Here is a 63291-nt window from a genome sequence, read left to right as displayed (position 1 = left end):
AAATATGAGTAAATGTTTTTGAAGACAGTGGCAATTCATTTATTAATTCTTCTAAATATTTACAAGTTTACTTTCTGATTGACAAAAAGAAATTTGATAAATATCTATGAATTTTGGCGATGTTTTCGAAACAAACAGTTTCTAAACTTTCATTATATAACAGTTATTAATGAATCTACTAAAGAACATAAATGGTACTTTTTACCTACATGTAGTTTTATACAAATTCCAGTAGTGACAATTATGAAAAATAGGAATGAAAAGAAATTTAATGTTTTCGTTATGATATGAAATTGCTTTTCTGAAATTCATTTTTAAAGAAAAAACAATAGTGAAAATATAGATATATAGATAAAAGAAAATCTGATGACATCAACAAATATTTTTAAGTACTTAAAAGTTTATAAAGGAAAAAGACTATAAAAAATAAACTATTAATAATAGAAAATTATATTTAATATGATCACTAAGTTTTTACAATTACTGATAATTTCTAACAAACTCTTCGACCTTAAAACATATTCTAAGAAAAATATTTTACAGCCAAACACCCTTTTAGAAATATAGGTACTGTGTTACCTATGTTTCTAAAAGAGGAAATTTTTTTAAACAATGATTCTATCTTACTAAAACTATAATTTTATCAAATAATTTTTTGAATAGATTTTTATGTATTTTTTATTGTGAAGGCAAAAACTTTTAATCTAAAATAATATTTTAATTATAACCAATTCTATTTTAACAAATAATTTAATGATCAATTGTAAAAAATTATAGCTAAATTAATTGAGAAATAATTTAGCTTTATTAAAATCAATATGTTTATTAGTATACTATATAAATTGAAATTAGCATACAAGGGAATCACAGTAAAGGTCTTTAAATAGAAAACCATCCTTATACGTTTCTTTTTCTTTCTTTCTTTTTTTTTTTTTACTAAATTATTCAAAAAAATTGATAGTTGGTGGTTCAACCCAGCCATGTATTAATACTACTAATGGTTTTTACATTTTGCCTCATTTCATTTAAGAAAACAAAGAGTAACCATATAGAAAATTCGTTTTTATCAATGAAAATTGATGATTTTAAGCTTTTTCCTTCCCAAATTGTGAAAAGTATTGACCTTTAAATGCTTACAAACATTTACTACCTCGAAAAATATTTACTTTTCGATAATCGTCTTATCGTTTCTTGCCTCTTGGTTTATATTTGCATGGTACATTTTATAGAAACATTCATCACTTTCAAATACGAATAAATATCATTGAGAAATTTTTGATAACAGCTAAATTTTTAAAATGAAATGTGAATAACTTGCCATTTTTTTAATGAAATCAAATAAAAATATATTTATACTATATTCTGAGCTATTTTAATTAATGCAAAGTTTAAAGATATTTATATTTCATCATATCAACTAATTAAACTTTTTTTCTGAAAAGCAAATGATTAATTAGTCGATGAAATGAAGCTTAAAATAAAAGCGAAACATTTAAAATACCAAGATGACTTCAAAGTTTCCATATTTAATTCTGAAATAAAAACTTTACAAAATAAATTAATTAGAAAAAGTTAATTTTAAATTTATTGAAATTCGAAAAAAAAAAAAATTCTATTTTTTTTTCTCGGTCACTTTGATTCCTCATATAATGTTGATGAAATATTCCTATTTTTGGAAATACTTTGTTTCATATATTAAAGTTCTTACAACATTTTCTCTAATTAACTGTACTTGAAAATGTTTTGTTTTGTATATTAATGAACAATAAAGATTTTAATAGCTTCGATATTATTAATTAATAAAGTTTTGAAAAAAAAAGGTAATATTTACTTTTAAATATTTTTCGCAGATCAGTTCACAATTTTTAAATTTCTTATGAATATAACTATTTTCAGGATGAAATTTTACAACATGATAGTTTTGTTAATTTTAATTAGAGTATTTGGGGCATTAAATACAACGTTTATATGATTTTGTTACTTTGTCGTGTGAGTTCGTTATTTCATTAATACGTTTGATTTTCTTTGTGAAACACATATGTGTTCCAATTCTTATTCCTGATTTGAGTGTCAATCACTTTAACAGTTACAGTTCGACATGAAGTGATTGATTTAACAAAAGTTTAATTTAATTTAATTACATTAATATCGCGTTCTAAGCAACACACGAGATATTTTGGAAATACCTATGTAATTCTGAACCATGATCACATGACGACAGAACTTAGTGGAGATTTGCATGAAGGCGTGACTCACAATTGCGATTCACGGTAAGGATAAATTCTTAGTCACGGCCCATATGGGTGTTATTGTAACAACTCAGAAACTAATTTGCAGGAATTTGTTGCGTGAACTAGCGAATGTTGAAATATTTGAATTGGTTGGATGATATTTGGATAGGTTTTGAATTTTTAAATGTAAATTCAAGATACACAGGCATCATTTAGACGATTTTACGCGTAGACGGATAGTTGGAATGTTTGTTTTGTTGTTATATCAACGTCCCAGATTTTGAAGTAGCACAAGGGCTATTTTGGGGAGGAATTTGTAATTTTGAACCAAAGTCAAATGAAACATAACATTCGAGAGGGTACCTCCTCTCAAAATTTCCACACACCACCAGGGCTTTTGATCCAAGACACCAAATTTAATGCAATCCAGGTCCCCCATACACGATGGATTTTTAATGGAATCGGAACTCGAATCCTGGTTCCTAGAAGTCAAGAACGTAGCAGTAGGCTACGGAGATGTCTAATTTAATCAAACAGAAAGATGCGTTTTATCTTATTCTTTTATAAATTAGATCGTTGATCAAGAATCAACCGAAAACTTTTTAGATACCCAAGACTTACTTGTATAATCTTTATATGTGAGTCCTGTTTAATGTACTCAGCTACTCCAAGCAAACAATTTTACCGTTGAAAATTTCAGAGCTAATATGCTATAAAAACAATTCCAACATTCCAAATCTTATTTCAAGTAAATTTTAAACACTTTTCCCATTTTCTACTCAGTATATTAAAAAATAATAATAAGCGCTTCGCATCTTTTTCTTTTCACGTCCATCCCAAACTGAGCAGGAACGACCTATGCTCACGGAAAGGGGATGTGACGTGGCGTAGTAGTTGTAGCTACTCTAAGATAATATTTTTTGTTGAAATGGTAGTTTATTTTTAAAAAATAAAAGTTTCAGTTAAGTTGCTTATGGTAGGAAGTAAAGAGGTAGATTTGTGGACTTTCGAATTAATTGGATCTTAACCAGATTTCAGTAACACCATGGCATTCCATCATATAGCGAAAAAGCTAGATTTAAGAATTTTGTACATGTAGTTAGTAAGAAAATCGATTTCAGAATAAGATTTCTGCGTATCTTCCAAAGACCTCCAATCTTTTCATAATCTCATCTGGATGAAGTGTTCATGACCTTTTCCTCTCTTGTCATTTCCAGGTTTTTATTATTATTATTATTTCTGATCACTTTCTCGACGAAAAGATATATTTCTTGAAAAAAAAATCACGTATCTGCACAGAAAGTAAATCGGATAACACAACGATTGTCACTTTCCACTATAGCCATTATCCATTGACAACATATTTAGCAATAAGTCAACCAAACATTCTAAGCAGTATAAAATATATTAAAAAATTCAAGGAAGTTCGTTATAGATTCGTTAAGTCAGATCATTTATGCATCAGTTATCCGAGGAAACTTTAAATGATACACAAAATGTGCCTTTAAAAAGTTTCTCGCTTTAAAACATTCATTTCAGACGCTCTTTTCCTATACACTAGAAATTATCAAAGTATTTACTTCTTTAATTCAACAAGACATTTCAATCCAAGTTATTACAGTACTCTTCACGCAAAAAAATTTCTTTATCTTTTAATTCAGGAAGATAATTGTTTCAAATTTTTTTAACTAATAATTTTTCATCTTTCTCTATTCAGCCTATTGCAATTATTCTACTAAATGATAGTTGATCATTTATTAGCAAACTTTTGTAAAAAAGATTTTTGTATGGCAAAATGAAACGAAAGCTCTGAATTATTTGTGACATTCAATATTATGTGCTGTTAATGAAGAATATTGCTCGAGAATGAAAAGGTAAAAGTTTATTTTCTGTTAATTTTTATCAAGTAATCTCGCATAAAATTTAAAATTAAGTATCAGAATTAAATAGTGAAAAAAGATACATTTACCTTTTGTTATCTCCATCGATAATGGATCAATCTACATTTAATCACGCTCAATATTACAAGCTCTGTCTCACAACAACCCTTATTTTGTTTTATAACGGGACGTTAATATAAAGAATTAGCTCTAATTTTGAAATAAGCGTAAAAAGATCTTTTTTAACTGAGTTTTTATTTATTTATTTTTTAAATTGCGAATTTACCTACTTTTAACATATGAATCAATTTTTTTGGCAATATCAAATTTCATATATTGAAATGTTCACAGTTCAGCTTTCTTGCCTTCCCGAATGCAAGCCCAAAAATTGTTAAGTTTTAATTCTCATCACTTGAAACAAAATTAAGAAAAATATTAGATTATTTATCATAGTATGTTAAATATAATTTATAATATCTTGACATAATTTTGAGTTTTAAACAATTCAGGTTATTATTCATTTAATTTATTTCCATTATTAGATTGAAATACCAAGAAAGCAAGTTATTCTATCAGTTCCACCAACAAAATTCGAAATGCTCAACTATTTTAATCGTAGCAATGTTTGAAAAATCAAATAAAAATGCTGGGAGAGATGAATGCTCGATCTGACGGTTTCATGAAGTGTATTTGCTAATCACGCTCATATATTTTGAATAAGTATTGTGTTAAAGTTATTTGAGAGTATAAGCATTTACTGTCTGAATTCTGTTATCTGCAATATTTGATTTTTTGTCGAAAATTCTTCAAATCATATTTCCGTTAAATACAACCAAATTCTCCAAATGAGATAATTTTACTGTCTAAAGGAATTTTACCGTCTTTATTCAAAGAATATTGAATGAAGCCTATAAAATGTAGCAATTAATTTTCTAAATCATTTTTAAAGGATTTTTAAAAAACTTGCTGCTTAGTAAAGACCAGCATTCTGAAAAATTTCTAATAGGGTAATTTTATCTCAAGCAAGCTGGACCAAAATTATAAAAAGAACAAGTGAACTGTAACACTGAAAAGATAAGCAATTGTCTTTTCCTTGAAATTTCCTTTGTTTTTTAACAGAGAATCTCTTTAAAAAATGCTGTACAAGATTTAAAGGCCTGATGGCAGCTGTCTTCTCTTTCCGTCCTCTCTCAGAAACTCAGTCCATGTTAATACCATTTTAAAAACAATAACATCTGAATCAAAAATATGTTCTATAAGAGGGTCAAAAGATTGATACCACATCCCAGAAAGCAATACTTTTTGACATGCGGCCATTTTAAATTTGTTTCAATGATGCCTGATTTGAAATCCCTAAAATAACCCCAGTGTTAAAACAAATAAATTAAATACTTTTTGATTAAAATTAATTTAGGAGAACCTTAATTAACAATATTGGTTGTGTTTTTATAATGTTTGTGGTTTGAGGGAAATAAATTAGATGTAAGAAAGATGACAGATAATGCATTTCTTTCTGTTTCTGTATACCGTTATTTTGGCGTTAGATATAATGTTAAAAGTAGTATCTTACGCCTTGTTGAATATCTTGTTTTGAATTACATTGATTTTCAACTTATTGTACACATAAATTATCTGATATTAATCTGTGTCTTAATAGATACACCTACTTTTGAGTTGAAAAACTTATCTGAGTTCCAATTTTTTGATTAATTTTTATAAAATATTTTAAGTATGATTCATAGCAATATATATTGCACAAAATGACAATAAAATTTTACTGCCCTAGCACGTTACGCTTTGCATGAAAAAATTAGCTTTTATCATCATGTTGCCATTATGATGGCATAAGTTCAAATTAAAATATTAAGAAATTAATTCCCACTGCAAATTAAGCTTAGAAAAGTTTAATTTCTTGTACGAGTAATAATGAAATAAAATAAATATGAAACGATGTATGACAATGAATGCAAGAAAAATATTTCTGTGAAATATCTGCATTATAATTCAATAATTAAGTACTATTTAATGTAAGCATATTTTTATATATACAGGATATCCACGTAAATCAGGTCTAAACTGCTAATTTCTGAACCGTTAATAACTGGATACATTCTAATATGAAAAATGATCTATATGAAGACAATGATTATATTTTATTTAGTTTAAATCAATAAATGCTCTGATGAATTACAGAATTTCAGTTTTTTTTATATAAATCCTCGGTCTAATGAATCATATTTAATAAAATATTCTTGAGTCTTTAATAAAAAAAAAATCGCTTTTTTACGAGAAAAACTGTTTTGAGTTATGAAAATATGAGTGTTATTATCTTATAAAAATGCACGATTTCAGACCACACTATTGACCATTTTGATGAAGGTACCCCACTGGTGTGGTGTGGCGTGGAGGGGGGGGGGTGCCAGCTCAGGTGTCGTCCTCGTCATCTGACCGCGGTTCAAAATTACGAGGTCCGTCCCTAAATAGCCCTAGTGTTGCTTTACAACGGGACGTTAATATAACTAAACTAAACTAAACTTGATGAAGGTACGCCAGTCACATTTGATTGACTTAAAATAATGAAATTGCTGATTGTCCTAAAATAATGATATCCCCCATAACTCGGTCAGATTTAGTCGCAGAAGACTGAAATGTTTTTTTTAAGTTAAAAGTTAGAATGTCAAGAATAGATTACTGAATATGGTTTATAGGATCGATGAATTGTGTAAAATTTAACCATTCTAGTTTTTTCAGAAATGCATTTATTGATTGAAACAAAATATATTATGGATATTTATGTTCATTTAAATCCTTTTGGAAGCAAAACTGAAAATTGAATTGTACGGTGATTCAGAGAAGTGTATGACTCATTGTGCAGAAATCGTATACCTTTGAGAAATTGCATAAATTAAAAAATAATTTGTAGTTAATATAATACTTCAGCCAGATAACAAAAAAGTAGGGAAATGCATAGTACAACGAAATGAAATGTGCAAGGCTTCTAAAATAGTACGAGTTTCATGACTATCAAAATTTGAAGCTTAAAATTGTTTTGCTGAAAAATCCATAAATACCAAGTTACATAAAATATGTAATTGAAAATTTGAGCAAGCATTAATCCCGGCGAAGTAACTAGTCACCAAATGCGGCTGGTATAATAATAATAACAAAGAAATATTACTAAAATAAACTGAATAATAAAGAAAATTTGGTATATAAACTGTCTAATCTAAATCTTTGTCTTCATTCTACAAACCTATTTTTGAGTCGAAAAATTTTATTTGAGTTCCTAGAATTCTTTTATAGTTCTCAAAAATCGCCAAACCTCACTACTTTTTCTTATAAAACACAGATCGCAGGGGAGTATAATCTTCTCTTAGCAACACGTTGAGTCGCGTTTATTCACGTTAAAACCTCACTCTTAAAAAAAATCACATCCCCTCTGTTTACCCACATTGGGAGGAAAAAGTGATTTGAAGTACGGGCATTCACTCGCGATGATTCCACCTTAATTTCCCAACATCCTTTTCTCCTAAAGGTACGAGGGAGTCCTCTTGCAGGAGGGTCGTAGACCGCAGTTTATTTTAGAGAACGTTGGGAGCTGACGCTTCCCAACGACGTCCCACAATCATGTTGCTCTGGCCCTGGGACGATTGGGTCCGACCCATACGAACATTGTTTTCACGTAGACGCCGATCCCGTAAGTCCTGTGTGCGAAAAATAACTTGAATGCATTTTTTCAACTTTTAGCATAATTAATGCTAGCATTGCATTGTAAGATGCAGCAATTGTGAAATTATCCAGCTTTTTGCCGAGTGACTTTTATAACTAATATATGCATGGAGCTTATGAGGTTCGAACGCAGGTCCCTGCTAATACCTTCTCTATTGATTTATTTCTGGTTCTAAATTATTATAAAGAATTCTAACGAGTGTTGCATGCAGATATGGTTTATTTTATTATCTTTATAGTTTCTCAAAAATTGGAAAAAATATTCCGTTATAACCTTTTTTTCAATTTATGTGTAATAATATTGCAAAAAATATTTGCGAAAATTCATGCAAGTAATTTTAAATTAGATGAAATATAAATTAAGTTTAAAACATAATGCACTGAGATTTTAAGATTTAGTGCCATATTTTATGAAGCTAGTCTGGTTCGTTTCGGTGTAATAAATTATTTTAATAATATTTTTGTTGAATTTGTATAATAAAAGTTTTATTTTTTTTCTAGAGGAATTAGAAATATAAAAAGTAGCTCAGAATTTGAAAAATTAATTTACGGAAACTTATTATAAATTTAAGGTTCAATATATTCAATTTTAAAGTCTTTCTATCAGAATTTAAAAAAACTGTATCCAATTGAGCTTTTTTTAAATTTTATGCTAATTTTTAAAAATATATATTAAATATATTATTATATATATAAAATATATAATATATATAAAATATAAAAAAATATATAATATATATAAAATATAAAAAATATATAATATATATAAAATATATAAAAAAATATATAATATATATAAAATATATAAAAAAATATATTATTATTATCATATATTATATTTTCATTGAATTCTTTTGCTAAAAATTTCCTTTTTTTAACTCCATATCAAATACACAATGTACAGTTTGGTAAAAGCGAAACTCATGATAAATAATTTTAAGACGTACTTAATGTTTTCAATAATTCACTAAACATGTATAAATATTGATTAAAAAGTAAAACAGTTAGTACAATTAATTACTCATTTTTAAAATTAATAACCTATAATAATGTTATAATATATCCCAAAAGAGTGTAATGAAATTTTAAAAATACTAATCAGAGGCAGTTTTAAACATTGCAATCCAAGCACAATTTTTTAACATTTTTTTTTACGTTTTCGAATTTTACAAAGAAATAAACTTGGGGGGGGGGAATTAAATTCCTTTAAGAATTTCAGCAAAAATCGACCTTCATAAAACTTGATATTGAAGATTTGCTTGTAAATATTTCTCTTTTAAAACATAATTCTAAAACTGATTAGATTTTTGTCATTTAAGAAATGAAATTTTTCCTTAAAATGCATATTGCGGGTACTTCCTTTTTTAAAACTGATTTTAAAACAATAATTTTTCTTCTTTCACTAAAGGAAAGTGATACAATCAGGAACTTGATATTATTGCTCATTTTGATAATTTTTCTGTAACGTATTTCAGAAATTATTTCGTTTGATGCAAGAACATTTTTTTACATGGGTGACATTTTTTTTTCCTTCTTTTACCGCATCTTTTTTCCCCGTCTGCTGAAAGTCACCAGACTATGAACTATTTTTAGAAACGCCAATTCAGAGTATTTTTTTCTCTTTGTGTGTGAAAAAAAAACTCGATCAATAAAATATTTGAATTAGAATTTTGATTAAAAGAATCTATTTCCTTTTACGGTCACTGAGGTAATAATGCAAAACAGAATTTAATTGCCAGTTTTAATCTATTTTTAGATTCGAAAATATAAGAGAATAAATAGAAGGTCGCTCTTTTTTTTTTTTTTTTTTTCCTTCGAAGTCGTCACGCTGTTCCTATTTCAAAATCCTAGCAAATTGCTTCATGGTCTTATTCTGTTATACGCAATTTCATCTCGCAATTCTTATACTCAATTTCATCTTGCAATTCTTATACGCAATTTCATCTCGTTTTTGAATTAAAAAAGATTTAATTATACATTAGATCATTTTTGAGACTTCCTTTAGCTATTAAAATATTAACTGATACTCAGGATAACTTTCTACACTGATTAGACTTACACTACGCAGTAATTTATATTTACGCACATTAATTTATATTTAAAAAAAATAATTCTTTCATTTAATTTTGCTGTTAATTTTGTAATTAATTAAAGCAGTTAGTGAATAATTACATTTATAGCACAAAAATGTCTGCAATTTGAATTTCTTCTCTGGTTCCTTAAATTTCCTATTAAAATAATTTATTTTGATTAATTCGAAGTCGAAATTAAAAAGTGGTTAAAAATTAAAGAAACAGTAGTTAGCTAGATTTCATAGAAGTAAAAATTTTCTATCTTGTTTTCTTGAATTAAATACGGTAATCCCATGTGTTTCTATGATCTAAAGCGACTAATTTTAACTCAATCGTGGCCTTAATTGCAGAACAATGCATTAAATCAATCAACATTTATCACCTTTTTATAAAAATTCTTTGGACTCAAGAAATGTGAATCGCACTTTTTTTTTTTTTTTGAAATTTTACAATGCAAGTGTTTTTCAAAAATGCTATATAATTTTTGTTAAATAAAACTGTAGATTATTGTTCTTAAATTATTTTTAAAAATTAATCAACAGTTATCATCCTTTAATTTATTACCATCACTTACAGTTTATTTATTAATTATCTTTTACTTATTAAAATTGTTATATATTAAAAATAATCTTTTCTAACATTTCTAGTTACAAAAAAAAAAAAAAGAAAAAAATGCGGCTTTTTTTTTCATGCTATATTTATTTTTAGATCCCTTTTCCTCCGTAATTAATTTCCTCTAATTAAATAAAAAAAATTAAACTATCAAAATTTATTTTGTTAATTTTCATGAGTTTCTTACACTATATTGATTTACGGAACTTTTGATGAAAAATTTAAAAAAAAAAAAAAAAATTCTGCAACTAGGGGATCATTGACCTATTTCGTAACTTTCGTCTAGACAAAATTCTTCAAATCCTTTGAACTTTCTTTTCAATCTCATCCATTCATTCTGTAATTGAAATCCTGTAAAGTTGTAAAAGAAACCGTTGAATACTTTTTTTCCCTTCGTGAATAATGAAAGATTAATTTTCCGCTTATCTGTTGAATTGCTTTACTTTTATTGTTGTCCACTTTTTTTTTATCAATTTAGCATTTTTCTATGGTTTGGCCTTTTTCAACACGCGTCATCATCAAAGGAAAAATATCTGAATGAAACATTGGATGCCAAATATCTATTCAAATTTTTTTGAAAAGGCGTAATACTTTTTAAAAATTCTTATTAAATGAGATTTCGAAATAAAAAGTTAATTGAAAAATATTGAATCTCTATTATTGCAAATTTAGTGTTGTAACTTCAGATTTCTTTAATAATTTATATATATTCTTACTAATTTAAACTTCATAATTTATATATATTCTTACTTATATATAATTTATATATATTCTTACTAATATATTTATATATACTTCATATTTCTTTAGAAATTTATATATTTTTTATTTCCGGAAGCTATTAAATTAATACTTTTTTCTTGAACATCGGCATGTAATGAATTTTTCTTTTGAATAAAAGATGAATTTCTTCCATTTAAGTTGCTTCAGCTAAACCCAAAGCTATTTAACATCACTTAATCTGAAAGTATATCAAATAATTCTCCAGAAATTTTTATTCTTTTTATTAAGTTCTCATTAAAGAAGAAATGATGTATCAGATTTTCACTTTACACATTTTCTTTTCTATTCTTTCGATTAAGCAGACAAAGAGGATTTCGCGTAGTTAAATAAATGAATATTCTAATGAAATGATCGTTGCACATATCACATAATTTATCTTTAATAACAAATAAATTTATATTTATTTAAATTTATGACCAAACATATATTACTATGTAAATATATAACTATAATTGAAAAATGACAATTACTAGAGTGTCTTGAATTACCAAAAAAAAAAAAAAAGTTTTTTTTTTTTTTTTTTTTTTTTTTTTTTTTTTTTTTTTTTTTCCCAATTCATTCATTTATTCGCATATCCAGAAGATTAATTAATTTTACAAACCAGATTTTTCAAAAATTGGTTTTCGAAATAGGTTTTTGAATATATGCTGACAGCAGAAACCAAAAAGGGGCATTTACGCTATCTCTTTATTTTTATATTTCTATAACAGCTTAAATGAACTAATATTTATTGCAAGTTAGAACGAATTTTTATAAAATGAATATGATAATTTATGTTTTATAATGATACTTGATTGGATTTTAATAATTTCAGTCTTTAAATTTAAGCATTTTTTTATTTAGATTTTAATTTCTCTATCCCAAAAAAGGCATTCTATTGTATGAAAATGAAATAATTTTAAAATTTTGCGACAGATTTATCTGCAATTTTCAGAGATTTTTTTAATTTTAAAATTTAAAAAAATATTATTCTATAATAGACTTATTTTGAACAAACATCTATCATAAAAATCTATAAAATGAATCAATAACCCTTTTACTGTGTCAATCATTTCTCCAGCTTTTCCGTTATTGTTGCGTGATCTTAAATATGCAAATCCTCAAAATATATCCTTAAAAAAAATCCTTAAAAAAACAATATTTAATTTATTTTGTTTTATCTGTGAAAATTAAATTTTTAATTGAAACTTCAACTTTTTTTTTTGATGCACTAAAATTTTAAAATTTTGTATACTCGCATTTTTTCGATAATAAAAAAAAATATTCCAATATTTTCAAAAATTTTCTGTCAATAGATGAATTTTTAATTAACCACGAATGACGCAATCTTGTAGGAATTTTAGAAAAAATAATTTATTTCAAGATTCCATAAATTCTATTTTCTCCAATATGAAAAATACAAAGAGAAAATAATGTAATCTTCAAAAAATTGAGCCTCGAGATTTTTTCGAAGCTAAATGTAGGAAACGTTTTGGCATTATATCTATCTAATTGTTGAACACATTAATTAAAAAAAAAACACTTTGAACAAGATGGATAAAATTTGGTTCGTGATTTTTAAACAGATTTTTAAATTTCAATCAAATTTTGAATAAATTCATTTTCAAGAAGTTTGTCTATCTGCCCGAATAAAAATGATCACGATAAGCACAAAAAGCAAAAAGCTAGATGGATAAAATTTGGCACACAGTTTTAACATTTTTAGATTTATATCACATTTCGAACCGAATCCATCAAAGGGTTGATTGTCTGTCAGTCTGCATATTCGCATATATATAAGCGCGATAACTCAAAAATGTAACGACTTAAATTAATGAAATTTGGTATTGATCTTGTTTTTAAAATTGTATTTCCGTGTTTAATTTAGATTTTTTCAATTTGGCTAAAATAAGGCAGTCCAAATTCATACACAATTTTCTCCACTGTTCTACTAAATACAAAACAATCATGTGCAAGACTTAGAAAAACATTGAACTCTCGTTGCATTTACAATTTTTATGCTGGTAGAGGGCTATAAAGCTAATAGAGTACGTCTCAAAGTATAGAGGCGGTCACTCTTGGATCATTCCTGTGGGTTTATGATTAGTAATCATAAACCGAAGTCCAAAAAGGTGAAAGTAATTAAAATAAAAATATCAAATTATTAGCGCATTGATAAAAGTGTGTACCTAAAAATTATTTTCGAAGAAAAAATTGTTTCTAACTTACTTTAAAAATCTTTTTTTTTTTTTTTAGATCAATTACCGGAGTTGTGAGTTAAACTTTTTTTTATCAACGATTTTTAATTAATAATTTCTTCCATACTAAAGTCATCAATATCATGCAAAATACTCTATATACTAAAACCAGTGATTGCCAATCTGTGAGGTGTGCCCTTTTTAGGAATCCGAAATAACAAAAAAAAGGTAAGGGGAGAAACATGAAAAATTTTTAAGTAACAATTTTGGAAAAACTATAGAAAATTCTTTTTATAAAAATAAAAAGCGGCTTAAAATAGCTTAATATTTAAAAATAATAAAAATTAGTTTAATATGTTCATATAAAATTTCAAAATCCATTGGAAGAGCTGCAGCTGACCAGAGACCTTCAATGTGAAGTCTCGGTTATAATTATGATGGAGAGCCGGCACAGGAATTATAAAAAAATTTAAAAAAAACTGGCTTAAACTATTTCATATTAACATTCAATGCGCAGAAAGTGCTCAAAGGCATACACGTGATGGATTAGCAGGCATGTTCACAAGCCGCAAAATCTTTTATATTATCAGCACGTCCTTGACATTCATTTAGCTACTTGTTTTTATTTAAAAGATGTGTATGTGATTAAGTTACTTTGTGTTAAAATTTTACTTTGATCATTCGCATAACCGTGGAGTACGTGATACGAAGATAAAAAATATTTATTAAGAACCGAATTATTAAAAAAGTTATTGTTTTTATGACTTTTATTTTTATCATTAACGTATTCTGTAGAGGCAATTTAAAAATATTTTCACCCAATAAATGGATAAAAATAATTTTAAAAATGTGTCCTAGTATTAAATACTTTTAAACTGAAAAATATGTATTAGCATCTCAGAATTCATAATATGTATTTCATTCAAGTATTCAGTTTTTAAAAAATATGGATGATTATTAGATTTTTCAAATGAAAGCAAGTAATTCAAATTTATTTTTAAGAGTTATGAGTTTATCATATAGTAAAAATTGGTGCTGGTATAAGTTTTAGTAGTTAATATTTTATTATATATTTTATACTCTATTTACTCCTATATAAAAATTTAATCAAGCACTACAAATTTCATTTTACGATTGGGAAAGGAAAAAATCTGATAAATAATATATAGATCTTAGAAATCATATTATCTCACTCAAAGTACGTTGTTAATGCACAATTTTTTCTTACTTGAAGGAATTCCTATTTTTTCCTCATTATTTGGTATCCTTTATTTTCTGTTTTCTATTTAGATTTATAAAATAATTTTCATTCATTTCTATTGAATTTCTCCGTTGAAACTTCAAAGCGAAAGATCAAAATACCGTCGTTTTAGAAGTCGTCGTTTAGACAACTGAATTTTTCGAAACATCTAACGAATATTTTTGATTTTTTTTTTCGCATCTGGTATGATCATGTACGACTACGTGTTCATGCTATGTAGTTGTTTCCTCTTCGAAAATTAGCAAAATCGAGATTTTTTTTTAGTTTCAAAGCGACATATGTTACTTTCTCAGACAAATTGTTTTATTTAGAGAATGATATTTAATCATTGAATATAATTTTGTCATTGAAATATAATGCTTCAAATATTCATTATATGCAATATGATTTCAATTAATATTATATTCCAGATTTTTCTTTAACATTATTCATGTTTTTTTAATTGATTTTTTTTTCTTCCTAGGCTTGAAAAAAAAGTAAAAATAATAGCAATTAATTTTATACGCAAAGTTTTCCATTGATATTGTTTATTTTCTTGAAGTCATATTGACTTGTGATCTCTTCCAGGCTGGAAAGAAAAGTGGGACAAAGGTGTTTGCTGTTATTGCAAACTTCCATTTGATTCTGGTAAAAAACGACGTGTAGTTGATTCTTGTGGACATCATCGCTGTTATGCCTGCCTTTGTGCTCAAGACGCTTGTCCTGTTTGCTCACGTATGTCATTTTTATAAATTATGCTATGACATGAAAAAAATCTGGATTTTTGCATAAAAATATTTTGCTCAGAACAATGTAGAGAAAAAAGTAGGGTTCATAAGATTGTCGGTGGTTTGCATTTCAGAACAGATTTAAAGGAATGCTATGAAAAGCTTCAGAAATAATAATAGGAGGAAATATTCGTATTGTTCTTAATATGGAAATAATTCGTTCGCCACCGCAATGTAATTTCCTTATTATCATAATACCTATTAATTAGGCATTGCAAATGCTATAGAAATGCAACAGATATTAAAAGCCGACAAATGTACCAAAACTGTTAATTAATAAACTGTAAGGTAAAGTATTTTAACATAAAAAGATTGTCATATTTAACGCATTTCTTCCTTTTTTGTGTGCGTTATTTCCTGATATTTGAAGCTTTTTCTTCTTTACATTGCTATGAATAGAAATGTGTTCAATCAGAACTATCACATGAAGTCATCCCAGAAGGATACTGATTTTATCGATTCGTATTTCTTAAATTTTAGGTAAAAAATTCCGAAATAATAAAATAAGATGGCGCAATATTATGATATCTTATTTAAATCTATTTCGGTGCAAGTTTATAAATTAAAACAAAATTAGATTTTTAGATTAAAAAATTTATAAAAATAATGCATTGTTATGATGCAAAATCCTTATATCTCGTCAAATTCAGGTAATATTTTACGAATATCATCCATCTGATTTCATCTGAAGTATTCAGTGAAGAATTACGAATTGATGAGTATGTTGTTCATCATTACAAGAATGAAATAATTCACTTGATAACATGATCACGTGACAAATAGATGTGAAATGTGCTGATAGATATGAAATCGATTTCAAAATTAAATTGGAACGGAGTGCCGGTTTGAGCCAAGAGAACTTGAATTGACTTCATTTACTAATGCCACCAACATCCATTACATTACATTTGACTGGTATTCAGTGACTTGTTTCATTTTTTGATCATTATTTATTTCATTATTGAGCCGACAGTACGGCATTAAATGCCTCAATTCCCATTTCATTACCACGAATTAATTCACTTGAACGTAGGTTTGCACATGTACGAATAAACATTTATGTATGATGTTTATCGAGTCAAAGAAAAAGAAAGAAATGCAAATTGAATAGTTCCCTTGCTGTATTAAAATCGATCAAACGAATAAAAAAATGTACCGAGAAAAATGAAAGCAAATAAAATTAATGTTCGTCAGAAAAGACAAGCTGAGATAAATCACGCTTTTCCATTCCCTCTTCAGTGTTTCGTTGAATTGCGCAATAGATTTTTCCTCCTGGCAACCCTCCCTACAAAAATTGCGCATCAAACATGAAATATGCTAATGTAAAATGCATGGTTGCAATGTTAAAAGAAGCTATTGAAGTAGGTAGCCAAGGGAAAAAGTTTCAAAATTATATTTCTTACAATTAACTTTGTTACAAATATCCTACTACAAATCAATTAGATCATATTCGGTATTGGGAAAAAGACAGAAAATCCGTAACAGCGCATCTTGATCATCAGCAAATTGATTTGATGCGCCAACAGTTCGAAATTTTTATCAAAAGTCAACCATTAAGAGGTACAATTCTACCTTGAAGTCAAGGCAATAGTTATGTCTGAAGGCCATATAATCTTTTGAATTTAAAAGATAAAATATTTTTCGAAACGTCTAGAAAGATCAGAAAATTGCGATGGTTATAGCATATCTGAGACAAACAAATTCAATTCACATTCTATTTATCAGTTACAGCCTTATTATTACTTATTTAAATAAAACAAAATCATGCATTTTTACAATCATAACGCACACTTTCAATTCTCTATTAACAATAGAAAGAGAATAAAAATACCCTTGGATATTCATGTAAATTGCCTCATGAAATCGAAAAACGAGGATTACACGTGATGCCGTCTTTAATTTTTATGATTCTCTATAAAATAAAATAAAATGCTTAATAATTCCTTTCTAATTATACTTTAACATGGACATAACAATATTTTTATTGTTGATGGTTATTAGCTTTAAGTTATTGTGTTGGTTATCTAAAACAGTCCAATATATCACGCTGCCAGAAATCAGATATAAAGTGAGGGAAATTAGAATGTTGGTTTGTCGATTTTAATTAGAAAATTATTAGTTTGAAAGAAAAATAAATAAATAAGGAAATTGATTCGTATTAGGAGATTCTATAAAATGATCCTTGAACTTTTAATTAGGTGATGAATAAATTTAGAAAACGTGTATTTTTATATGAGCAAAATTTCTTCAATTTTTCTGCATTGTAGAAAAATTGCACATAAGGGAATACACAGAAGGTAATATTCTGTAAAAACTTCTGATCGAAATCTGGAAATCAGAGTCATTTTATTACATTTTGTTTTCCTAGCTAAGCGAATCACTTCTTTTTGGAAGTTCTCGCTAAGTTAGGTATAACTGTATTCAGCATATATTTGAAATGTTAAAGATAATAAAGAACTCTTTAGATTTTTGTGACATTCAACTGATGCTTCAATTTATGCAATACTGCCTGTTTGCTTTGTTTGTTAAAATTTACAAGAGTTTCATACGTTTTTATTCCTTTTTCACGTTTACATAGATAACAATAAAAATCATTCACCAAATGTAAAGAAATTTCACGCGGGAGGAATGAAGCCCAAATTTCTTTAAATTGTTGTATAAAAATTGAATATAAGGATAAGATAAGGAAATATAAGGTGAATAAATAAATGAAAAATATTATTGTACATTGAAAAATTCTTTTTGTAACAAAATAGTAGTAATTATTGAAAACATATTATGATAGAATTTGAAGAGATGTCTATTTAATTTTGTAGATTCTATATTCAAATGTTTTAATAAATTTGTCTTGAATAATTTGAAAAGTGTTATTATACGTTTAAACTGTTTATTTAAAAAAATAATTATTTTTATTTCTATTTTTATTATACTAAGAGATTGTCTAAAAAATAAAAATTTTCTTCACTGGCAAAACAGATAAACTAACCTTTCACAAAAGTAGTCTTTGTATGGTTGCATATTATTTGTAACTGAAATACAAACTTTATCCAAGAGTGTTTCAGAAACTTCCCATATTGCTATTCACACATTATATATATATCGTTCCATATATCTGTCTTAACACAGTTTTATTTTACATTTTTGAATTAATACCTATCAAAATTCTGGGAGAAGTTCGATTCATAAAAGTAATTATAAACTATTTTTCGATCTAGTACTATTATAATGATTTGTTTCGGATTTATAGTATATTCTGATTTGTACTATTTGTAACTATATACTATAAACTAATATCTATTTGATTGGGATATAAAATTATGATTTTTTTTACGTTCATAGGAGAAGTGGTTGTCTACAAATCACTACAAAATTCTCAACGCGTCCGTGAAAAAAACGAGAGTAAGTATTCCAACGTTTAACATCATTTTATATTCATAAAAAGTACTCTTTCATAACCCTGAGTTTGAAAAAGCAATCATGTTTAGAGATATTATAAAAATAATTTTATCAGTTTCACATTTAATAATCACATGTTATCAGAAAATTAAATAAAAAAATTCATAATATATACTAATTTCTATGCGAACTTTTTCAATGTAATTAATATAACATTGACTTCATGTGCTAAATTGCTGAGTGCATTTAATCGGAGACTTAAAATGAGTATCGGTGTTAGAAATTGGTACACTTAAACATTTTATATATAAGATGCATTCTTATTTTGCTTAAAATGCTTCTTTCATGAATAAATAATTCTCATTTTTTTAAATGTGAAATATAAATCTTTAATATATATTTTCAAATAATACATGAAATTATGAAATTAAAATTCTCAAATCGTTTCAGTTCAAGATTCGAACGAAACTTATCGTAAGAGAATGAAAATCAGCAACGAGTCTGGAAAAGATTCGGCTGATGAAAACAATCTTGTTATATGTCGTAAGTACCATTGATGTCCGATTTTAAATGATTTTGACATTTAAGCCCATATCACACTAGGGCAATTTCATTGAGAGAGCATGAGTGTTCTACCTAGAAAATGTGTATTCGAAATTCTTTTCGATAGTAGAAATCCAGCTTCGGAGAACAAAACTCGAGCTCTCTCAAGGAAATAAAGCATGCATCTTCTGAAAAGTGGGATGTGTAAAATTTTAAAAAGTGAAAAATTTATCATAATATATTATACTATATTCTTAGGACCGTTTTGTAAGTAATCTTTTATACTCTGTCTTAAATAATATTTAATTATTTAAAACGTTCAAAAAGATTTACAAAGACTGTAGATACGGAGTGATATGGAACAAAACATGAACTTTCTATTTGCACCGTTCTGTACCTTGTACCTTTCTGTACCTTCTGTACCTTTACGTTTTCATAATAAGCAATTTTCGCTCTCTTTTCTTGAGAATCTTATGTTTACATCTTAAAATTGATCAGGCTTCCATTTTTATATTTACATAATTGTTCAAAAGATTATATATGAAAAAAAATGTAAAATGTAATGTATAAAAAATTGTAAATGGTAAACTAAAATTTAATATCAATAATCATATGCTGGAAAATAAATAAATATAAAAATTTATTTTCGAAGCAAATCCTTTCAGTCCTTTTCCGTTAAAATGCAAATAATATTAATTTTCATTTCCAAATATCTTCTTGCAAATTTAGAATTCTAATTTAGGAACTTTTCTTGCATTCAATTGAATTTATTTGAGCAATACTTACTTCACCTTTTATATCTTATTATCCCTCTATTAGGGAATTTAAATAAAGAAATCTGTGTTAAATTTAAAAATTTTATTTAAGATTTTTCAAATATTCACTTCAAATGTGTTATTGATGGCATTCGCATTTATTGAAATGAAAAAAAAAATTACCTTAACGTTTTGGAATAAAAACATTTAAGAGCAATAAATACGGAAAGAATTAGATGATTTTGCGTTTTAAGCGGCAAAACATAGATTGTGAATGATGTTTTGCTGAGTTAAAACTTAGTTTAAGTTTGCTGATGTTAAAACTGAGTTAATCCCAAATAATATATATAATTTTAAACTCTTTTATTTGACATGTTTCATGATGTAAGGATGGAATTTTGTAAACAATTTTTCATTCACTTTAATTTGGAAATCTTGTGTAACTATTGGTTTCAGATACAATAGAAGAATTTTTTAAAAATTAAGCTTTTAATTATTAATTAATATATTAATTTAGCTAGTAAATTAATTTGAAAAAAGTGGAGCCATCTAAAAATTCATATAAGAAATATTAAATTTTCAATTCCGTAATATTTGCAACCATGAATTATGAGATATATTAAATTAATGAACTGTATGACTAAAGAGAATAATATTAATAATAATAGAAACATTTTAAACGCCGCTTTATTTGTTTAATAAAAAATAGGAAATTATATTTTTTAACTGAAAATAAAGCAATATTTTAAAGAAATTTAAAAATATAGGAATCAGAAGAAAGACATGTTTGACTGCTCATTGAAAGTAAAATATATTATGAATGTGATTAAATTTTTAATCCACCTATAGCATTCTTTCAAGAATCTCATGCCTTTACAGTTTTGTTCTGATGTCGATATTTTTCATAGAAAAATTAATAAATATGAAAAATTACAAATATTATATAGAGATATGAATTTAAAAAAATTATTCTTAAAATAGAAATATTAATATTGCTAATAAGAAAATTAAATATGTAAATTTTGTACGAATTAGAATATCTATTATTAGAAATTAAGAATGCTAATAAAAGGTAATATTCTTCACGATGAAATTTTTTATCACTGCTTAGCTTACAGATTGAAACTTTATGAAAGCCAAATGATTTGGTATAGTGCTTTGCCTTAGGTGTTTTACGGATAAGGATTAGATATTTTGAGTCTTTTTTTGCGTTACGATGAATATCATTCAAAATAAAAACTGAAAATTAGAACATAATAAATATAATATCTTTAAAAAACTGATTTAATGAATGCACTAAAAAGAAAAAATAATATTTCATAAAAAATCTGGAAGTCAGTGCAGAAGTCATAAATCAGGAGTTGCAGAAAATAATAATAGAAGGATATAATCTCACATTCAATATCAACTAAAACAAAAACTTCCGAGATATTCATTACATAAAATTTGAAAATTATTATTAATATTATTTTATTTATTTAAAGTATTTCTGCGTACGTTTCATGCAGTTGTGATTTTTTGTTTGAACTCAATATTTTTTTCTTTAAAAAAAACATTATTTTTAATGCTCTCATAAAGGCTTTTTATAATAGTTTTTCATATTTATAAGACAAAAGACGGACATGATCTGTATTTTAAAAATTTTATTTAAGTACGGAGTGTAAAAAATTCGAAGATAAATTTAAAATGATCGAATTCTCACTTTTAAAGAATTACTTAGAATAAAATTCCATTTCTTTTTAACAACGCGAAATGTTAATAATCTTTCTTTTGTTTTTACAGATGACAAGAGGAATTCAAAGCGTTTTTCTCAAATTTCTAATATAAGTGTAGAATTTTCTTTTGATGCGACATTTCCAAGTAAGTAGCGTGTTTATTACAAGAGAAAACAAAATTATATCAAATTCTTGAATATCTATATTTAACTTTTAAAACCTAAAAGTTAAACTGTTTTTAATTATTTCGTCTTAGATGATTCCAAAATGTTAATATTGAGTAACCAAAAGTTTGAAAAATGTAGTGGAGGATCTAGACATTTTGTAGCTCCAGGCTATACATATTATGAGGCTCCACTTTTAATAAGCAGTTAATTAAGTTTCACATTTCAACATATTTTTAAGTTTAACAAGATACTAAGGATTTATTTTATTTCAGTTTTATATTAGTAACTTTGTGAATATATATATATATATATATATAAAATGGAAAAAAAAGCATTAAAATTCCTGAAAATTAAGCCTAATTATTTGTTAATAATTTTCTTACTGGGCAAATAAACGTATTTAATTATTTTTAATGATTTTAAGGATAATTATAAACTTCAAACAAATATTACATTAAAACTTATAATTTTCGAAGGCTTTTCAAGTGGAATATGACATAGCCAGTTAATATTGAATTATATTATAAGTGAATAATTAATTATGTTTTAACTTATTTAGTGATTCAATATACAAATTGCATAATTATTTTATAATGCATAAAAAACCAAATTCATGCCGTGGTTCAAATATCTTATAACTCATGAAATATTTATTTAGTTGCCAATTAAGTTAATAAAATTTTTTAATCGGCTTGCTTGTTACCGCCCTCAGCTCAGAAGTCCTAGGCTGCTAACTGCTTAATATTTTTTTCTGAAATTGGCCTCTAGAAAAGTGGATGTCATTCTTGGAAATGTTTTTTGAAAGGTGTATTTTAAAGAGTTAGAGAAAGGGAAATAATTCATTTTATTTCTAAAATATACTGTATTTTAGAAAAGTCACCTTATGTTTCAATAGAACCAAAAAGATAAAAAAGAAAATATTTCCAAATTTGGTAACAACGATTTTTAAAAACTGTGAAGTTGTGAAAAAGAAATATAAAATAATATGTAAATAGTTAGATTTACATAAGTAGTAATGATGTTAAAACATCCACGTAATTAAAAACGTTTTAAAAAATAGTTGAAAGGAGATGAAATTTTATTCTGTAACAGAGTATAAAATGCATAAATGCGTATTAAATGTATCACAATGAATGAAAAAGAAATTCTCATTTTTTTATACTCTATTATTTCATGATTAATTTAATTCGTTCAAGTAAAGAACTATAAGTTTGTTGCATCATATTTATCATAAAAGTACATAGATCCTTGTGCTACAGATGGGTTATTTATTCAAATGTACTGTACAAGTAAGAGTTAATCTTGAACTTCTTTAGGAGTTAATATCAATAAGATTTTGCATTCATTGTAATATGTAATTCTTCAGCATGAATATAAAGTATATTCAGTTATGTTCACATTAAAAACTACTGAATATTCTAAAATATCCAAATAAAATATCTAATAAGTGCAGTTTTAAATTTACATAATCTAATCTCTGTATAATATTTAATACCAGGTTCAGCAGCTAACAACATCACGCTGAAGCCATTGTACTTTGAAGTTCCACAAACAGATGAAGTTTCCTCATTTCTGTACAGAGACTGGATATTCCAAGAAATCAGCAAGGTTACAAAAACAAGTTTTCTTATTCCGGCACATTCCTCGTTTATTTTATATTTCTCGTTCTTAAGGATATTTTATCAGTCACGGTCACTTATCTGAACATTATTTAGCGTAAGTGTCCATTAGGATCCGCATAATACTTAATCGACTGGTTTAATTATAAAAATTTCATAATTTTCACAATTAAATTTATCTTAAATATTTTAACAGTTTCATAATTACTACTGGCCATCTATTAGCTATAATATAGTAATTTAGTTATAGTATTGGTGAAATATATAAGGGGTTCCAAAAGACAAGAGCAATTTGAAAAATAAATAACTCTCAAACACATGAAGATCGAAAGATACTGTTTGCACAAAAATATTTGAGTTGAATTTGGGATTTATTTTGTCCAGAAATCAGAAATAAATAGCGGTGGAATTATTTTTCAAATTAAACCGCCTCCTCATATCGATGTGTTATATGAGGTAAGGTATTGGTCGGAGAAACAGCTAGCAAATATTCTATGTATTGCCCTCCTCTCAGGAATTGAAATTTTAAGATAAGGAACTACATTTACCGCAACGTTAATCACCATTTCCGATGATATCACAGAACATGAGAAACATAATTTCGCTAATTAGAAGTATAGTTCCTTATCTGACTACTATGTTTCTGAATGGAGAATGACACATTGAACATTTATAAACCACTATTCATCTCACTGTTATATCTTATGCAATGCTCGACAAATGCAGAACCGAACAAGAATTTAAGCTATATATTATGCTAATCAGAAAGTCTGATTTTATTCCCATTCTTTCTAAGCAAACGATTTTCTTTTGTTTGCAAATTATCGAATCTTTCAGCAACTTCAGGCTTCTGAATTACTCAATGTATATTTTAACTTAAAAATATTACAATTCATTCACCGCTTAATCATTTAGAAACAGAGGATATCTAGTGCAAACTCATTTCGAGGGCAAACTCAATGAAGTTCAAAGTACCTGAATCTTACAAAAATTTGACAATAAAGTTTATAAACATTTCAGACTAGTAATTTTATCATTACTTTAATGATTATATTTTTAAAATGTGATAATTAATGAAAATAAAATAATTATATAAAAATACAGAACAGAAATTTAAATAGTTTGCTTATTTTACATATTTTTGTAATGAAAACATCGATTTATTTTTTAATTGCCATACCTTTAATGATCTGAAATTTTTATGAAGAAAAATTAATAATAGTATGCCCATCTTTAACTTTAAAAAATGGTCAATTTTTTTGTATTTCTAAACTTTATAGGTAATAATAACTAGTTATTTTTTAAAAAACAGTCTGTTATATTTAAATGATTTTTTTTAATTTAACAAATCTAAACTTACAGATTAATTAATGTTGCTGATTAGTTTATAAAAGTCATATAAAAGTTTTAAAAAGTTGGTCATATAAAAGTTTTAAAATTCGATGCCGGTTCAGAAAATGCCCGATATCTAATTTGTATTTGAGAACTGAAAATTTAATAATTCCACCCATATCGTTACAAATCTGTAATAATGGTTTTCTACAATCTTCGTCTTATTGCTGAAAATAGAGATTTACATTGATTCTAAATGGATGTTGAATGGATGCCGGGTCAATAATCCCAGAGATTGGCGACCATTTCGGGGTGAATTTCGAAACTTAAGCCACAAAAATTAAGGTTCAGGAAAATGCACGAATTACGGCTCTATCTCATTTAGGAACTTGGAGAAAATTATATGCTTTATCGGAAAGCATATATAAACCCTAAAGGTTGAAGAAATTATATGGTTCCCTCTTTGAAGTGTTGATTGCGAAGGGAGCTCTCTAACTATGCACTTTGAGCATCATTGCTGTTTCGAATCAGCTATTATCTCTCTACTAGTGCTGTTAGCTTCTACAAGTGCTCTTTCTTGCATATGTATCGGCTGTGCCTCGGTTACCTGTGTTCGTGTTTTGTTGTGGAATAAAGTTCCGTTTTCTGTTTTCCAATGTTTTGGATTTCTTCCACTTCTCTCCCACCGGGTGATTCCCGTAACAGTGTAATTGCATCTGATATAGCATTGGTGTTTTCTTGAAAGCATTTTATAAAGTCTTTGATGTTCCCATCAGCCATATGCACAATTTGCTTCCAGAGATGTAGAAGCTGTAGAATTCATGAATTGGTACCAATTCTGTTGATGGTTCTCATGGATCGTCGTTGGATTTTATCGTTTTAAGGATTTCTGCAACAATTCGGTAAACAACCATGACTGATTTTTTTATCATGGGTCTGGGAGTTGTAAATCTTAAAACTAAGTTCCCGGGGCCAGTATAGCTTGGTTGGCAGGGCATCTCTTGGGTTGTAAGTTCGAACCCCGCCTGCCGAAAGCTCTCAATTTTCATGATGGTATAAATTTGTACGTATACATTTGTCGTAGCCACAAAGTCCTGCAAGTCGAGAGAATACCAGTGATGGTACTGGATCAGAGGTGATCGTTCTCTTATTCAGGTCTAAATAACTATCTGTGTATGAGTGAATGAAATGTATGAATGAAGCCCACCCCGTGAAAAGGGATGTGACGCATGAGTAGCTAAGACGTACTCTTGACCCTAGATGTCGCTACTGAAACAAGAAACGCTGAAACTCGGCTTAAAATCGCTGACTTCGTCGGCGAATTTGTCTGTGACAAGTGCCATAAGCAACAACAACAACACTAAACTCCCGTGTCTATGATTAGATTCCAAAGAATCACAAAAGACTACGTGTCGTTCGCTATTGAACAAGCAGACTGCCCATCTGAAACATCAACAGAACTGGTACTGCTTCAAATATTCTACGATTTCCATATCTCTAGAAATAAGTAATGCACAACTCTGTTGCCTGCGTCGGAGGATTATCAACATTTCACTGTCGTATCATTGTTATCAGCTGTAATTATGTAGTTTAATCTTGATAAATTTCTAACCATTGTAAATTATGTGAGTAAAAAAATAATAATCTCTATGAATGAATTTTTTTAAAAAAAAGAAAGAAACAGTAATTGATACAAATAAGTAATTTTTGATTGATGTATTTAAGGTAAAAACAATTTAACTAGTTTTGATTTATTTAATAAATAGCTACTTAAATATAGAAGACTGTCTTAAAAATTAATAAAGGATTAAATGTAAAAATAGTAAATTAATACTGATTTAATAAAAATTTAATTTAATGCACGTATTTAAAATTTAATTGCATTAAATGTATAATTAGCTTCAATAAAATAATAATGTACCATTTTATTGTATTATTTTACTAGTATAATGTAGTATTATATTGAATTGTTTTAAATCAATTAGTTTAATTGTGTTGAAAAAAGGGAAATTTTTTATTATTACTATCTTATATATAGGACTATTATTACTGTCTTATATATATTAGGTATTTCTCAATTCACTGTCAAGCGGCGCTACTTGCATATAATGAAAATTAAATTAAATTAATCAATTAATAGATAATTTTAAATATTAAAATAGTACATTTTCAAAGAGAAATCACAAGTTGAAAAATTTTGGAATTCCATTATATAAGGAAAAGGGTGAAAAATCAATTACAAAATTGAATCTTTAATAATATGAAGCAAGCCAAATTAAATATAGTGCTTAAAAAATATCATACCTAATAATAATACCTGCATGGTTTTTAAAGGAAGCGTGTTTATAAATGATTAATTTCTCCTAATAAAAATTTCAGATCATGTAAGTATTTCATTAAGGAATTTAAATCATTACTCAGTGGAATCATTATAAGAATATTTTTATACTTGTTGATAAAAGGATATATTTGCTAAATATCCTGCTGACCAAATGTCTTATCAATTGTGTTCTGTTCTCATAATAAATGAGGAGTTCTTTCTCTTAGGTCATTGGGATGTCTAATTTGAAAGGAATCCTCTTAGTTGGAGACGAAGGGTGTGGCAAAACATCTCTAATTCTTCAACTTGTAGACTGGAGTTCTTTCGGACGCAAGCGTAAATCGGGTATCCTAAGTAAGTAGTTTCCTCACTTTTTGGAACAAAAAAATGTTTTCAAAAAGAGGATAAGGATAATGATCTGAAGGATAAGGATAAGGATCTGAAATCAGAAGATGAAATATGACTAGTTGAAAAATATTTTATTTACTAATGATTTCGAATTGAAAATAGTGCACATTTTCTGCTTCTGTAAATGCTTTCGATTCAATTTTATTGCTTGAAACTCATGGATTACATTAACTCCTCGCTGCATGACTTTTTATTTTACAACAATAGCTTTGTTAATCTATATGATTAAATTTGTGGAATGCAAGAAAAATAGTTTTAAGATTTTATTATTTAAGAATAATGATAAAAAGATTTAATTAAAATTAATAAAATTGCATTAACATTTCTTTACTAAATTATTTTTTTCTCGCTCAATAAAAAATGCAATAACTAAAAATTTTATTTATCATTTATTAATGTAATGAATATCAATCAAAACTACAAAAATGGTGGCAATACAACTGCACAAAATAAGGTTATTCATAAAAGAAATTCCCGAACTAGTTGTCCGTTACCCCAATGGTCCAAGAGGGAAAAACCACCAATGTTGTAACCACCAGGAAATCCCCCCTGGGGGCACCTCGAAACGAGTATGAGATGCTTCCGGAATGGTGGTTGGATCTCGCCACCCTGGAGAGTACACAAACAGGTGGGGGATCTGACTCCTCCCATCGATGACAGGACGTACTTCCTTCGGGGAGAGCTGTACCGTGGCCGGTGATGGCCTTTAGGACTCAACCACAGTTCCCGCCAGTGTTGCTGTTGCGGCGGTCCGGTCATTCAGTTTTATAGTTTAAATCCGTGTGCTTTCGGGCGATTCGGAGAGTCAGATGTACGGCTAACCACCAGGGAAGCTAGAAGCAACCACCATATCGGAAACTTCTCACCCCCTTCTTTGAGGTGTCCTTCGATGGGACTTAGAAAAAAAAAGACTAAAACACGTTGTTGCAATATTTTCACAATTTTGTACGGCACTCAGAATGCCGAGAAACATCGTGTAGGTATCGTACAATATATTGCGCTAATAGGGTATGTAAGGTTAATAGAGGATTATTAAGAAACTCGCACCAATTAAAAATGGCTACAAATTTCTTGTGAACTATGATAGGAAGAAAAAAAACTCTATGCAAAGCAGAAAGAAGCTTAAATCTTTATTTGCGTATTGTGACTTAATCAATTGGGACTATAGAACATCCATGCGGTAGCCTATTTTATTATTATTTATAGCATATCTCTATATGTATCATCATTTCATTCATTGTTGCATATAAAAGAAAAGATAAGGTAGAGTTCATAGAAACTCTCAATGAAATGAAGAAACTACAAGTAATTGCAGCAAATTTAGATAGCCACATGCAACCAGTTACAGAATATGCGTCAGTAGTTATAAGCCTGTTTCACAGCGTCTTGTGTGAAATGGATTACTCTACGGATGCTGCCAATGTGACACATAGGTCACATAGGGCAATTATTATGTGACCAAACAAAACTTGAATGTTCTTTGTATATTGCGTTCAAATATTTTTTTTCTATCATTGTTTAAATGAAAGTTACATTAATTTATGATTGGAAGAATTGTTTTGAATAGCCTTGCATATTATATTGTAAGGGAATGCTTTAATTTTAGGTCCCACAAAAAACGCTTTTTTTTTAGTGAACCCATATTTATATTTGTCCTTTATCAACATTAGAATATTACGTTTCTATTTTCTAAAAGTCCGAATTGACGAAGAATGCGCTTGGATGTTTTAAACTCGTTTAAGATTGTTGAAGGAGTCAATGACTCGCCATGTGGCAACCCTTTCCAAACCCGTACCCGGATGAACGCCATGTTCCTTTTTGTTTTGCCATGTGTCTCATGCGAAATACCGCCAACTCATAATAAAGTGGGTATTTTACTTTAGAATCAATCACCTTTTGTGTTATTTCCAGAAATTTTTAATACGTATTATTTGCTAACAAACACGAAACAAAATCTTGCTTATGTTTAGAAAAAAATAGTCTTTCGAAAGCAAGATTCATTAATATTATAAAAATTTATTTTATTTTTAAAAAAAAATATTACTTTTTTTTTTTTGCTGTGAAAGGGTTGAGCCCGGTGCTTGTATCAGCTCATATGATAATGCTCTCAAATGGAATTTAGAGAAAATAAATTAGATTATGACTCTTCATTCAAATCTATGTTATTTAAAAATCAAAAGCTCCGAAATTAATGTGTCAGAAAAGGTACACTAAATTTCATATTTTATTCCAATTATGGAAACAAAAGACAAATTCAAAAATATTTTCGTAGTATTTTAACCTAGATATACAAGATATGACAGCAAATCGCTTTGAAATATTAAATAACGGAACTGTGAAATCTCAGAATTCAAACAATGTCATGCATACAAAGAGCAGGTCCAATAGCTTTCATATAAAAAGAAGTGCGCCCTAAATTCATTAATAAAAATCAGGAAAACAAAAAAAAAGAAAACCTTTCACCTGCCTATGCAAACTGGATGCAAAAGGTTAAAGTTTTTCTTCAGTCTTAAAATGATTCAAATTAGAAAAAATTTGAACCAGGTTTAATAATTTTAGGACTATTTTCAAATGTATGCTTTAAAATTACCTATATTCTTTATAATTGTTTGTGATAACTGATATCTTTCTTCATTATTATAAGAATCATAAGAATTTTTATAAGGATTTTTTGATAGAAATCATTAGATAATGGAATCATTTTTGGTGACTTCAAAGGAAAAGGAAGATTTTTTTTTTCATTATTTACTGCGAAAATTGCCTTAAGAGATCAAACATATTAAAATAAGCATTCTACTGTTATTATCATTCAGGAGGGAAAATAGTTCATATTTTTACCGTCGAAGCGGGCTATGGTGTTAGTAATTTGTATAATATTGTATTTAATATTCTCCTGCCTACATGACAAATGTATAAAGCAATTTTTCATTAAACTATGATTTTACAGAATATGAATATGATAATAATTTTAATTTTACTCACTAAAGTCTTTTACTAGAAAAATAGCAATGCCTCTGTCGCTCTCAAGCAACACACAAAGTGTTTGCTCTTTGAAGAAACTCCAACTTTTACAATGAAACGTGGATAAGCTTAAAAACAAGTTGAAATACAAGGTGGCAATTGCAGCTGTTTAACAAACAATAGCAAATGCAAACGATAACTTTAGTGCACGTGTAGTTTAATAACTTCACAGTTTTTCTGAAAAGAAAAATTATTGAGGTACTTTTTAAAAATAACATATTGCGGAACAGCACCTTTTTTTCATCTATCGTGGCCTGGTGGTAAGGTCTCGGCTTTGGAACCGGAGGGTTTCAGGTTCGAGACTCGATTCCACCGAAGAACCGTCGTGTAAGGGGGTCTGTTGCACGTTAAATCCGTCATGACCAAACGTCCTCCCGCTGGTGTGGTGTGGAGAAGGGGGTGCCAGCTCAGGTGTCGTCCTCGTCATCTGACCGCGGTTCAAAATTACGAGGTCCGTCCCAAAATAGCCCTAGTGTTGCTTCAAAACGGGACGTTAATATAACCAAACCAAACCAATTTTCACCTATCTGTCAAAAAATGATTTTTCCCCCGAAATCGAAGCCTCATACTCAGGAGAATATGTGTACAAAATATGGTTGGGATCAAGATTACAATTTTTGGGAAGGAAGCACCTAAATTCCTCCTGTTTAAATCGATAACCTTGTACTACATGGAGGTTCCGTCTCCTGCCAAAAGAACGGATCGTTGAACTGAATGACTGATCCCCTTAAATTCTGTAAAATTTTCAATTCCAACAGTGTTACCTTAAATGTGAATGAATTCTGAAAAGAATAACACCAATCATACATACCTAAGATTTAAAATAAATACTGTACAATCGTTTTATAAAAATGTGATTGAATTGAGCTTGTTTCTTTATGCATTATGCTACGGCTAATGTAATTAATCTTTATTATTAACTAGCCACCTTTGGCGACCAGCCGGTTCGCCAATCTTAATGCTCGTTAAAATTTTAATAATAAAATATTTTATGTAATTCCTACTTTAATAGCTTCTTCATTAAAATATTTTAAAACTTCAAATTTTAATTCACTCATAATATTATAAAGGCCTTCATTCATAACGTAATCTGTATCTCTCTAATTTTCTGTTAGCTCCCGTAGAATTTATGCTTTAAATTAAAGTGGAAATGATTAATCTGCAATTAATATAATAATATTTTTTACTAAAACAAAGCATTTTTTTAAAAAATATGATTACTGAAAACAGAGTCACTGAACATTTAAACCTTATGGGTACTAATGAATATCTTTCTTAATTTATGTAATATCTCAAGAATTTGTCAACAAAATTTTTTCAGATTCATCATGAGCAGGTCTATTAATTAATAATGTTTAATTTTAAATGTATCAAACTCTAAGAAAATAAACAGAATCGTTTAAAATAATTGGTCGAAAACAGGTAAAAAAAATTACTTGAAAAACGATGAACTTAAACTAACATAAATACAATTTAATTACAAAAGCATACAACTAACCTAAAAATAATTTAGGTTAGTTGCTTCCGTTGCCGCTTCCGTTGAAAATAGATGTAAACAATCAGAACACAATGCGCATGCGTGAATTTTCAACGCGAGTTGGGGTAACGCTATGCGGATTAGAAATTTTTAATTTCCTTTATTCTGTTTTATTTTAATTCAAAAGTACTTCAGAATGAATCTGAAAGATCGATAAATTAACAATGTTCGATTTTAAATGCATCAAACATTAAGAAAATAAACAGAATCGTTTGAAATAATCGGCCGAAAAATGTTACGCCTAAGCCTCATTAGCGTGGGGAAAAATTGCTGAAGCCTTACTCATTTGCCGGTGGGGAAATGAAGATTTTTTTTTTTGGCGTTTATTTTTTTTTTGGCGGGAAAGTTAGTTTTTAATTAATAATTAATATTTCAAAAAAAGGGACCCTAGTTGCACATTACCGATCTGCAAGGTATACACGTACCAAATTTGGTAGCTGTAGGTCAAATGGTCATTTCTGTAGAGCGCCAAGACACACACACACACACACACACATTGAGCTTTATATAAGTATAGATAATAGCCGGTCAAAGTGTTTAATCGATTTATCACTTTGACCGATTACTATTAATAATAACCGAGTAACTATATTTACCGTAGTATATATATATAGTAAATAGACATGATATCAATGTGGATTCTGTAAAACGTATAAAAAACAATTGACATTTCAGTCAGCTGAAATGTTTTTCTAATGATTAAACATGAAAATATAGCTTCATTTCTTCTTAAATTTTTTGTTGAACCATCTAGATGACGTCGCACTAAGTTCACTGGAAATGTTCGAAAGATTGGCTTCTCAAGTTGTCGGGTATCATTTCTGCCAGATGGACTGCAGAGAAACATGTTTAATTCCAGATTTTATTCACAGTTTAGCCGCTCAACTTTGTCAAGCTCCACAGCTGCCAGAATATAGAAACTTCCTTTTACAGGATGAAAGGTATGTTATTGAATCACATTTGATGCTAATGGGCCGATCGACCTTTAAAGCTTTTATGTATAACCTATTCAATTATACAGAGTAAGTTTAAATTAACCAACAAATTTGAAATGAGATAACTTCTCAGAGCCTCGACAGATGCCGTTGCGAAGGCGTGCAATGAGAGAGAATATAAAAGGAAATTGTTTCAGGTTTCTCCCATATTTTATCAAAATGCCCTCAAAACTGTCATAATGAGTTGGAGATCTTATTTTTATTGATAAAAATTGATATTTCAGAGATAAAATTATTATTATCCCAATGAAAATTATCTTCAACATGAAACCACCGATCTAAACCTTCTAGAAAGCGGTAAAATTGAAACGAAACTTTGAAAATGTTTGGTTTGTTGGTTAGATGATTTCAAGGAAACGATTGCATTATTAATATACTAAGATGAACTGTTGCGCTACTCACTTTTTTTTTAGTCTTTTCAATTAAAAGAGATTGTAATATAATCTTAAGACTCAAAAGTTTTTTTTCAGTTCAGTACTGTAGGTGAACTAAAATTCATTCCTTATATCAGATTTTATAGTCGTTCACATTAATTTTTAAAGTAGAAATTTTTCAATAAACATATTATAGTTTTGTTTGAAAAGCAATGTGTACTTTTTATTTGTTCTGTTCACCAATAAGTAACTGCTAAGTAAAATAAGTATAAAGATCATATAAATGTACAAAAAACAATCTAAATAATATCGAGTCAAATTTTAAAAGGAATTCCCTCCCCCATTACTTTACGGTCTGAAAGTTTTGAAATAATTCGATAAAATCTTATTTATCTAAAAGTAATTAAATATCTTTTGTGCATCTCATGTTGCATCAGTTTGTTACATTTTATCGAGATAACATTTCTGATATAATTCTGTTCAGAATTTTTTTCTCCTGTATATCTGTGATTGCGATTTATCAAGACTGTAAGGATACTATACTGTAAGGATGAATCCATTCATACAAAAAGAATGAGAACAACAAACAAACAAATTCAACAAAACAACAACCATACATACAAATGAGTTATATCTTATTGATTTTAATATATTCATAATTAATAGAATATTGAGATATAAAAACATCTAATTATATTATTTTATTGATACTTAATTTAAAACTCTTTGCTTTTATTTTAGCTGTCAACAGCTATTGAGTTTGGAAGCTTGCATTGAAGATCCAGATAAGGCTTTCCAAAAAGGAATACTAGAGCCATTAATAAATCTTTCAAAATATCCAGCAAGTCCAAGCATTCTTGTGATTGACAGTGTCCATGAATCGGAAAGTCCATCACGTTCCATTTGTTCATTCCTGGCTACTTATATAAACAGATTCCCATCTTGGCTAAAGGTGAATTACGTTATTGGAACTGATAAACTGCCGAAGAAACTTCTAATATGTCTTTTTTTCAGTTTATATCAAAGTCATCCATGCCAGATTTTTTGTGATATATTCTTCCTTCTATTTTGTCAATGTTTAATGAGATCTAAAATAATTATGTTTACACAGTTGAATTTATCTTAATTGGCAGCAACAGGATTTCCCTAATGTTGGAACGGAAGTTTTTGTGTATAACAATATATGTTCCTAAAATGTACTTGTCAATCCATCTATAGAAATTACAGTACGCATAGTTCTATTTGCATGTTCTTCGATCTATCGACTACAATTAATTCGATGCCGAAAATATTACCAACCACTTAAAATTAAAAAACATAGGCCTGTTTAACTTATACATCTCAAAGGTCTAAATTTTGAATTTAAATTATGTTCCAAAAATGCAATTATTTTGATATTGCCACTTAATTGTACACCAGTGTCGAGAGATTTTACTATTATTGTTGCATCAAACTTTTATTTTACTGAAAGTTCACTACCATATACCATACCAAGAATAATTGGGAAGGAATTTTTATTCGAAATGTTCGTTAAACTAACTGGTTAAAAGGATTTTTTGCTTTTACGAATTGACATCTCCTAATCCATTGGATCTAGGAAATGTTTTATAATCCATTTTTGTATAATTTTTTACGAATTGACATCTCCTAATCCATTGTATCTAGGAGATGTTTTATAATCCATTTTTGTATATTTTTTTTTCACTTTTTGCACACTCCGATATTGTCTGGAATAAGCATCAAATTGCCGAACTCCTTACGGGTGTTTCGACTTAAGATATCAGACGAAAAACTGTCACACCGTTTTGAAAATAACATATGAGCATAGTGGGGATTCGATATTTTTAAAAGACTTGTTTTTTAAGGCATAGTCATTTGACAATAAGATATTTATTGCAGAAGCACGAAGTTTCGTCTAGAGGATCATATATTCATAAAATGTTTAACATTAGCATTCATAGTCATGATACTTTATACGATTTCATGATAGCTAAAAACATTCATTATTGCTCCTTAAAACCGAAACATTTGGATTTAAGTTATTGATTACACTTTGAATTGGTTAAGTGTCAAATAAACATCGCATATGTAAAATGATTCATTTAATACACAATGTCTATCTGCTAAATGGTCGAAAAAAATATCCTTGTGGATTTATCGTATTTCACATGGCTTTATCTCACTTCTTAATTTGAAATAGAAAATTCTGGCTTGTCATTCTCTGCCATTCTCTTTTATTAATTTTAATGTTTCAATGAATTGAATAACTGTTAAAAACTGTTTGTAACTGGTGTTAAGACTAGAGACCTCACTGAGCATTTTATTTTCTCATGCAGAGTAAATAAAAATATTACAATCACCAAAAATATTTAATAGCTTAAATTTATAATATTATAATCTTAACCGTCAAAAAATTTGATCTAGAATTTTAATGAATTTCTACGTTTTAAAGCTTTTCAAGTCTGAAAACATCATTTTTGAATTATATCTGTCTGTTTGCAAACATGAGAAGTTCAAAGCGGAAAGAATTAGATAAATAAAATTCGATATAGGATCTTGATACCCAAATTATAGATTTGGGTCAAAAGGAAGTGGTTCAAAATTTATATTAAATGTTCTTAAATTATATATAAGACCATTTAATATTTCATTATATATTAAGTTTTAATCGTGAAGCCATATTGCATAAGCATGCTTTAAAGTTGAGAGGAGGGCACTTCTGCTTGTATTCCAGCACAGAATTTTCCGGTGGCCTTAAACAGGAAATTCCCCCCCCCCCCGAGATAACTTTTCGACTGAAAGCTACAGAAAGGGATAATTCCATGACTTTTCTTTTTAAAATAACTTGGAATTACACCAAAGAAATTTGGTGTGTGTTCCAAACACTCGTAAGATTTTGATCAAATGAATAGGCTTGAATATGGAAGATTTTCTGGTGGGATTTGCATATGAGCATTTTTAAGGAAATCGTCCTGTGAGTGTAAGGTAAAAGAAGTCCAACACACTGTGTGATAAAAGATGGCAATTTATTTTACAAGAAACACAGTGGCAAAATTCAGCCGAAGTGTAAACAATGACAGCACTTACAGAAATCAGTATCACATGAGCAAAGAGCAATTAAACAACAGCAGCACAATAGTATTTGGCGCACCTCCTCGAAATGTGATAGCATCCCAAAGAGAGAATTACCTCTCGTGTGAGCACTTTGCTTTTTATAATCTGCAAACAAGACATAGAACTTTCCAGAAGAATTCTCGGATCTCGTGTCCTAACATGGACAGCGCCAAAACTAATGTGTATTGCAGAATCTTTATTTTTGTCCCTAAAATCGGCAAATCGGTCGTCAAATGGTCAAAGTTTTCTGTCAGAGTCGGAACAATCTGGCATCCATTTAGCTTTCATTAAGAATGTCTGTAAATCACTCTTTCCAGCAATGAGACATTCCAAAAAATCAATATTACAGATTCTTAAATGTAGTTGTCAACATAAATTTCTCCGGTGTTTTTCTTGACTTAGACTTGTATAAAAAAATATTACTAAATAAATATTTTATCTGTAAAACTCGATAATTTGTTCAATTGCAATTGATTTTCATTTTTATAAATGGGAGAATGTTTTTGTATACTTTCTTAGGTTGTGATGAGTGTGAACATCGATAATGTGAATATGGTCACGCTTTTACCTTTGCATCGTATCAATCTAGACTGTGCCATGGCCAAAGTTCGAGATGATCTTCTCCGATATATTAAGTGTAGAATAAACAGTGGCTCTGCTCTTCAGGCGAACATTTCTGCTTGTCGTGATGAGAAGCAAATTTCCAGGTAAACTTTATTGCCCATAAATGAATTTTCCAATCTATATTTAATTCCAAGGGAACTATTTTTTTGATTATCAGTTTCCATAAAAAATGATATATATTTTAGTTTATTTTCGTTTTTTCTTTTTATTGCTCTTTAAAATTTAGATTCATTAAAACACTGAATGGGTCAGTAATTCCTTGCTTTTAAAATTTCATTCAAATTTGATGCTTATATTTTCTTGTAAGATTTTGTGTCAGAATCATTTCTGATAATGAGAATATATGCATAAGAACCATTACAAATAACAAGTAATGGGAAAATTGATGGATTTCCGCAGAATAAACATTAATTTATTTTTCTCACATACTTACAAATTTAGATATGGCTTTAAGGTAGATGTTATGAAACAAAAGAGTGAAGTACGGAGAACAATATATTCTTTAAATTTATCTGTATAAAAAAGATATTTTTTAAAATAAATTCTGAAAAACTTTGCAAAAGAATACAATTAAACATTTTTAGTCCATCTTTGAAAAAACTCTTCTAAAACTATTTCAATTCCTGAGTCGAAAGACAATAGATTACTTATTTTAGCTGTTCTATATAATGATATACGCCTACATAAAGTTTAAGTTTTAAATACTCTATCTTTTTAATAACTGAACAACAGTTGATGATAATTACAACATTTTATTACAATAGTCCTTGTTGGATAAAAATATTCATAAATATTTCATCTGTCTGGGAATTTTACCATAGAACACATAAAAATAACATTCTATTCTTATTATTAGAATGTTACTGCAATATTTTAAATAGTTTAGAATATTTTTTTATTACAGATAAAAAGTAAAACTCATTCTCAAATATTTCAATCCATTTTCTTCTAATATGACTATTTTGTCATCACTTTCGTCATCAAATTGAGAAATATCCCCAAAAAATCCAGTTTCTCTCAATATGTCTTTATTAATTCTACTTTCACCAGCTTTCAAGGTTGGGAAATCATTTTATCGCCTTTAGAAAATATCTGATTATTTTTTACAAGACAGTATATTTCCAGCCGCTTGATGTAAGAGCCTACTGCTTGGCTACATCTATTGTGAGGAATAAAAAAAGTACATTTTTTAAAGATAAAAATAAAAAAGAAAATGTGCCTTAAAATAGGCGACACCCTATTGAATATAATATGAGTTGGTGGCTGACCTCCAACCTCAGACAGAGAAGTGCGTTCGTTGAGAGGGAGAAAAATATGAAATGGAAAGACAATCATAGAGATATAATAAGGTTGTACTAATCACAATTGTGCTGAGCTCCGTAAATTTTTCTTCCACTTCTAATCATTAATACATCTCCACTCATTTGTTATGAATGAGTGAAATTAATCAAATCTTGAAAACTTTGATGGACATTTTCCCTCTAATTAAACGAAATTAATTTGTCTGATATCACGTAATTCTTAAGTCACGTTCGGCAACTCATCACAGTCGGGCTATGCCTGTGACTCTAAAAAGATTACGTTTTAGCACTTAAAGGAATATAATGAATAAAAAAACAAGGAATCAAAAAAATGATGTATTAACGAAAACGACACGCGAACGAGAGACACACTAAAGATGTTTCACTACATTATCGTAAAAAGAAAAAGTAGTTTCAATATTTAAAAAAAATGTTAAAATATATATAAGAGTTTGAAGTTTTTTGTTTAGTTTTTAAATTTTTGTTTCTTTTCTTTTACATGACATGGCTATTCTTTAAAGCCATGTTGTAAAAAAAGAAAATGTCAAAAACAGCTATTTCATTCAAGAGCATTTGGATTTTAAAATAGCGTATCTAAGAAATGCACATAATCTTTCATATTAGTGCAGAGGGCGTGATTCCTAGAAGTTAAAAAAGCTCTAAATAATATTTCTTATAAAGTTAATTTGAAATATTAATAGCTCTAATTAAAGCTCTAAATAATATTTCTTATTTGTTAATTTGAAATATTAATAGCTCTAATTAAAGCTCTAAATAATATTTCTTATTTATTAATTTGAAATATTTGAACGGAATTCGGTATTTAATGACAACAATCAATAGTGTATATAAAAGTATTAATTCAGGTTGAAAGGGTTTAATTTTATAGATTTATTTCTATAGCAAAAAATCAGAGTAGAGATACATGCACGTCATTCTCGTGACTTTACTGCAGACTCCCAACTTGAGAATTCATTATCTATTGTTTTATTTTTCCTTTTACAGATTTGCTGAGCATCTTGCGTCAGGTGAAAATGCCACATTCCTATTTGTGAAACTTGTCCTGGATTTGTTACAGCAAAATCATTTAGTTATCAAAAGTAGTTCCTTCAACGTCATTCCGGTATCTCTGGATGAAATCTTCACATTGATGTTCAGCTTGAGATTTCCCACCTCAGCTACTTTTTCCAAGGTCTGTTGATTCTAATGGAAAGATCTCACTTAAAAACATTAAATAATTCTTTAAAATATACTTCTTTTCTTTCATATCAAATAACATTCAATTTTTGTTACCTTATATTTCACAAAAAATATTTATTTATCAGAATCTTCCACTTTTAGGCTATATTTCAAAATTTCAGTTATAAAAACGTTTGTGTTATGCTGCTTTAGCTAATTATAAAAAAAAATACTCTCATTTATAAAGAAATATATTTAACTTCTTACTTACATATGCAAACAAATGAATAAACTTTAATATTGGAAACAATCGAACAGAATGCGAATTTATTTTTTAAATTCTAAACAGATTTTAACAGAAATTGATGCTTATATATATATATATATATATTTATCTGCAAAGATGGTCAGTGATTTAACGGTGAAAAAACTTAACAGTTCCCCCAAAATATCGGAAGAAGATGAAGATCCTATACAAAATTACGAAAAAGAAGTAAAAATTGGAATAAAGAAATTATAAAAATAATGAAAAAGGAAAAATACATGCAGTATAAAGTATTTTTACTGCATGCATTTTCGGAATTCTTTCTTAAGTACTTTAAAATGTAATATATGTACTTAATTAAGTACAAATCCCCACACAGCATGTTTATTACTCAAAAAATGAAGATATGGAAGTTATTTCTCATTCGATTTTATTCAATGGCCAACGCTGTCATCCGATCCTTTTTCTTGTGACACATATGAAAAACCATATATATGACAATCTTGTTGATTCAGATTGAGAGTTTATTGCCAGAATTTCAGTTGTTGCATCTACCACACGAAAAAGTAAAGTTAAAGTATGTTATTTTTTATGCAATTTTGAGACCGGACTTTCGAACAATTGCTCCAATTTGTTTTATGAAACACATTTCTTAAATGCTGTGGGTTCCTTCCTCTGTAATCTGTCTTTTTTTTTTTGCTTCATCGTTTCAAAGCGTAGCAACTACTACTTTTAATATTTCTCCACTTTTTATAAAGATTATTATAAAAACTCTTTTTTTATTATGATTTATACTTGCGTATATATATTCTATGTAGTGGCAGCTGTTAGCTAAGAAAGAAGCAGTGCTATAAAACGTTTTTCTCAGTAGGTTGCAACTGAAATGCAATTTAAATAAATTCTCCCCTAAGAAACCATTTTTTTTTTTTATTGTGAACGAAATTTTGTCTAGGAAAACTATCGAATATCTTTTATTCATGAGAGACTGCACACAAAAGTAAACGTAGAATCTAACAGGGGGATTGTGAGAGTGGAATCGAAACCTCAAAATAGAGATCTTTGCTGAGCCACTCCTGAATTCAAGGAGAGAAAGGCAATCTTTCTTGCTTTCTGATTTATCATTTAGAGGTGCGTAGTGAGCGAATTTTAATGCTGTTGAGGGCAAATTGTTATGCAAACTTTGACCTATATATCTTCTACATGTTGATTCATTTTTTGAGTTCTATTTTTTTTTTTATTCTTTTTTTTTTCCAATGCTCATTGAGCTCGCAGTGCAAAAATACTACTAAATGAGAATTGAGAATAGAAATCCAAATTTTTAAAATAATATCATAAAAGTTGTAGCTCTGCAACTCTTATAAATAAGCTGTCTTTGGTTCTGTGGTGGATTGTCGTTGCGCGAGGATATAACTTGGGACTTTGCGGTTCGCAGCCCAGTAACATGACCACGATACAAAGGCAATCGCTCGGGTAGCACGGCTGTTAACTGGCTTATAAGCTTTCGCCACAGTTCTATGACCCATTGAAGTTTGTACCAAATGTTTAATGACAATCTTTATATATATATATATATATATATATATATATATATATATATATATATATATATATATATATATATATATATATATATATATATATATGTATATATATATATATATATATATATATATATATATATATATATATATATATATATATATATATATATATATATATATGTATATATATATATATATATATATATATATATATATATATATATATATATATATATATATATATATATATATATATATATATATATATATATATATATATATATATATATATATAAGTAATTTTCTTTTTGACTTGTGAAATAAAAAAAAAAAAAATTGATGGGTCAACAATTTGTGAGAAATATTTCTTCTTTCATGTGAACACAACTTATTGTTCCTGTCTTTTATTTGTCATAACAAATAACCCTGGTGAGTCATAATATATTGCAATATATCGATAGTCTTCAAATATGGAAAATCATTTTATGCTTTTCGTCTGTAGGTAAAACCAATTTTGGAAATATGCCTGGCTTCTCTAAGGCCGCTGACTGCTGTGGAAATTTTTTACAGCTTAGAAGCTGCATCTGTTATACCCTCTTTTTCATGGTCAGATTTTACGCAGACTCTCAGGACTCTCTCAGGTATTCTCATCCAGAGAAAAGACGAATCTCTCATGCTGTCTCATCCATCTCTACGCCGCTGGTTACTAAAGACCAACAAATTCAGCTGCGATGTCAGGTACATATTTTATTTCGATTTCTAAAATTTTCACTTTCCTTTCAGATATGTAAAATGATTATTATTAAATAGTTCTGAAATAGAAAGTTTAATAGTAGATATCAATAAATATTTAATTATAGGCATGCTCATTTATATTATGTGGGGAAAGAATAAAACGAATTTGAACTCGTGATCGGAATTAGTGCAGTGTTTTTAGTGAGCAGCCTTGTTAAGTTAAAAGGAGCCCTTTTGTTAAAGTTAACCAATTTTTCTTCGTCCAAATTTCAGTTGCACAGCTTTTGACAGATTTTTGTTTCATAAAAAATTGGGGAGTGTTGACGAATTTGGACCACCTTCGCTTTTTTCAACCTGCAGTAATAGAGAAAGAATTTCAATTTAATAAATGTAGATTTTTTTAAATATATATTTTCAAACAAATGCAATTAATTTTTTAGAAATGTACTTTAAAGTAAAAAACAATAATACAGGTGAACATAAAATCTTGCCGTGATTATAAAAATTTTAATTAAATTGCGCGAAAATTATTAAAATTAGACGTGTGTTTGTTTTGATACATATTAAATACTGCTATAAAATTTTAGATAAGAACATGTACTACAGTAGATTTCAATACAGTATATTGTACTATTCATGCTTGCCAGCTTCCTCGGAGTTTGCTGTCAATAACTGCGTGCGCAACATCGCATGTACATTTATATAAGTATTTTTTTTTTTTTTTTTTTTTTTTTTTTTTGCCGGCGTCTAGGCATAGGGGTAGCGCATCTTCCCCGTGATGTGGGCCTCCCGGTTCGGGCATGGCTGTTCTTCATCTGTTTTCTATCTGTGAGGTGTGTGAATGTTCCCCCCTGTAAAAAGGGGTTGTGCAAGCGAATGGGCGTGTGTTTCACGAGGTAGAAATCAGACTTCTGCCCTCGGGTGCTCAAGGGTCTTTACCCTCAGAAGCTACTGCACCCCCTTTCCGTGGTAACGCCAACACGACATCGTCATTTTTTTTTTCCCTTTTCTTTACTTTAATTCGTTTTTAAGCTGAAAGAGAATCACCTTGATAACAGGACATTTAACAGAAAACTTTCTAACATCGGTCTCATTAAGAGGGATTAATCTTTAGCATTCCACTGGGTCCGCTAAAGGGGCATGAGGTTGCATTCATACTTTAGATTCAAAATGCATATAATTCTATTTTCTGTTCAAACAGTATAGACAGACCTCTACTGAGATCGCAGTTACTAATTTTGGTTGCTAATCAAAGTAATCGCCTCGTATTTCAAAGAATTTAACCGACGAATGTAAGCAGCAAAGGAAAATTATAATGATATATATAATCTAATTAGATTTTGGTCAGAAAAGGATGGTTATGGATTAATAAAAAAGAAATTTCAAGAAATAATAGATATAACGAAATATTAATGAAGAAAAATACTTTTAATAACGCAATTAAGTTTCGCATGCCAAAATGAGCTTCATTGTACATGAAGTAGAAAAATAGTCTTTGCCGTATTTTATCATATATAAAATGATTACAGTTTTATATTTCATCCTTAGAAATGGCCACTCGTATCTCACCGTGCTTCCTGCAAGGCTGCGTTATCCAATAACTCCAGAAAAACAATCAGAAGTCATTTACCACCTGTGTCGCTCTAACCTTTTCGAAAAAGAGGAAGGTCTGAAAGCTCTTTTGTTGCATCATTCCTTAGATACACCCACAGTCCTTATCAAAGCACCACGAATTTTATTTTGGACGGACGAAGAGGTATGTGCCTAAATCAGTAAATAATCAACCAACAAACTAAATATCAGCTAAACTGTCTATATTTGACTTTTTGTTTTCAGATCATTCGTTTACTCATGAAAGCCGGAGCTAATCCTAATTCCCAAATGGATACTCTGAAAAGACAACCGATTCTCAATTTAGCATGCAAAATTGGATTTTTAGAAATAGTACGTTTATTGTTAGAATTTGGTGCTGACCCAAACTCGTCAGATGATTTTGGGAAAACACCTGCAATGGAAGCGGCTGATCACGGACATTTGAAAATTGTGCAAATTTTGCTTTCTTCAGGAGCAAAGGTATAATTTTCTGACTAATACTTCGAATTCACATCACATTTAATGTTCATATATGAAATATAATTTATTTGCCACTGAAATCAGCAACGTAAATTTTTTTGTAAGTTATAAGTTTATATAGGATGAGCACAAAGTTTTACCCTGATTACGAAACCTAATATTACAAGGGTTGTTCAAATGAAAAGGTACGAAATGTCATAACAACGTAACCGTTAACATTTTTGCCTATGTCGTTATGGGAGAACGTAGCAAGACATCTAGAGATGCGATTGAAGTCTTCAGTGTAGATCGGAACATGCGCGGGCCCCCGCATGCGCAAGAGAGAGCAGACGCTCTTTGGCCAATACTACATAAGCAGAATCAGCAGGCTTTCAGTCCACCTTCAGAGCCCGTCGAAGACGGTCACGGCAATGGAAGGAAAGCCAGGTCCTCTGAAGTGTCTATCATTAACGGGGATAAGCCCCTGCCGGGGCTAGGCGCCCCGTCAACCCAACCCACATGACGTGGCAGTGCATGGGAAGAGAATATGGCGTTCACATTGCAAAATTCGACGATTGAGGATCAGTGCGGTATCATCAGATTTCTGACAGCGGAAGGTGTTACACCGGCCGCTATTCATCGCTGGATGGTCACCGTATAAAGGGAAGACTGTGTGTCAGACAAGTCAGTGAGAAAATGGAGTGCCCATTTTCGAGCAGGCCGTGAGATTTTGGTTGATGATCCGAGACCAGGCCAGGCAAACACAGTCATCACGGCCAATCTCAACGGCAAGGTGGACGACCTACTGAGAAGTGATCGACGAAGTCACATTGCAAATGTTGGCGGTGAAAATGGATGTCAGCGTTGGAACAGTGTGGACAATTATTCACGACAGGTTGCGTTATCGGGAGGTGTGCGCGCAGTGGGTTCCGAAGCAGCTGACTGCCCAGAACAAGAAACTGCGTATGGTGTATAGGTCAACATCTGTTTCGGTATCGTGAAGACCCCGCTTTCCTGCAGCGGATCATCACAGTTTATGAAAGTTGGTGCCATCACTACAAGCCAGAGACAGCATGCAGTGGAAACTTACGTCGTCACCTCCCCCTAAAAAGCTGAAAGCCGTGGCATCAGTAGGCAAGGTGTTGTTCACCGTCTTTTTCAACGTCCTAGGTCCGCTATTTGTTGAATTCCTCGAGCACAGAAGAACCATTCACTCCGATGTGTATTGTGGGACACTTCGAAGACTACGCAAGTCCATCAAAAACAAAAGACCGGGGCTATTCACGGAATGTGTGGTTCTGCTCCATGATAGAGCACATCCAGACGTCTCCAGGGTCACACAAGTGGAACTAGCCAAGTTCAAGTGGGAGCATCTCGACCATCCGCCCTACAGCCCGGACATGTCGCCCTGCGATTTTCATGTGTTTGGTCCCCAGAAAAAACATTTGAAAGGGAAGCACTTCAACTCGGACGGCGAACTCAAGAGCTCTGTGAAGGACTGGGTCTCGTCACGGCCACAGGAATTCTGGGAAAAGGAATCCTTCGGCTCGTTAATCAATGGGATCATTGTGCTCAGGTCTATGGTGTATACTTTGAATAAAGTCTTCATTTATACCCATAGTGTCGTTTCGTATCTTTTCATTTGAACACCTCTTTTAGTATGAAATAACCGTTAAGAATAGAAAATAGTAATACAAAATTTTTGTCCTTGCACAATCCTATTTTTATTTATCATTGAACGAATATCGCATTTAATCTATACGTATGTTATAACTTTAGTTATGTTAATACCCCAGGAGAAAACAAAACTAAGGATGTTTTGGAACAAACCTCGTAATTATCGAGGAGGACGAAGTATAGGTTCTCTAGACAGAAATCATCCAAAAGTAATAGCTAATATACAGAGAATCATGTACGACGAATCATAATTTTCTGTGGTAACAAAGAAGACAATTAAATCTTCAATGCGAATTCAGAATCTTCAATATGAATGGATTAAATGACTTTTCCAATATAAAAATGTATACTTGAGAAGTATTTTGACTCCTTTGTTAAATTGTTAAATCTTCGAGAAATATAAGCTATTTCAACTAATCTTAAAGCCAATATAAAAGCATAGAAACTAAACATGTTTATCTTGCCCAAGCAAAAAGATTATAAGTGAGTTTTGTTATAAAATCTGGGAGACCAGGCAGAGACATCTGCGTGCTGACTTCAAGTCAGACCGCTGTAAAAAAACAGCTTTTGTTAATGTACAAATACAAACTTAATTGGAAAATTTAAATAAAATGCTTGATACAATTCCTTATCGACTATGCAGTCCGTTCATTACTAAGCATTTATAGTTTCCTCTATTTACATTTATTTTTATATACAAGACATGAATCCATAATCTTTCAAATGAATCTATTAAATAATCTTTTCTGGATTCTTTTTTTTTTCTTCACTAAATTAGAGAATTAATCTCAGATGCGCATTTATCTACAGGAAATTCATCAAGTACACGCAAGGCTTTTATTCCCTATTTAGATTGTTCAATACAGGTAAAGGGACAAAAGTGTATAACTTAATACTTTAAGAATCATTGTTTTTAATGAATTTGAGGATCACGATAAATGTTAAATTACCTACGGTTTCATTCCCTTTTATATGAACATTTATTTCTAAGAGAAATTTAGTAAAGAATATAGTAACATACGAAATAAAAAATGGCAATAATAGAGTACCAATGTATTTGTTCCGATTAACCTTCAATATATATCAAATTAAAGGTTTCGAAACACTTACAAAAAATGTTTTCTGCTTTATAAAACACATAGGTCATACTAAATGTTGAAATTAAGTAAAAGAAAATAGTGCCCAGTAAGTGAGGAAAAATTAACGCAATCTGCCGTTTAATTGCAATCCATTTCTTGCATATCTAGGAGAGAAAATAAAATTAATGCAATCTGCGGTTTGATTGCAATCCATTTCGTGCATATCTAGGAGAGGAAATAAATATCTAAAAATCTGTTATTTTTTGCATTACCTAAAAATAATCGTAGAACGCATTCAGATAGAAATATTTACGACAACCATGATGCATAGATGTTCTCTACATTCATATTTATAGAAAATGTTCGTTAATTCAGTTGTGCGTTTTTCAAATCCAAGCATTCGTTCTTTTGTTCATATGAGTGAAAATAAGTATTGTTATTTATAAGGAGCAAAATTTTCCTCTTTAATTAACGTAACGTAATTATCTTACATATTCTCCATAACTGTATCCTTTTATTTTGCACACCAGTGTACAAACATATTTCCCATTTTATGACAGATCCATGAGCAAGATGAAATCGGGAGATGTGTTCTGAGTTATGCTGCAGAGAAAGGACATCCTCATATTGTGGCCCTTTTAATGGAGAGCAAAAGTTGGCCTTCACCCTTTCTTCGTTCTCAGGCAATCCACAGAGCTTTAGTTGCTGCTTACGGAAATCGCAATTTGCAGGTAAATTTTCATGTAATACATCAACATTTAATACATACGCAGCTTCATCACTTTTTCAGCTGACGCATCATTTTTTTCAGTATGTTGACGCTCTGCAGGCCAGACCATTTGATCAAGAGTTGCCAAATTTGATACAGTTATACTTTGGAAGGGAATGATTTTTCAAAATTTTCATTAATTAAAAATCAAACAAAATTTTGATGTTTTCTAATTAAATTATTGAGCAAAAAGAATTTTTACGTGTTATAAAAATTTTTAAAATATTATTTTTTTACCGGCACCTATTTGTCAAATAAATTTTTCCTCAATTTTGACAACTTAAAAAAATCTTTTTTCATAATTTTTAAAAATATATTTCATTATTGCAAAGAAATTTGAACCATTTTCAATGTTTCATCAGATATTCAATCTCGTGACTTCCTTCCATTATCGAAGGATAAATAAAGATACAGTTTATTATCCTCACAATTTACATGAAAAAATAAGAAAGTGAAATTACAGTACAGTGGTAGACGACGTGCGATTAAAAAGTATTGCACGGACAGTTGCGTTTTTAAGGGCATTATAATGTCACGGGACTTTCCGTCAGGAAATTTATTTATACAATGAACGGAACAAGCATAAGACTATTAAAATGACACGGCTGTAATGTCTATAGCAATTAAATGCTTGAAAAAACTTTGTTGAGATAATTTTGAACATTAAGTTATCATAGAAAATTTCGTTGAAATTAAACACAATTAATATTCCCGGCTAATCAGCTGATCATCAAAGGCAGAAGTAAAATTAAAAGAACAATAAAAAAGTTTATTGCATTAATGCGAGATGCTCAACCGTTTAATTTGTCTACGTTATTGAGGATTCGAACAGCGAATGACGCATTGATGTTAGGAAAATAGCAACCACCCTGACCATTGACGAGTATCACATTCAGGTTGAAGAAACCCAGGAAAGGACATTGTTCCGTTATGTGCATTTATTTGTAAAGAGTCTTACACTCATTATCAATGCATAAAAAAGGAATCAATAATGTATCGTTAATAAAACGAAACCATACACTTTCATATAGAGTTTCATAAAATGGTTGATTCCTTGGCATCAAAATATCATTATATATGCGTGTTGTGGATAGAGTATTTAATCAGCTCCCTCCCCCGAACCAACTTTTAGTAAAATAATTTAATTTCTCCGCAATAACTGAATACCAATTTTTGTTAGGAAGTTTCAAAGTCTTTATTTGTCATTTATTACTTAAAAATACAAGAAGAAACTCTTAATAGACATCTATAATTTCTTTTATATGTTTATGTGCATTTAAAAACTGCTTTAAAGTTTTCTGCTGATTCACATTCACTCATATTCAACGTTCTAAACACTGAACATTTTGCATAGAAATACGTCAATCTTGGGCTGGAAATTTTAAGACATGCTTGAAAAAAATGTTTAACTTTTGTTGTTTCAACTTTTGGTTTCTATTTCATTGCAGATGTGTGAGTATTTAATCAAGGTCAGCGATGACTTTGAGAAATTATTCCAAGGATTCAAGATGGCTTGCTCACTGGGACAAAAGGCGGTTTGTCAGTTTTTTCTCGATAATACCATAACTGGACACGACATATTACTCCAGGCAGCTGCCCGTGGGGATCTTCCAATGCTACAGACACTAGCAGATAAAGGTACTAAAATAGAAAGAATAAACATCATTTTAGAGAATATAAAATTCAATTTCACAAGGTGATTCAGAATAACTAATATTTCAATAATTTGTAAAACCAAATAATAATGACCATAGAAACATGGAAGGAAAATGCAATGCATGACTGCTGAAAAGATGGTTTGTGGCAGAGAAACAACAAGTCATACCTCAAGCTGATTTTCTGAGCTGTTTTTTCTCTCGCAGATGAAACTACATTGTAAATGGTGCTGTAGCCAGTGACACCTGTGATCATTAGAAAACTCATGAGCAATAAGGAAACACGGTGCATTACCACTCTCAATAACAAAGTCTAGGCTGGTATTCTTTGCTAGGTTTTACCTGGCTACCTACATTTTTTGTTGGAGGATATATCAGATATAGCAGATGGAGGAATCCCAAAGTTACATTTCGGGAAATATTTGCTGAAACATGGTACTTGACTCTTCTCAGTTCACTGCCGCTCCGACCCTTGAAGCGGTTGTATGTTGCTAGTGCGTCATCATGTCCCTATGTGAAAATGACTTATCTGTAAAAACCTGTCGTACCAGCAAATAATTCAATTATTCTAAATCATCCTAAATAACATATAATCTACACAAGTAGATATTTGTTATTAGTCGAAAACTGATGCTGAATTTCAAGAATTTATTCTCAATAATCCAGGTTAGCATTGAACTTTGATAGAGATTTGGAAACCGTTTTGAAATCATTTTGACTATTCCGTGTGATGAATTTATTGTAATCCTATGACTGATCACCATAAAAATACAATTCTTTAGCTGTAAATATCTCTTCGCCACATGCTTAAGTGTTGCATCAGAATCAATGATTTCAAGGGTGTCTTATGTCTCTAAAGTCTCTTTATTGTATTGAGAAGTATTTTTAGCACATATATGGTATCTCTTATATAATACTTCTTTTATAGTATCTCTTAAGTAGTGGTAAGGATATTCTGAAATCTTTAATAATTTTCATCTTAACCAATTTCTTTAAACATTCATTTCAGGTTGTTCTTTAGATATAAAGGACAAAAATGGTCGAACAGCTCTTATGTGGGCTTGTATATACCGTAAAATCGATGCAGTTCGTTTCTTAATCGAGAAAGGAGCAAACTTAAAGTCTAAAGATCCTTGCACTCCTCTTCATATGGCAGCAATACATGCTGATGAAAATATCGTAAGTTTTAATTATATTCAAATATCTTCAAATTTTTCACCTTTTCCGAGAACCTGTGAGCAGCATTTCATAGAATTTAACTAAAAATTACAATTTTAACGTAATTCTAAATCAACCAAGGAAACTCAAGACGAATTTCGTGGGATGTGCTGTTATATTCACCAGATCTTGCACCTTCAGATATATATTTGTTCCGTTTCATGTATAACGCAGTCTTTGGAGAACAGATAAGATCTCATACGATGTTGCAAAAGTGATTCCATGACTGAAATGCTTCAAAGCAACCATATTTCTTTCATCATTTCATTTTGATAATAAACATATTTACACACCGATGAAACAAAATTTTGAATCTTCAAATGCAAATTAAGAATAGGCGAGAGAGAAAAAAGACGTGTCATTCTCAGTATTTGAACTCATTATTATATTTTATATCATATTAATTTTTCTAGAATTTTTAAGTCACCTTTAACATGTCAAAAGAATTTCCAAATAAAGCAAAAATGGCGATATATTTACTTCGATAAAACGCAATGATTTCAAAAAAAAAAAAAAAAATTCTAACATTTTCTTTCATATTGCCAAATATAAATTAGATACTGAAAGTTCTACAGAATTTATTAAAAGAATTACATTTTGCTTTCCTTAATAATCAAAAACTGTCATTATTTTATAAATTTTGTTTAAGGTCTACTAATTAAAAGGTTAGAGGCTGATATAGAAAACAATCATTTTCGCATTCGTTATCCCTATATGTAATCAGAAAATGAAAGCAGATGCTTGCCTTTCAAATATTCGTTAGAACAATTTGAGCTTTATACAAATTAAACTAATGAGTTTGATATCACTTACAATTATTGTCTATTGATTGAATTTCGTAAATTTAGATCTTATAAAAGTTAAAATCATTTACATTTTTATTCTATTTATTAAAAAGATTCTGAGAATTTATGCTAGATACTTCGTTTGATGAATTATGTTAAATTCGGCCGAAAATAAGAAAGTAAAATAAATATATTTTAAAATTCAGGATAATTTTTTGGGACAATTCTTTCAAAATGAGTTATTTTATTCGTGTTAATTAATTTTCCATATTTTAACGAAAGAAAAAGTGTAATTTTAAGTTACATTGTTCACATGATAGTAATAGCCAATACTCTGATAATTAAAATAAAAATATTATTGATAACGACAATTTGAAATCGTTTACTTCAAGATTCTGAAATGGTCTGCTGAAAGATTTTCATGCAAACCAAAGAAAAAACATTTCTCTTAGATGGCACCAGTGCTAAATGACCTAATGACAAGGTTGGTGAGACGCAGCCTAAGCTAATGGACGAATGATGAAATCCATTAGCCTTGAAAATTGTAAGATACGCAGAAAATTAATAATAATAATGTAAATTTGAATTCGTTTAAATAGTTGAGTAAGTAGCTAGAGTTTTAACCCAAAAATCAAATTGGAATAATGTAAACGGAATAAATCATATAAACGTTTTATTCCGTTTACAATCTTATTTAGAGTGTCTGACACCATATTTCAACTGCATGAATTTCTATATAGCAATATTCAGATTGAGTGTTATTATTTTATGCAAAAACCAATAATTTGCATAAATTTCGCTATCGATAATTTATCTTAATTCTCAAGATTTATTGATTCTTAAACCATCATATAAATTTTCATCTATAATTCAGGATTACATGAAAAAAAGAAATTTGTGAAGCAATAGATTGATATTTAACAAAAAAAAAAAAAAAAAAAAAAAAAAAAAACACGTTTTCAATGTCAAAAGGTCAACATTCTGTTTTAGAAAAAAAATGTTAAAATGTTTCATATCCAACCAGTTTCTGTACAATTCATTTGTTATCACTTTTGGCGGTTTTCCTTGCCATAATGACATGAAGTACTTTCTATATAATTTACCTTGCCATTATATATAATTAAGGATATGTGAAACGGTAATTGCAATATTGCTTTTTTATTTTATTTATTTATTTATTTTCATTTTAATCGAATTAAGACACCAAAGGCAAGTGAGACAACTTTAATGTCGTTAATATGAATGACTAATGACTATCACGTTCTTTTCGTATGCTTTATTTTTGAACTCGTAAAATGAATGAAACAATAAATATCAACTAAGAGTACGATCATTTGAGAGCTACTAACAGGATAAATGACTTTCTACCTTAAAAACCGAATTTTCCATTCCTTTGATTAAAAATTATTAAGGAGTGCAGTTAACATGTTGGATTTATTAAATTTTAATTATTAATAAATTAAATTGAAGTTCATACCTAATTCCAGTGTTGTTTCTTTTTTTCAAAACTTAATGTAATAACTGAATTGAAAAGATATAAATAAAAAAGACACGAATAGAAAACTCCCACCTAAATTTTAAAAATATAATGTAGTGAACTTATGTATATATTTTTAGCAAATTACGTTACTTGCAGCATTTTAAATTCTTACTTCAAAATGAAAATAATTTAAATGAATTAAATTTAAAGAAACTAAAATTAATGTAATTAATTAATTATAATAATTAAATATATTAATTAAATCAATTAAAATTAAGTAAAATTTACTTATTTACTTAATTAATTAATTAAATTTAAATTAAATTTTAATGCTTAAAATTTAATGAAGATAAACATAACCAACGCATTTAAAGACGAATAAAAAATAAAAATGGATTTGTGTCACTTTTTTCTTTCTTATTTATTCTTTATTTTAATTCTTCTTTGAATTCTTTCCCATTTATGAAGTGATAATGCATTATATAATTTCTGGAGCTGAACTGTAATTGCTTTAATGTCAAGAAAACAATAAATGTTTTTCATTTAATGTTTTATAAAATGTATTCATTTATTTATTTACAATTTCAAATCGATATCATGTATTAAAAATATATTTGATATTCTTAATGAAAGTAGTAATTTCAAAGTAAAAAAAATGTTGATTCACATACTTCCAATGCAAATTTTATTCTAATAACGTTTAACTTCCTGCATAGCATTCTAATGAATAAAATATCTCCAATTATTTTTTCTCTAAGAATAATTTACTCTAAATAATTTAAACTTTTCGTAATTATTTAGCATAATTGGAGCTTTGGAATAAGTTAAAAGGTAATGTTAAAAGTAAACCGTTTCTGTATTAAAAAATTGCTTATACTTTTAGTTCTGTATTATATATATAAGTTCTGCATTTCAGATAACATTACTTTTGACCAAAGGCGCAGATTCCGAGGTTAGAAATAGAGAAAACTTAACACCTTTAGAATGTGCCATTTCTGCTCGAAATGTTTCGACAACATTAGGATTGTTGAAAGGAGGAGTCACTATCGGTACGTAATCAACAAGACTTGATATTTGATACAGATTACGATATTTAACACAGATGCATAATACCTTTAAATATAGTTTATAAAAACAACTTATACTCATGCGTGGCAGGCACCCCTCTCAGTGTCCACTTTTTTTTAGCATGAAATATTTGACCTTTAGATTAATCCAACGTTAGTTTAAGGATTTGACCCATAGATTAATTAACAGGCCCAATGTTAAGTTAATCTTTGGGAACAGCCACTCGTTCGACTCGTTGTCACTGGAGATGTCCCAATCAACTTCGCTGAAATACATTCCTTTCATCTCCCTAACGCGGATCTGATGCGGAAGTATGGAGAGGGGTGTCAGCTCAGGCGTCGTCCTCGTCATCTGACCGTGGTTCAAAATTACAAAATAGCCTTAGCATTGCTTTGAAACGGTACGGCATTTTTTTTATTGGAAGGAGAGAAATGAAAGGGGAATAAAAGTGTAATCTAAAATTGAAATCAATTATCCTTTTTCCCAATATGAAGAGGCCGCGGTGGCCTGGTGGTAAGGTCTCGGCTTCGGAACCGGAGGGTTTCAGGCTCGAGACCCGATTCCACCGAAGAACCGTCGTGTAAGGGGATCTGTTGCACGTTAAATGCGTCCTGACCAAATGTCTTCCCGCTGGTGTGGTGTGGTGTGGAGAGGGGGGTGCCAGCTCAGGTGTCGTCCTCGTCATCTGACTGTGGTTCAAAATTACGAGGTCCGTCCCAAAATAGCCCTAGTGTTGCTTCAAACGGGACGTTACTATAACTAAATTAAAAAACTAAACCCAATATGAAGAAAAAAGTAATCTTCGCCCATAACCGTGGGAGATTCGAGCCTACCATGGCTGCTATACATAATGCATGCTGTCATTCCCGTCATAAATATAGCCTTTTGATCTCTGAATAATGAACAAGCGTGTTTTCTGAATCTGGAACAGAATACAGAAGTGTTGTGTTTTTGTAACAAGGGTAAATTGGCAAGAAAAATTGAAAAGAGAAAGTAAATAATTAATGAAATTAATGAAAGACCGCCAATAAAACTAGAATATTATGGCTCATTCCATTACAGCTACTAATGAATAGATTCGAGATTTACTTTTGCAGTTACTTTGGGAAAAAATGAAAGATCCAAATAAATAAATAAATAAAAATATGAACTGTATCTTTTTTTCAAAGAAATTTAGAAATCTTTCAATAGTTTTTTTCCTCCTTTATATATATCTTAAAATTCATTGTATCCGAAATAACGAATCAAGACTTGTTTTAAAAAGTATTTGTCTTCTATTAAAGAAAACCATAAAAAGCACCCAATCCTTGTGAACGGCCGATTTTCTCTTAAACAAAAAGTGATTGCTGATGAGAGCTTTCTTTGCAATAATGAAGCCTAATTCTTTAATGATACAAAACACTTTCAAATCTAATATTAATTATTATATATTAATGAATTATATTCTAATGCAATGCATAGCATTTTAATAATGCAAAATATTTTAAAATCTAATAATCATGATACTTAATGATTTAAAACATAATAATAATGATATTAGGTTTGAAATGCTTTATGATACGAAATAATTTACAGCTTAAATAAGTAAATTTTTAAAAAATTATTACTTTTTCTTATATTTATAGGTTTTCCTGTTATGTATAGGTTATTAAAAGAAACTAAAAATTTGAGAAAATCTAAAAGTAGATGATATAAGCTATCTATCAAGTCAGAGAAAGAAATTTCAAAGCTAGCTTCAAACAGCTGTTATTTAGAGTGAAAAATGATACAAGCACGAGGTTAATGTCCCAAGATAACATTATTTTTTATTGTTACTTATAATGTATACAGTTCAAATGAATTTATATTTAATATAACTAATAATGCATAACATTACATTTACAAATCAATAACTATTGGTATAAAAGCTTACTAATATATAGTTATACTATATACTATAATTACTAATGCATATTTTAGTATTATTCAAAAATATTTGTATTTAAAATATTTCCTTTATTTGTATTTAATATATTTATTTTCGGTAATTTCGTTAATTTATAATTTGAAGGGCTGTCTTTTAGTTTTTTTGTATATGATAGTTACGAAACTGAACTGAATTTCTAAATTTTTTTAGGCTCTGATGCTTTCAAATATGCTCAAGGTCATCTGAAGATATATTCTTTATTGCTAGACAAATTACTTAGTGATGGAGTTTTGCTTTATGAAGTATGATCCTTTTTATATACTTTTTTAATGGATTTTTACTATATACTTTTTAAAAAGTCAACTTTATCATTCCATTTGGGAATGTTTCAGTAATATTTTATACATAATGAAATAATCAAAATTATTTTTCAGAGAAGCTCGTTATTATATTGACAAGTAAATATCATTTTATTTACTTATATTGCTATTAACACATGTCACGAACCATGCATTAATTAAATAATGGCCACAGAATTTTTTATATTATTGGCTACCTATTCAAATACACAATGCTAACTATAAGACGTTTTGTCCAAAGAGGACTGTTGTATAAAGGATATCATTTATTAATTTGTTGTAGAAGCAACAAAGGCGTAGGGAAGATAAGAAGTCCACTAGCTATCATCTATGTTTCAGAAAGGGTAAATGGCCCCGAGGGTATGATGTTATTTTTCATTTCCTCATTGCATTTGACTCTAGATTAGTATAAACGCATTAATGTTTTGTCTCTATGGCGCAATTTAAGACTGACCTCCAGACAAATATACCCTCCCCCCATATCCTTGGACTTCAATCGCTACGTCTAGGAAAGCACATCGTCTTGCAACTGAGTGATGAGTAAACGAACATGCCCCTTATAAAAATAATATTTTCGGATTTAAAATCATTTACTTACTGAAATAACACTTTGGGAACCAAAGCTATTTGCTTATCAAAATAAAATTTTCAAATCCAAAATCCTTTCCATGGATAACATTGTTCCCTTTTAAAATTCATTAATTTTTTTTAAAAACACAAAGGTGATGAAAATATTTGATTTCAGAAAGATGTCTTAAAAATTTTCAAAGGAAAAAGATAAGGAAAGAATTTAAATAAAATGAGGTGATATTGAGAACATATAAGGACAAACTGCACTGATGCATCTGTGTTCATCAAAGTCATCTGTGTTCTTCAAATTAATTTTCAATTTAAAAATGTTTATGAAAATACTTTTATTTTTACAGAAAGGAAATTTTACTGAGGCAAGTCATCGTTTTCAGTTTGCTTTAGGAAAGGCTTGTTTTGGTGAAAATCTTGAGCTTATTCGAAATCATTTACAAGAAGGTCTTCATCGCTGCAAGCTTAAAATGAGCATGAAAAACGAGGTAATTCAGCTTATATTCTTCATCTTAAATGAAAATTTCAGTTCACTAAGTCTCTTATATAAAAACAAAGAACGAAAACTTTGCTTTCCGAAACAACAGCGCAATAAAATCATAAGTTTTTAACCTCATTTTTCACTTTTCTTCATAAATAAAGAGGAAAATCTAAGATTCAGCACAGTTATGTGGCTTGGGCTTTTATCTCAGAAAAGTAATAAATACCCACCGAATAAGCAATCCAGTTAGTTACTGTGGACAAGAAAAAATTCAGGTTGATAGTAGAGTGAAACGTATGCACGTATGCATGACGATACTGTCTATAATGTCAGGCTGGTCTATAAAGTTTTTTTTTTTTTTTTGGAGGAATTTCTATTTGCGCAATGAATTTTGAAACTACCTACAATTATAATCACTTTTAAAATACATCTGTCCATAAGGATAATTTTATATCTTTTGAAAGCTGATACAATTATAATTCTCATTTTTTTTTTCTTTCTTGGAAAACAACATTTCTTGGTTCCAATTGTCAGATAATAGGGAACCGAAAGGGAGGGGGCTAAAATTTAAAGTCTACTGTATCAGGTGTTTGAGGATATTAACTTGTGTTTGGAATGTGCACAAATGTTTGTTACCTTTGTGCCCAGACGGTCATTGTCGAATCCTTTTTTTTTTTACAATTAGCCCTTCGGATTGACCACTTCTTCCTTCAAATTCGTTTTTGATGCGTTACAGCGTTGAATCTACGATGGTATGAAATAAAACATTAGCATTTGAAAAAAAGAAATAGATAATTTCGGAATTGATCAAAGATGAAGCAAATTGATACTGCTAAAAAGTATAGGATTTCTCATAACGATAAACAATGGCTATTTTTTAACTATAAGAAGCGATAAATTGTGTGAAGGAATTGAAAGGAAAACAAAAAAGATTTAAAGGCCTGAATGGCGATGCTGACAAAGCTATTCTAAAATGGTTCCGTTAAATGAAAGTGCAAAGCTTTCCCATAAATGGGTCAATGATTTCTGAAATAGCAAGAAGATTCTCGTTTATATTCGGAAACAACAATTTTAAAACTAGCAATAGACAGCTATCCTTTTTTCATTTTCCTTTTATGTATTATTGTTAGTGAAAAATTCAACTAAAAATTTCCCTTTGAAGTTCTTAAAAAGATTTCTTTTAAATTTAAAATACATAGAAGATATTTTTATGAGCGAGTATTAATGTAAAAAAATCGATAAAAGTACTAATATTGGTATATTGGCACATATATATACATATATAAACATTGGATGAGTAAATGCTCAATTACCTATGATGATACGCTTCCTACAACAGTATTTTTTTAGTTTCCTGCAATATCGTTATAATGAGGTTTTACTGTAAGGAAAGCCACTAATGATGTTTCATTACGTCATGAAAAAAATTATAATTATGATTTTAATATATTTAAAAAGTATTTGAATAAAATTTATTTTCCAACGTCAGTAGTTGATATTCTGTATAATAAAATTTCTTTATTTGAAAAGAAAGTTTTTAAAATTGAATTATTGGATTTTAGAGAGCTCTTTCAAAGGCATCGAAGAAACATGTACTATTTCATTTCCCAATGATGGAAGAATTCGTAACTTTCCACATCCTGTCAAACTAAGTGGTCACTCGCGATAAATATTCTGAAATTTTTGTTGATGTTAAATCATTTTATTAATATGTAAAGATATTTTAACAGTTATTCGAGATGTATTTTGTTGTAGTAATTGTATGTGGCCCTTATAAAACTTATGAGTACAAAAAGACATATGTATGGAAAAAAACAGTAAATCCATTAGCTTTTACCTTACATAGGCATTATCATGAACTTATCATTCCTGCAAGTTTGAAAAACTGTTCCAAACAATGATTATAATTATTCCCTCGCCTTTTTGTTACGAAAACTATTTTGGATTCTCACATTTTATTGCTACAATCAATAAAAGATACTGATTACTTCTGGAAATTGAGAAAATATTTTATTATGATTTGATTATGATTTTACGCTCACATTATTTACTCTTTAGACTACAGATTATTCAATGAAACCGTCTATCCTATTCGCTGGTGTGATAAAACACTAAAAATTGCAAAACCAGTATTACACTAAAAATGTTATGTTATAAACAAACGCGAAATACTAAAAAAAATTAACCAGAAATAAAGCTTATTTATATTTTTATTTATTTAGGGACTAGAAAATGATGGACAGAAATTGATCAAGCCAATGATGGGTGCAGCTTTGATGGATACAACTAATATTAATTCTGTTCCTTATTGTAAATAACTTAATTATATTGATTTAAATATTTTTGTGCTTGAAACTTAAAAGAAATTTAAGTTAATAAATGTTTGAGATTTTTTTTTTGTATTTGTACAACGAAATGAATCTGTCATAGTCAAATTCTTTGTTGATGAGTTGAATAAATATGAGTACAATAGTACTGTATTCTCTGTTCTGTGCTTAATTTATTCATTTATGTATCCATACTTAATTTATTCGTAGATGCACAATAGATTCTACTATTATGAATTATTTCAAGTCTCCTTTTTTCCTTTCAAAACAGTCGGTGACAAATTCGCTTACATGGAAATCATTTTACTGTGAAAAAATTAAACTAACTGGAGGTTATCAATGACTATCATAACTTTTTTCTTAGCAAATTATGTATAGATGAAATGTTTATCTTCATTTCAATATTGCTTTAAGATAATCTTTGAAATATCGAATGACGTGAATGGATGCCCAATATCAAGGAAATAATTTTTTGAATAAATAATATGTAAATGCAATAAAATACTTATATATGATAAGAAGTTATTGAAAGTCTCAGGAATTAGGACAAATTTTTTTTTCATAAGCTTCAACTAGGAAAAATTTGCCATAGTTTGCATAATTCTGTTATAAAATATGGCTTTTATCATACAAGGAATTTCCAGAAGAAGGAATTGGTAAAATCGTGCTAACAAATGATTTATATATAAGTCGTCAGATATAATATAATGTAATGGCCTATATATATGTAATGTATTGCAATGTAATGACCTCGAGCATCCATTACATTGCAACATTTTGCTCACTAAATCTCTTTAATTTCTATTTCAGGCTTTCGTAAAATTTTCCGCTCGCGACTGTAATTGTAAAATTTTCCGCATCTTGTTACATAATGCAACGTAAGTAGTATTTACGAAATAATTTCAATTGGTAAAAATTAAAATAGTTTGTTTATACTATTAAATTTAATTTATACATAAATAAACTGCAAATAATGCATCCTATGAATTATTTCACCTCTTTTTTTCCCTTCAAAAATAGAGACTGATAGAAAAGTAGGTTTCGTTTAACTAGCAATATATTTCTGAATCACGTGTATAAAATCTTGATGCTTTTTCCTGCCAAAAATGTGTAAATAAAAATTTTATCTTTATTTATATGATCTTTAAAATGTGTTTTGAATTATAGATTTCGATAAGAATGGATAGACTATTTCAGGGAAGTACTTTTTTTAAATAAATTTGGAAGAAATCTAATAAAACAGTTAAGCTTCATATTACTGTTCAGTCAATGCCACCAGAATGTTTATCATAAATTTTACCTAACAGCTATTTATTATTCTTTAAAAAATTCTGATATCAAATTTGGTTTTAGTCAACTTATATCTTTTCAGTGGGTCAAAGTAAGGTAAGTCATGGACTAGCTGGTACAAATAAATATTTCTGAATCACGTGCATAAAATTTTGATGCTTTTTCCTGCCAAAAATGTGTAAATAAAAATTTTTTTTTAATATGATCTTTAAAATGCGTTTTGAATTATAGATCTCGATAATAATGGATAGATTTGGGTATTTTTTTTAAATAAATTTGTAAGAAATATAATAAAACAGTTAAGTTTCATATTACTGTTCAGTCAATGCCACCAGAATGGTTATCATAAATTTTACCTAACAGCTATTTATTATTCTTTAAAAAATTCTGATATCAAATTTGGTTTTAGTCAACTTATATCTTTTCAGTGGGTCAAAGTAAGGTAAGTCATGGACTAGCTGGTACAAATAAATATTATTGAAATTAAAACAGAAAATAAAATATACCTTTAGATTAATAATTGGGCGTTAATATAACATCTTTCTTCTTTAAAAAAAAATAATAATGCAGAAAGCAAAAAAGAAAGAATAGTCGATTCAACTAACAGTTTTGAATAGCTAGTAATTGAAAGAAATTGTGTTTATATAGAGTAAATTAAAAAGGAAGGGAACTACAAAATTATTATTATTGTAGAAAATGTGGAGAAATTTTTAATTTATAAAATATATTTTTTAATGTATTTTTTGACAAACTGGGACAAATTAGTATAAATTAATGTAATCAGAAAACTATGATGAAATAAAAATATAAAAAAAATAAAGCAAAATAATAAATCTTTGAATATACATTTTAAATATTTGCATGTATTTTTTATATGGTATCGTCATTAAAAATGAAAGAGAAAAATGTAAAGATGCAAAATTCTTTTTTTATATTAATCTCTGCTACTGAAAAGGCAGTTGCTTGTAAATGCGGCATCAAAAATATTCGCACTTGGAATTAAGTTTTCTTTTGTGAAAACTTTATCTTAAAAATTATGTTTCATCGCTAAAGGTTTTCAAAGCAATCAATTAATTATCAGTTTTCAGCTACGTGAAAAATAGTTATAATAAAATTCTTTTATTTAATATTAAAGATTTAAATATTTCTAGTGTATTTCATTATTATTTTTATCATAAAAAACATACAAAGAACAATATAAAGACAGGGGAAATCATCAGACTTCGTAAATCTGATTTTGCCCATCGGAAGTAAAGAAACGAATTTTAAACTGGATGGTGCAAGGCTTATTTATAAGTAAGAGTTGAACATAAAAATCTTTTGTTGATTAAAATCTTGCATATTTTTTCTTATTTTTATTCTATAAAGAACAAAAAAAATAAAAATATATAATTTTGGAATCTGAATAAGAAATGGTTTGACTTATATCTTTGGGGGGGGATGAAAACTAGAGTAAAATTATCAAATTAACAAATTAAAGGCAAAAAATAAGTCAAAGAACTAAAAGAATAACTTGTTTTCTTCATTTATGCATATTAAAACAACCCTCTTGAGGGTTAAAAGGGAACAATATTGAGGGTTCTTCAGCAGATAATTAGTCACCACCAAGAGAAACAACGAGCCACCCAAATATAGAAAGAAAATAAAGTGAATAGTTAAAGTTTAATGTATCTTAATTCTAACTACGAATAATTTTTCAGTAGTTAATATTAATTAAGTACATATTAATTGTAGATATTTTCATATATTACTGATTAATTTTGTGCTATATATTATATTAAATACGGCTTTCACTAATCTGCAAAACTGCTTAAACAACTAATCTGCAGTCCCAGATTCAGACATTTTGAAATTCCATGCAGCGCATTCTAAGACTTTCTCTTTTTAATAAACTGATCATTTAAATAGACTAAATACATTTAAGTAAATTTTTAATTTCATCAAAATTAACGATTTTTGCTTGATTATTTTCAATTTTAGTGTTTATATACCACGTTTGTATGCAAGTATGTTTAAGAAGACACTTGGTGTTTATAAATATTATAACAACTATGTGAAACTAATGAATCAGATGGGGGAATTCGACAAATTTTACTTGACATAGTGCTACTGT

At 28.8% G+C, this 63291-nt stretch overlaps 1 protein-coding gene across 2 annotated transcripts; it reads left to right on the top strand.

Annotated features, from left to right (window-relative positions):
* The first annotated feature begins 7659 nt into the window (after positions 1-7659).
* LOC129960998 (protein TANC2-like) lies at positions 7660-60004 on the top strand. 2 transcript variants are annotated; one of them, XM_056074788.1, is made up of 21 exons: positions 7660-7808; positions 15313-15459; positions 18852-18911; positions 19359-19451; positions 21989-22066; positions 23587-23696; positions 27587-27713; positions 33080-33266; positions 34436-34646; positions 37328-37515; positions 39739-39925; positions 42221-42456; positions 44002-44209; positions 44290-44526; positions 47822-47992; positions 49479-49668; positions 50695-50864; positions 54085-54217; positions 56353-56444; positions 57428-57568; positions 59784-60004. In XM_056074788.1, exons 1-21 carry the CDS (start codon positions 7739-7741, stop codon positions 59877-59879), a joined length of 3132 nt encoding a protein of 1043 aa, XP_055930763.1. In that variant the 5' UTR covers positions 7660-7738; the 3' UTR covers positions 59880-60004. The 2 variants fall into 2 exon arrangements, with proteins under 2 accessions (XP_055930763.1, XP_055930764.1); XM_056074789.1 differs by lacking the exon at positions 19359-19451.
* Positions 60005-63291: the final 3287 nt, after the last annotated feature.

The sequence above is a fragment of the Argiope bruennichi genome, chromosome X2 (genome assembly GCF_947563725.1).
Source record: "Argiope bruennichi chromosome X2, qqArgBrue1.1, whole genome shotgun sequence".
Lineage (NCBI taxonomy): Eukaryota > Metazoa > Arthropoda > Arachnida > Araneae > Araneidae > Argiope > Argiope bruennichi.
This window is presented reverse-complemented; position numbering and strand designations above follow the sequence as displayed.

Excerpts from the sequence above, each read along its gene's own strand:
- LOC129960998 (XM_056074788.1), top strand. The coding sequence starts at position 7,739 with ATGTTGCTCTGGCCCTGGGACGATTGGGTCCGACCCATACGAACATTG. Across the intron at positions 22,067-23,586 it reads TTTTGATGCGACATTTCCAA|GTTCAGCAGCTAACAACATC; the intron begins GTAAGTAGCGTG and ends ATTTAATACCAG. Across the intron at positions 56,445-57,427 it reads ATGGAGTTTTGCTTTATGAA|AAAGGAAATTTTACTGAGGC; the intron begins GTATGATCCTTT and ends TTATTTTTACAG.